Source organism: Leptosomus discolor, chromosome 3 (assembly GCF_034619465.1).
Source record: "Leptosomus discolor isolate bLepDis1 chromosome 3, bLepDis1.hap2, whole genome shotgun sequence".
In the NCBI taxonomy this organism is placed as follows: domain Eukaryota; kingdom Metazoa; phylum Chordata; class Aves; order Leptosomiformes; family Leptosomidae; genus Leptosomus; species Leptosomus discolor.
The window spans coordinates 78,101,341-78,173,429 of NC_141393.1; the positions used below are offsets into that span (position 1 = coordinate 78,101,341).

A 72,089-nucleotide genomic window follows, 5' to 3' on the forward strand; every position below is an offset into this window, starting at 1 on the left:
GTTCATGCAAGCCCCTGAAAAAATGTTCCCTAATTCAAGCATAAGTGAAGTTTTCAGCTAATATTTGCCACCTGAAATGCAAATAAGAGGTTATAATGGTGAACAGGTACTTCTCTTTTTGTAAATACTTCTTCTTCTATACACTTTATTTTTGACAGGCCATTATACTAACACCCTCAGGCTTCAGAGAATCACTGTTACAAACATTTAGAAGTAATGAATACTTACTGTTTAATACATCTGGTAAAGATTATGATGAGAAGGAAAATTAGAAGAAGAAATGGAACAAACAGTAATTGGCCATGAACTCTGAAATGAAAGAAAAGAATTGTTGCAAAAAGGAGATGAGGTGATGTTAGCGAAGAAAATGACTGAAGAGTGAAAGGGAATTATTTGCTCATTATTTGACAGATATGAAAGATGTATGGAGGATGGAAGGATGAAGATAGAGTAATAGGCTTCAGTTTAATTGAAGCTATGAAGTTGCACAGTAGTGTACCTGTGAAACTGTCTGGTTTTCATTTCATGATTGTCTAACTTTTTGTAGCCAGTGCATCTGCTTTTGTCCTCTGCCATCTTTCTTTTGAATCTTGCTCTAAATTCTTATTTTATGTGGACTTTGTGCAATGCAATGCCATCAGCTTCAGTGTACTGATGTACCCCATTGCATTGTAGGTGCTTCATCTCATGGAAATTTTTCAGATCCTTGTGTGTTTAGACTGCACTAGGCTGAAATTCTTTGTGTAAGGTACAGTCTAATACTCTCTGAAACTGGTGGATTAGACCCACACTGCAAACAATGAAGAAAAAAGAAAGAAGAGGTGTAGGCACGATGTATAGAAAGATATAAAGGAAAAGATGCAGGAGAGGAAATGAATGCCTGTAACACCCAGTGATGACAGGAGCCTGACCACAGAAAATTATAATGGCCCTTCATTTACATTTAGACAGGGAAACAAACGTATATATGTATAAATGTCTATTTTAATTATATTATATCTATTTTAATTAATAATAATTGTCTAAATCAAATGAAATGAAGTTATAAAATTTCATCAGCTTGTTTTCCCTTCTGTATTTCCAGCTTATTGCAGATAAGGGCATTTGCTTCGAATGGTAACTTCCATCAGGTCACCAACACACACAAGCCACATAAAATATACAGCGTCTTGATTACTTTTATTAATTTCAAGATCTTGCCCACAAAATGCTTCTTTATTTAAGACTGTAAAAAATACAGTCCCTCGAAATCTTTTAAGAATACTGTAAGCCTACCTCCTCATTAGCTTATTGTTTTTAATTGCAATACAAGCTTGCAATTTTTACTTGATGTTACAGAACACTGGCTTTTCAGTAAATTACACTATTGACTGATGTCCAAGTTGGAGGACCTGGCTTAGATCCATCCTTATTTTCCTCTTTAAGAACAGATCATAGAAGTAGGGCATATCAGACTGGGCTCCCAGCAGGGACAGAGAAAACATGTCATGACTTCTTTTGGGGAACGTGAGCAGTGCCTCCTAGTTCATTGAGTTCCTTTCTGTAGGATCAGGCAGAGTAGCAGGTGACCTGCCTTGAAGTTGTAAATTCAGCCTTAATTAATTTTCAAGAGCAGACAAGGATGTGCATTTGAAAGTAGTCATCTGATGTTTAACTTCCTGACATCACTGCAACCGGCTGTGCTATATAAGAAATCTGGGAGGAGATAAAACTTGCATTCAATGTTTGAATTTTTCTGAAAAAGGGATGTATCTGAATCATCCCAAATTTGTCATTCCAGTCTCTTACAAGGGGGACCACAGCAACTGCGACAAAGTTCCTCAGCTTCCTTTCTGTCCCCCAGCTCTACCCATTTAGTCTTAAAATTTTGAACAGTCTCCAGTGCCTACATTGTAAAGTCAGAGGCATTTGTCGTGAGCAATTAGTTTTTGGTAGCAATAATACAATATATATAACGCTTAGGTAATAAGTTATGTTAACATGACTACTGAGCATTTTGATGTGTACATGCCCAGAAGTGACCAATTTGGAATTGGGATTTTTGTTGTTAGTTTAACTTAACGCGTTGAACCGATATCATGCAGGCTTTGATTCCTGGCACTCAGTGAGATGTGTTGGGGACATGCAGGAGAGAAAGGTGGAAGAAGGGAGATATAAATCACTTACTACTGCTTCTCTTCCCAAGCAGAGGAAGCTTGGCATGCAAGCCAACATTTCTGCAAAAATAATTACATTTAAATTGATTAAAAAATATCTACTCTGCTGAAAGTCAATACAAAGATTTTAAAAAGTAAGGAAGGAGAATATTGTACTCTAGGGTCCTTATGCCTACGTTTCATTTGAGCTAGAGTAATTACACAGAAGATGCAAATGCTGTCGATAATGCATTATGAAAATCCACCCTTGAGTTTGCAAATTTGTGCATGAACCCTGGGGCATCAACTTGAAAACGTTTAGCCCACAATGGCAACTCTGAACAGATGATTAATAATAACAATAGTATTGAGCTGTGTTCGGGTTGGATATAGAAATCTGTAGTGAGAACCAAAACTGTGTGTAGAATGTATAGCCATTAAAAATCACTGATTAACACCTATATTATGAACCTTGCTGTCAGATTCCAGAAAAAAAAAAAAAATCAATAACATTTTAGAGAAAATAATGCTTGGAGAGCTGCCAGCATCATTTTACTTGTTAGGTGACTAAGCCATTGAGCATGAATCTGGTGTAACAGCTGCTCTCATTTGTAGGGCTCCACTGACTGCATTGAAGTTACTTCAGATTATGCTGGGATAAATTGATTCTTAATTTGGCCATTGTTATCTTCTTGGATTCTTAAAAGATCAAATATTTTATATTGTTTGCAAGATGAAAGACTTGAATTTTCTAGGCTTAGACAAAGCAGTTACATCTGGTGAGGTACTCATTTGAACCAGGATTTCTACCATGTCCTTCACCTATTCTGACCTTCTCTAGTTTTACTTTTTACTTTCAGGGAGTGGTGACAATTTTTACTGCCAGAGCCCCAGCATTGCAGCGTGGTGGCATGAATATATAAGCTACTATATGTGCTAAGGATTTTTGCCAAAGTTCTTCATGGCAAATGTACACTGCTTTAATCAATGGATTTAGAGAGGTTAGCACTGCTACTGATTACAGTAAGGAGGGAAAAAAGGCAAGTTACGTAGGGGGAGGAGTAGGTTATAAATGCAAGTAGGGTTACAAATGCAAGAGGGGGGACAGTTTTTCAGTTTGGACTCATACTGTGTTTATTGGTGCCAGATAGACTGCTCCTTGAATACCTTTATTTTGAACAAGCAGTGATTTCCAGATTGAGTGTGAGGATTTTGAAAATAAACTTATCAATATGTCCACACTAACTGGAAAGTCTAACAACAGTATGGATACATGTATCTGAGCCAGCATTAGCCTAGTTCTGGCCCCCATACCTGTGTACAGACTTCATCAAGTGTTGAACAAATCTGTTGAGGTCTATGCCCTTGAGCAAATACTTGCACCGAAATGTACTTTTCTGCTTTTCCCAACATCTTTTTAAAGGAGACATGGAGAAGAATGGAAGAAGGAACAACAGAGGCCTCTAATCCCTGAATAAAAGTCAGTGATGAGTATGCAAACAAGCTATGAGACGGGGTTTTCAATTTCAAAGCAGTCATCAGGCTCTCAGCCTTGTCTCTGCTTGGCTGCACCCACCCTCTGGTTATGATGGGATGCTATAGTGCAAGCCAGTCTTTAGAATGCAATGAGATTTGTAATACTCGGTGGTGGATGTCTCACTATGACTAATTCAGAACAGTGTCTGGGTGCTGATTGGGACTCTCAGACTTTTGTGACTGAGTGACAAGCATAGCTTGAGAACTCAAAGCCACTATGAGAAGTGTAGGTTTGCAGCAATGCAAATGCAGACACTGAATAATTGTATAGAATTAATTTGGGTTCCCATTCAAACAATTCATGATTGCAAAAATATCGCTGAGCTAACTGGTTTTTCTAGTTCACACAGCTTTATCCAAAATTCATTTCAAAAGCTGTTTGCTTTGATTTCACTGGACTTTGAATCGGACCTTCTTTGATACTAATTTACCTACTTATATTTTGAGATTTGAAGATTTCCACATGACCTCTCAGTACTCCTTATGGCTTCATTCTTACAGCTGGAATGGTTGGTGTTGATTTAGCACAGCCAAATTATCACGAATCAGGAGACAAACCCAGATGCATAGGAGTGGGATCATGTTTTTAAAAGAGCAGCCTCCTGCCCTCCTACCTGACCGATGTAAAGTGACTTGGGCAAGAGGAAGAAACACTTTGTACTTTTGGATTTTAATGTTCAATGTTTTTTTCTTGCACATTGGCTTTAGGAACTGCTAAATTCCATCTGATAGAAATAACAAATGGTTTTGTTTTCCAACTGACAATTTCTTCATTGTTTCTGATTTAAAAACCCAAGTACTTTATGCATGAAAGAGAATTAAGATTCCTTTCTTTATAATGTAGTGACATCTTTAAAAGCTTCGAGAAATTTGAAGATGGAAATAGTGCAGTTGACTTTAATAAGCATAACCCAAGAGAAGTAGAATAAAAATATAATATCCTATTATTATTATTGCTTACTAGACATCTATGCTACAGTTAACACCTAGAAGGCTCAATAAGGCTCACGGAATCATGGTACAAATATAAGAGAGACTCTGTCTATACTTGCTCAGAATCTAAAGACTCAACTGCAAGGGGATCTTTACACCGAAGTTTCTGTGCCTTTGCAGAGTCCCTGCCTATGCAGGGTCAGAGTTTCATGGCCCGCAAGCAAATTCAAGTGCAAATGTAAGGCTTGACACAGACGAATCAAACGCAGGTGACTCTGGAGAGTTCAGCAATGCTAATGAGCAAGGACAAAATACTGGCCCTGTGATGCATCTGTATGTTATAGTTACACGATTGGGAAATTATACTTGCCTGATGCTTCAAATGTTGCTGCTGCTTCTCTCACTGCATTACGTTAAATGTATTTTCTTTAATTTTTCTATACCATATATGCCAGCACTAGACACCCATTTCATGGGTGTTTCCTTCTGCAGGGAACATGAAAACCTACAGCTTTCTCTCAAACCGTGTTCCTACAGGTTTGGAGTTTTTTTGTGGCCTTTTTTTTTTTTTCCTTTCTCCTTCCTCAATCCCAATCTAGAGTTTTAAACTGGCTGATGTTTTGCAAGTGTCGTAGGAGGAGTGGGTAGTGAAAGGAAGAGGTTAAGTCCAGAAGTTTCTGCCCAGTTCACTTGACTTTTAACTCCTTATATGTTAATGATAGTTTTAAGTGAAAGGAGCTATTTGTTTTAGAATTTTCATCAAAAAGGAAAATTTCTTTGCAGAAAAGATTGCACTGAGTTTCTGCTACTTTAAACTTTTGTCATGTGCCATTATCTTTCTGGACTGCCAGTTAAAGCTGCTGTTCTTCTCTTTTCTGTGTGACTTCAGCAGAATTCAGAACTCCAAATTAGGTAAAATTCCTAAGGCTTCTCAATGTTAGCTAATGATCTGCTGTAGTTGATTCTGCATCTCCTTTTATTTTTTATTGAGCGTTTGAAAACCACCATGACGTTGACAAGTAATGGCTTGAAAAAGCATGGCACTAACTTCCTAAATGGTGAGGAAATAAGACAACTCAGAGTGTGGGGTTTAGTGTCACGGAGCCACTATGTGGTGAGTACAATGGGATTTTTTAAAAACCTTTATACCTAGTAAAGCCTACATTATACCTGTGTGAGAGGTAAGCCTCTGAACTGCAGAAGAGAAACTAAATGATCAGAGGTCTGAGAAGACCCTGTAAATATAGCAAGCCTCATAGCTCGCTCTTCTTATTATCTATACATTATGTATATAGTGTATACCCTTTTTTAGCTCACCACTGTGCTCCAAGAATCAAATCATTGTGCTGCACCAGTGCTTTGAAGATGCAATGTGCTGTGGACATAGCTGTATGGAATTCATCTGCTTTCATATGTGGCAGTGTGCTCCCACCAGGCAGTGTGCCCTCTGCGAGTTCAGGCTGGCTTGATTTGTGCGAAGTTGTCAGTGTCATAGTACAGATTTTCTTCAATGGTTTTGTTTCTAGTTTATCTAGAACAAGTCTAGGAATGCAGAGGAGTTTTACACCGTGATCCTTAAGGGCAGACAGGTACTCAGGTAGTTACTTTGGTAAGTATTAAGCTTTCATTCTTTTGAAGGAGGATGTAGACACTAAGATTTCTTTGGTTGGGGAGCAATAGCGCAAATAGGGGAGCCTTTCTGCCGTCACTGAGTAGGAATGGATATTGTGGCAGAGATCTCTGATACCGATACCACAGGGAAGTTGTGGGGGAAGTGAGGAAATAAGCTTGAGATTGGTGCTAAAATTAGCAAATGTGGGATGGAGATGTCAAGTCTGGAGTTGTGGTACTTCTCTGTAAATAATTTAATCCTGAAGTAATGTCTTCTATCTGAAAATAGTTAATTGGCTATTTTATAGCAGTAGACTAACATATTGAGAAGTAGAGAAGTCTGGGCTTTTTTACTCTGTGGTAGGTGACTCTATACCCCTTATGAATGTGTGTATCTGTATGCTGAAATTAGAGTATCTAGACTCCTAATGAAATGTATCCTGAATTATTTTCTACTTTTTGACGTTCTCAGAAGGGTTTTAGAAACAAGATGGAATGGTTGCTAATATAAATGAAAGAACAGATGAAATTTTAGCTATGTAAAACTGACTTAAGTTATTAGCTCTTAACGCTAAGGGGGAAACCAGTACAGTGCAGGTCAGGCTTGGGGACCTCTGGTAGCCAGTTGGCACTAAGTAGATATTGAGAGTCATGTTCACCCCCACATAGGAAGACATTCAGAGAGTTGAAAAAAGCCATGCCGGGGGCTGTATTTTGGTTTTGTTTTATAATGGGATATACTAACAGAAAAGCGTTTGCTGTTGATTGTAATTGCAATAACCTTATATGGAAGTCCAGGGCTGAATCCTAAACTGCTGACTCCTTTGGAACAGGGAATTTGGAACACATAGATAAAACAGCCTTTGAGCTGCTTACAAAGAAATGGATAGGAAATCTATTTCAGCTTTGTAGTGAAATCTCCCTCACTTTAAAATAAATCTTACTGCAAATCTACACAAAATAAGTCCTATTTTGAGTTTGAAACTGTATTTGAGAAATAATTGAGTAGTGCTGAACTGCTTAACAGGATTTTTTTCATACAAAAAAAGTCCAACCGTTGACCTAATACTACCATGCCCACCAAACCATGCTCCTGTCTCTCCTTCGCCACTATCCTGCTAGCTAATGGAGAAATTTGCTCAGAAGAATGTAAAGGGTAGCCTTATCAGCTGTAGTGAAATAAGGAGATTTCCTATATTGGTAAACCAGACTTGGTAACACTTTGCACTGGAAAACAAAATACCACTATGAAAACTAGTACTGAATAAAAAGACAGATAGCATTAACCAGTTATAGGCAGTAATACGGCATCCAAGAAGAGGTCTCTGTCAGGAGTAAAACTACAGAATCTTGATCACATTAGTGTGGGCATAATTACATAAGAACTCCCATGGATTGCAATAACGTTACTTGTATATACAAATATGTGGTCTGTTGGACTGCTGATGGAGTGGTTCCTGTACAAAGATTGCATCTGGGCTTTTGGTGATAAGACAATGATGGTGATTTTAACAAAAGCCACTTCTTTTGCATGAGATCTGTATGTTTGTCCTAGCGCTGTAAGAATATAATTTTGGGGGTCCTGAGGGCATTAGCATTCAGCTAGTGCCTTTGTTTTACTGATGGAACAAAGTGAGGCGGATTTTATTCGATGAGATGTTCCCCATTTTTCATGTTCTCCCTCTCCAAAAAAGCAGGGTTATGGCCTTTGGCCGTGGGATCAGGAGATGTTAGCCAAATAATTAACAACAGCAGCTGTCAATGACACAAAAATAAAGTTGCAAAATAATATTCTCAGGGATAATACCTTTTTTGTTCTGAGAGCAAATTGAGCCCATTTGGTTTTTTTTTTTTTTTTTTTAATCCTATTTTCTTTCTTTATATTTATGTGGAAACGCAGACAACTTACAACTGAATTTCTTTTTCAGTGTCTGGCTCATCCTGAGCACTGGAACTTGGACTTCACTTTAGTTCCTCCTTCCCATGGAGGAACTTCCTTTTCTGTGTTCTTGCCCAGCCAGCTATCCAACCAACTGGCCCCTTTCCCCCATCAGCCAGCCAGGCATTCTCCTTCGTCATTCTGGGATGCCACGTTACCTGTGCCTGCCACCTGTTGTCACGTTTCTTCCACAAGGTGAAGTCCAGGCTCAGTCGTGCCTTGCATTTTTCTGCAAGTCATGCCTGCAGGTTTCCCATGTAGTTGGCGATATTGTCTCCTTCTCTGTGCTTTTCTAGTATTTCTTCAGCTCAAATCTATTTCCTGGTTCTAGTCTGTAGCCTTAAAGGACAAGGGAGCAAATATGGGTCAGAGTCCTCTTAAAAATGCCCATGCAAAAGCTCCTGTTGCTGAATCCACAGTACCCAGCACAGTGAATCTTAGGAACCTGCACTCTATTGACAGGTTATGTGTTATTTCAGGTCAGACTGATTTCTTCACAACCGTGGAACAGAAGCCACTAAAATGTAAAAGGAGGAAATTCTGGAACACAGATTTATTTTCTTCAGTGTAGTTTGATCCTGTTCCCGTTTATTTCAGTGGCTTTAGATCAGGCCCTACTGCTAATTTCTGTTCCATTCAGTTTCCCTGGTAACGTTTTATTTTTAGCATCATTATTCTTCAGAGATCTGGCATGGAGGGTTCATTTTGAATATGAACTACTACAATTTTATTTTAAATGTTTCATTTCATTGGCAAAAATGGAAAAAACCCTCCAACCCCTAAGCTGTAATATCTATAAATATCTGAAAAATGTGGCCACACCACATGGTTAAAACCTTTATTACTTTCTTTTTTTTCTCATGGGTTCAGTGGAAGATTTTTGGAAGAAAGGTTGTTATGCATTAATTTATTTTTAAATCTCTTAAAAATCATTATGCTTTTGTGCACTAGAGGTGTGTTACTCTGATTTTTTAGATCTGCTGTCATAGCAGGCCCCAAACTCTCAGTAGCACAGTGATTCTAAAAATAATTGGTCTGGTAGAAAAGGAGAAATAGTTCTCTCATTCATCTTCAGCACTAGTCACCTTCTTTCTCTGCAAATTGTCAGGATAGAAGTAAAGAAGCTGTGGAGATTGTACCTGTTTCCATTTCTAGGTTCTATTTAATGACATATACTTGTATAGTCACCCAAGTGCCTTGCCTAAAAATTTCTTCAGTCTCTATAAGGAATGAGACTAGTTGAAATTCTTAGATTGTAGACTCCAGCAGTCATTACATAAGTGAATTATAGTTAGAGGTTGCAGAATTTTTTTGCTTTTTTCTCCAGTATTACCTGCATGTCCATTTGAAATCAACAGAATGACCCTGACTAAAGAACAAGTGTTAACAGTTGGTAAGAAATTTTGGGTTTCGTATATCAATTTAATGAATTAATTACGATTCATTTTAACCCTTTCTCTCAACTGAGAGAGTGGCCATTGACAAAAGCAATGCTTGAGAAGTTAGGCTGAACTTGGTGGGAATGAAAATAACTCTACTGAACATTAATAGAGTGAAAAAGTAAAAAAAAACATGCAAACAAAAAAAACCTCAACAGCTCTGTGTCAATATGATGCTTAGAGTTCAGTGATACTACCTTCCTGACAAAGAGAAAAATAAAAGATTTATTTTAAACCTTTCAGTATTTTTCAAGGTAGTTTGGATTTAAAGTGCTATTTGCCCATTAACAGATCAAGGACTTTCTGATTATGTCTTTCACTCAAGTTGCATAGGAAAGATGATCTGTCAGAATTTATCAGCAGATGAATAATTATTTATCCTCTTATGTAGGCTCCTATTTATAGTATTTGCCGAGCAAGTTCTCTCCTAGGGAGGGATTATAATATGAGCACTACATGGTGTGATGAAAGCCTTCCCATACCTCAGGCTTTGTAATTTCCTTTTATCTGAAATAATTGCCATAATAAGACATAAGGTCTAAAAAGCTCTTAGGGTTTTAACTGAAAGTCCCGTGCTATACAGAAGATGCCTTGGTTACAAGCAGATGCTGCTATTTTCCAGCAATCCTGAAATCAAGGCTCTTCTATAAATGAAAAAGAACCTCTCATTTTCTCTGTTGCTAGGGAAATGGTAAGAGAGAAATAATCCTTCCTCTTCCTTGAAGAAATGACCAATTCATGCCATAAAATATGTCATTCTCAGTATTTTTTAGCTCCGTAGCTTCATCTGTCCAAACAATCTCGACTAAGTCTGAGATTAGATAGTCTGACAAGACTTTGATGCTAATTGGGCCAATAAGATCCCATCACCGTCTCTTGAGAGGTTAAGTAAAATGATGAGAAAGTGGCTAGTTATGGCCATCGGCCCACCCCAGCTGCCATACCCAAGAGTAGTGCTAATGTGAGTTGATGGCTTGCTTTCTGCCAAATTTACTTGTTCTCTTCACATAGACACATTTTTTCGTCTCTTACAGTGAGCAGGGATGAAAGGATTCCTAAAAGAAGGCATTACTGGAGCTTACATCGTACAAAGGCTTGTACAAAATGCCTGTCAGTCACTTGGATTTGACATGCAGGAAAGACAGATTGGTGAGAAAGAGGGTTAGGGCATTTGCTAGGTTCCAGCTAGAACATTTCTCATTTTGAGGGTTTGAATTTTAACACTAAGGGGAGAGCTGAAATGCTGCTGCTTTCATTTTCTAGTGCTGGTTATTAATTAGCCCCTGCTTGCATTGATGGTTTTGTTGGTGCTGATCACTTGATCTGCTTTGGAAGGCACTCTCCTGTTTTGAAAGCTATATGTGATGCTACTGCACATTATTTGCACTTCCCTTCAGTAGAATCCTTTTGCCCTTTCTTAGCAGGGAGAGAAGGAATGGAGAGCATTAAAAATAGGTACCTTGAAGCAGTAACAGCCTGACAGAAGTGTGTGTCATTCAGCTTTTGTTTCTGCAGACAAAGGGGCACAACGCTGCCAGTGATTCATACTGCCAGTAGAGTAGGGCCCAATACTGTCTCAATGGGCTGTGGTATAACAGGTTACGCTGGGTTATGCATCACCTTCCCTGGTGTCCTGACTGCTAGCACATAAATGCTTGGCAGAGATTAGCCTCTAGGGTCTCTTTTTGACATATATATATATATATATATATATATATATATAAAATGGCCATCTATATAGGTCACAATCACTATCTTTTTCACTGTGTAATGACAAACACAGGGAGGGATCGTGCTTCCCAGGACATGTACGATCTAAGGAAAAAGAAATTATAAGGTAAAATGAAGAAATAGGTAAACAAAGCCTATTATACAGAGTTGTAGTTTTTATGAGAAAAGAAGGCAGGCTACTAGGACATGGCAGTGCTATGGTGAGGAGTGCTAGATAGTATAAAATTTTTAAAATACTTGTATTTCCACTTTTCTAAGAGCATTAAAGGAGAATGAAAGAAACGAGACAGCAAAGGTTTCCGGACCTTGTTGTCTTCCCCTCTTGCCCTTGTTCTGTTCCTTGTCAGCAATTTCCGTGCTGGTTAATCACTGACCCCTGCTACTACTATCCCAGGTTTGTCATTTCCCAGGCTCTTATTGCTTACAATTTTCAAAGCCCAAAGCCTCACACAGACTACTTATGCTGGAACAAGGAGAGCCAGGGCTGCCCTGGGCCTGTGTGAATCCACATGTTCTACATAGTCGTGCTAAGGATAGTGCATCTGGTTTCTTGCTGGCAGTTATCAAATAATTCTGGTCTTTTCAAGGGAATGCTTCTTTTTATTTGTTTACTCTTTTAGAAATTAATTTAATCCACCCATCAATCATGTATGTGTCCATGTGTGTGCCATATTTTAACAGGATTTATCAAGATTGTTTACCTGGGCAGAGATGTAAGCAGTAGCAGCAGCTAGATTCCCTGTTAGATTTCAACATATGAAGTTATTTAATCATGGGTTGAATTGACAGTATACATTTCCCCCACATTTGTCTGGTTCCAGCCAGTTTAGTGGAATTCAGACCCTGAAAACACTGAGTGATTATGTTGCTAACATAGAGTTGCAGAAATTTTTAATGTTCACTATGATAGTTAAAGGATCTTGTTCATTATAACTGGGTCTTCACTGTCCCAAGAGCCACTACATCCTTTTTTTTTTTTTTTTTTTTTTTTTTAAGGGGATGTAGACAACAGTTTGGAAAGAAACAGCATATGGTATACAAACCTTCTGTCCTTTCGTCTCACCTTCTTAATTAGCACTCATTACTCTGGTATATAGCAAGCACTCTCAAGGAATAAAACCAAGGCCAACCTCAATGGAAGAGTTTTCTTTCTAAGACTCCTTTCAGGCAGGTAGGAGTGGAAGACTCGTAGATTTGAACTTTATGTTCAGTGGAGACACAATATAGTCGAGATGTGGCACAATATGTTCCCAGAGACCAACACTGCTGAGTCAAAAGACAGTTCTTTTCTCAGCAAGGTGAAGAGTCACCAGAATCAAATGGAAGCCCAGCAAAATGTCTAAAAATGCATATTGCTTACATATTTGGAATGTATATGTCTTCTTAAAAATAGATTGAAAGTGCTTTCAACACTTCTACACATAATGTGATAGATCTGTATTTGTATCTGGAGGCTTCTGCTTGCATAGGTTGTTCTATGGTATTGGTACCAGAGATGTGTAAACATTGCAAATATCTGAACTTCTGGATTAAAAGCTTCTTAATTCAATTGAATTTCCTGTTCTGGACAGCTGAAATATCTTTTCATTAATGCAAGAAATAAGTATTGCAGTTTGCATAAGGTCAATTCACGGTTTTTAATACAAAGCAGCATTACTGTGTAAGCTGCTGCCACTGAGCACCATTATGCAGTGAAATCCATGTAGGAGTGCATTTAAATGGAACACCTTATTTTGGTCCCATAGAAGAGAGCAAAACTGAATGATTTTCGAATGTATCATTTTTTTTCCAATTTAAGTGATATCATCAGAATTCTATGAGGAACTGACAGCACTCAGTAAAGATTAATGCAGTTGCAGGAGATTATAACATCTACCAAATGTCATCTTTGTGCCCTAAATACAACACACATAACAGATACTACATCTCTCCCTGCGAGTTATTATACTACTAATTTGTTTCATGTAGTCAAATTCTTTTAAGGAAATGAGAATCAAGTGGGCTCAGAATTCAATACACCAGCTATGTGTCAATGATAAACTCTCTCTGGACAATCTAATGCTGCATGGTGCCATAATTTTAAAGCTGAAATACGTTTGCATTTCACTATACCATTATGAATAACGAGATACTGACTACACAGAAATAACATTCTAGCCTTGAACTGTTGTCAGTACCATTTTTTCTAAAAGTAAACTTTAAAGTCAAGTTTCTGCAATGATTTAGACAGTGGCTTATTTTCATTTGTTCAAAGAGTTCCCTGATTCCACATAAAGCAGTTTCACTTTAGGTGAAACAGGCTGGCAAGTCTTTACAAGACTGGTACAAGACTGGCTGTAATAGAAGATAAGATGTGCAGCGTTTTAGTGTGTGGTTCTGGCAGCCGGATTCATTATGTACAAGAAAGTACCATCGACTGGAATAGGAGAGATGGTCTTGCATTAGAAATATGGAATTTGAACTTCATTTTGTGGGAAATAGGTACAAAAACTGCACAAGTAAAGCACCGTGTAACTGCTATAGGGCTATCGCCTGGATAAGAAATGAAGGATCAGGCACTATAGCTTTTTTTTATTTTTCTGAGGATGCAAAGAACTCTGGACACCAGATTAAAGTTTCTGACATCAGATTAAGGCTTCTGAATGATATTTAATCCTTACTTTTTTAGAGTTTTTCATCTCCAGTTTTCCACTAGTTATTAAGTCCTGTTAGAAAGTGTGTCAAGTCTGTGCAGGTATGTTGTATTATATATAATCATAGACTCATAGAATGGTTTGTGTTGGAAGGGACCTTAAAGGTCATCTAGTTCCAACCCCCCTGCCATGGGCAGGCACACCTTCCACTAGACCAGGTCGCTCCCAGCCCCATCCAGCCTGGCCTTGAACACTGCCAGGGAGGGGGCAGCCACAGCTTCTCTGGGCAACCTGTGCCAGTGTCTCACCACCCTCACAGGGAAGAACTTGTTCCTAACATCTAATCTAAATCTCCCCTCTTTCAGTTCGAAATCATTACCCCCCATCCAACCACTACCGTCCCTGATAGTGTCCCTCCCCATCTTTCCTGTAGGCCCCCTTTAAGTTGATCATCGTGTATCTGTTTCAGACTTTAAATTCTTATTCAACAAAGCAAATTAGATGCAGTTCATGGTACACTGCTGATCCGTGGTTTGTCCTTAGCGTAGTGTATATCTGGAAGCTACATTTGTTTCTATGGCAGCTGATAACTTGCCATATCTCTCTGCAGGTTTTTCTTTGTAACAACAGATCATTTATACAGTCTAACACTGCTTAGTGGCACATGACTGCTACTGCTGAACTCACTGTCCTTGCTAAAAATCTGCTCTGTGAGCTTGACCTGGCAATATGCTCCTCTTATGAGTTCTGAAGTATTTTGGTGGCGTTCATTCCATGTCCAGTCCTTGTAATTACCAAAATTTGTAATCTTCAATCTCATAAAGTATTCATGTAGTTTTTGTATCACTTCACGGATTAAAATATGCTCTCATCAGATACCTTGGTTCCTCCCCCGCCCCCTCCCAATGACAAGAGCATGGGGAGGCTTTGTAAACTAGGCACATTTTGTGTCTTAACTATGGAGGAAATGAATTGTTTTACAGTGACCCAGTCTTCAATTATTTGACTTCAATTATTTGATGAATAATTGAAGAGGGATTGAAAGCACTGATTGTGCTAATTATCTGCCTACTCTGATTGATAAACATCATGTACAAATTCACAAATGAGGATTTTGTGCTTTGTTAAGTGCTGCTTAATCTTCTGTCTTGGAAAGCACCTTAAAATTTCTCCTGACTCATTGTTAGAACTTTCTCCTGACTCATTTTCTTTTCTTGGGAAAGTTATAAGACTTTTTTTTTTTGCTAACTTGTATCTGAATTCTTCTACTTGCATCATAAAAAAGGTTAGAGAAAAAAGGATTCTTTCATAAATCTTATTAAAAATGAAAGCATTTTAAGGAACTTCTTCCAATGGTCTGCCTTGGTTTAGCAAATCAGACAAATCTGCAGTCTCTTAGGCACACACCTCACGGTACTTTTGTTTTGTATTACCAAGCAGAATGTGATATATAAAGTCTTAGCTGTCCTGATCATTTAAACCACATGCTTCTCTTCCATTTCTCTGCTCATTATTATAAAGGTGGAAACCTCATTGTCTCTGGTACTAAACCCTGGTATTAATTTGGCATCAGACCCACGGTAGTTCTCAGGGAATTAAAACCTAGAAGTGGCCAAAGCCTACAACTTTTCCTCTGCCAGGGCTGGTGCACTCAGTGTTGCAAGATACAGGTTGCTGGAACCACTTCTGTGAAAACTCTCCTCTCTGATAAGAGTGAAGATAATTTTCTCAGACCATGCAGAAACATAAGAGGTTCCAGAGGAAACTGCAACTGATATCGTGCAGAGGTTTTAGCTAGTATTTCTTTTGGGCCTGGGAACAGATTTTCAGCCTTGACGATAATCTGCTAAAAGAAGTGTACACCTGGCACGCCGCTAAGTATCCACACCTCTTCTGGTCTGAAGCAAACAAGTTGCAGGGTGACTGGCCCTCAGGGAGAATTACTACGTTATCATCTAGATGAAAGCACACCCAAAGAATGCACACTGAAGACTTCAATAAACATAGGCTGTGCTAATTGAAAAAACATTTTGGCTAGTTTTAGGGAAAGTTCAAATTCAGCTGTTGTTTGCAAAGCATCGATTATATTGTCATATACTTCACAGGTAAAAATGAGCAAAGCTATTTCTCCCAATTGTGTGATATTATTCTCTCAGCAGAGCTAGTTTTCTGGTCCCAGCATGGTGTAGGAACAGAAATTGTAATCAGCAAGCTCAGTTTGAAGCAAGAACAGAAATAGGAAAAGAATCAAATTCTGTGGATCACATTGCACCCAGATATTCTCCAGTCTCCTCTGAATGATTTGGTGAGAGAGCAGAGCTTTCCCTTATGCATCATTTAGTAGCTGCAGAGACTTGACAGATCCACAAATCCCCATGACTCTCATCTCTCTCTGAGCATCACTCGAAACGTAATACAGTTGGAAAAAGCTAAGTGACAGCTGGCCTTTGACAGCAGGGAGATTTTTCTGGGGAAAAAAAAAGAAAAGAAAAAAGTTGTTTTTTTTTCTTTTTTTTTTTTTCTCAAATATAAGAGATGCTTTTTAGGTCTGAGTAGACTTGCTTGAGTTCTGGATGACTTCCCACCTAAATTCTTATTTTTTTGGCAGGGCTATGCCAATAAAGCCATGGAATGTGTGTTTCCTATTATCCTTTACGGCAAACCGTTGGAATAACAGATTTCTTCTATGAGAGTTATAACCAAATCACGTCTTTCTCCATATTTGCGATGCCTGAAGAGATTACTGCAGGCAAAGCAGAGAAATGTCAGAGAGAGTTTTTGCAGCCTTGCTACAATTTGTTTAAATTATCTGTTTAGCTTTTGCTTTGTAAAGCCTGGCTTGAACATGTTAACTTTGTGTGGTGTGTGTGTGTATATGCACGTGTAAACAGCTGGAGTTGCCTTACTTTCATTTTGAATGTGCAGTATGGAGACACTTGTGAGTTTTGTACAACGCTTGATACGTTCTGCACTATAACGTTTATGGAGGGATCTTGTTCATGATTCTGTGAACCAGAGTTGTAACGCCTTTAAAATGTTTCTGCCAAATTAGCTGTGCATTGATGTGTCATATAAAAGGTCTTCATAAATCTTTACCAAACTGATTATGGTACAATCTTGTCTTATGTGGCTTCTTATATCAAGACCTCTGAAGCTCTTTTAAAATCCAGCACTAAATAGATTTAAGTTTCATACCTTTGAAAACTCCTTTGCATGATTAGATACAGTCATCAATTTTGATCACAGTGAGTTCTCTTAATTTAGTGACAGTGTTGCTGTAGGCGGAATGGTCTAAGAGAATAAGATAAGGTTTGCCAGTAGAAGTAATTTCTCATCTTAGATCAAGTTTTATAATATAACCTCTACATCAAAGGTATCCTTCAGAGGGGGACTTCATTTTTAGCCTAAATTTAGATATTTTAAATGTCCCTTTTAAAGTGTTTGAACTAATTGTCTAGGCCCCTTTGTAGTCCATGGAAGGGGCCATTCCCAGAGGAGAACTCATCAGATCTGTATTAGATATCAGCTTTCAGCAGAGTCACACCCTAGTAGGATTTGTTTTACTCTGTTGCACTCCTTCCCAGGGTCTCTCTGAGCCATACCTGGGCCATTGCTGCCTGTAGTTTTCCCAGGCTACAAATATGTGTCCTAAAGGGTGGGACACCACAGCCTTGGTTCCTAGCTCTCATGCTTCACCGAGCCTCAGGCAAGGCAGTTGTCTGCTGTGGCAGATAATGGGCTGCCACACCAGCATCTGCTGCTGGCCAAAGGAGAGGTCTCCCCTGAAACTGACTGCTAATGCAGTGGGGTCAGGACATTCTCCAGCCCCAGCCCCAAGCAGAGAGCTCCTGCAGTCACCACAGAGGGAGCAGTATCACAGCTGTATGTACGCTTCCCTGTCTCTGAGAGGCAACATGCTGTTTTCCAATTCGGTTTTGCTCAAGGGCCCCATCTTAAATTGTCACGAAAGTCCTGGGACAGGGACTACCAAGTGACTGAGATCTGTGCCACAGCTTGGGGTGACACCAGGCAACCCCAGCATGCTTTTGCTGGGAGCACAGCACATGTATGACGTTGTTGCGCCACTCAGCAGTGCAGTGCCTGGCTGGAGCCAGCAGTGCCATCGGCAGCTCAGTCCTTCCACCACCCCAGCCAAGGCAGGTCACCTGCTAGAAGGACACACAACTACAACGCGACAGACTGCAGAAAGGCCCAGGCACCTGTGGGAAAGCTTCTGAGAGGCAGTTTGTTTTGCTGCCATGTTTTGCAGAGGCCCTGCTAGTCCCTGTGGTCCTTACTATGCCATTGGCAATGTCTGTGCATGCCTCAGCTACAGCAGTGTCTTCCATCCCAGGCACTTGGGGCCCTGGTGTTGCTCTGTTTCAGGGTGTTTCAAGACAGGCTTGGAGAGGGTGTTTACTGCTACATACCTTGTGTGGCTTCTAGATAAGACAGTGTTTCTGACAGCATGCTGCCTCGCATAGTGCTTTTCACTGTTGCCAGCAAAGGGTGTGTGTCAGCTGATGACTCCTGTATCCTAACTTCTTCCTCTCAGGTTTGCTCCCAACATCTGCCCTGTTCTCATTCACAAATCCAAGGTGGGCCTCACCATATCCAACAGCTCTACCCAACACACTAGCAAGGTGGTTTAGAGTCATTAAGGGCTTAGCAAAGCAGCTGCTCTTGCAGAATGATCTAGCTGACATGTCCTCACATGGACGCAAGTTCTCAATTCACTTGCTTTTTTCGTAAAATGTTTTTTGGATAGAGACAAGCTTGTTTGGACATTGTTCCTCATAACTTCTTAAAACTACACAAGGTTTTGAGGTTTCCCACTGATGATCACTTCTGCATGTCATGAGACACCTAATATTGAAAAATAATTACGGAGGGAATGAGACTTTGCTTCACCACAGAGATGACTGAACTTCAATGAGGAATTTTATCTTTATTTTCATGATGTTAGCACAATAAACTCACACAGTAGCATTGATCTGTACTTATTTAACAAAATACATTTATAGCAATTTACAAATTCTTTTCCATTTGAAAACATTGCATAACATTTTATTAAACACAATACTTTATATAGAGTATTCTCATTTAAAAACATATTTTATTTTTGAGTATTTTCTTTTCTCAGTAAAGCACAGCCTAACAAAGAAATTCGTGCCTGTTAGCAAGTAAGAAAATCAGAACACTAAGAAGATGTCACCTGTCAATTTATTTGATTAATTTTAAATTAAGGTATCAGTGGAATGTAAACAAAGAGTAATTTTACAAAAGGCTCCTTATCAAATATACATGCAGAGGTCTGAGTTCCAATGTATATATTATTACATTTCTGCTCTCTAATGTAATATAATTTGATAAGCCATTATTAAAAACAGTAGCCTTTGGCACTTTGAGTAAAAAAGAATATATCAATATTTATGTAAAGAACACAATTTCAATGATTACACAAGAGCTTTAAAATCTTTTGTTAAGAAATAGGAAACCTTAGGAAAAATATCACACTGCACTTGAAATAGTGCAGCAAGTTTTAGAGTAATAAAAGCAACACATATGCCAATATATATCTGACTAAAACCAAGGAATAAAGAACAAACACTCCCACCAGGAATCCTGCTGTTTCCAAAACAGCTAAATTGCCAGAGGGAACATTTTCTAATCTTTGCTTTATTGCCATTATTCTCCATTTCTATTTTCATTTATTTCCAGGTTCATCTACTTATGTTCTTTCCCCTGCACTTACAAACTAACAAATGATTGCATCTTTTTTCCCTGCATTGATAGGCCAACAGTGATCGTGTCTTACCCATTCCTTTAAAGCTAATCCTACCTGCTTTATCATGTACCTAGACTAAACTAAATCCAAAGGGTTTTGTTCATGACAATCCAAGTGTTTGTAATTCCTAGGAATCTTGTACAAAATTTGATATTAAATACTAAGGACTAAAGATTCATCCTTTTAAAAAGAAAAAAGAAATCCTGACTTGTAAATACTAGAGTCTGAGAACGTATTTCTAAAAAATTACTCTTTTTTTTTCCCTGGCATCTATGATTATTTTTCCCAGCTCATGTGCCTTCAAGTGTGTCTTCAACATACTGTGCCTTTAACATACACAATATGCTGCAACCCTACTGGTTAGCTTCTTACAGGTAACCTACAGAATACTTCCTCCCAAACATCAAATGTATGACGGGGTCGTCTTCTATTACTAGCAGGAAAAGCATGGTCATCTCCTTAAGGACCAATACTCTTCCACAGCACTGGGTGATGGGCAGGTGAGGGAAGCATTGCTTGACAGGGTTGGCTGACAGCACCCAGATAAGCCTGGAGCACCTGTATAACTAGGAAGGTATATAAAGCTTTTCATTGACTCTGAATCCCTTATTCAGTATGGATTAGCAAACACCATCCTCATACTTCTGAAATTACTTAGGATTGGGGTTGGGTTTGGGATTTTTTTTTTTTGGTTTTGAGTTTTGTTTCTGTGGTGTTTTTGATTTTTTTGGTGGTTTTTGTTTGTTTTGTTTTTTTTTTTGGTCTGTAAGTGTGTTGTGCTACTTATCTTCTTGGGATAGGATGATTCTTCTTTCTACCTCCTACTTGGAAGGGGGAGGGTGGGCTTTTCCTCAGAGTTCTGTGGGGTAGGGTTTGTCGACAGGTTCTGACTATGTAGTATGTATCAGGTTCTCTGACACCCTAAATCAGAGGAGGACTTAGAGCAAAACACTCCTCTCAAGAAGCCAGAGATCAGACCTGATCTGCTCATTCAGTGAGGGGACTGCTAAGCCATTCCCTCTCCCTCCTAGCTGAGGAGCTGGGAGGTGTCTGATAGTAGTTCTCTTTTGGGTTGATATAACCTAGGAGGGAATGAGGAGCGCCACTGCCCCTGGCTTCTTTCATGGTTTAAGTTATTTAAGTCAGAGCCAAATGTAATGAGGCATTTCTTCTAGCATGCCCAGGACATGCTACGCTTATTCCTTTCAGAGCTTATCCTTTTAACAATTTTTGGCAAAGAAGATTTTTAGCAGGCAAGTTATTTCGTTATATTCAAAGCTCAATTTACTAAAATAACCTGTGTTCTCTCAGGTGACCCTCCATATTCTTAAATGGCAGTGGTGGGAAAAAATATAATGCTTAAGAAGGCTCTGGAGGGTGTCTCAAGGGAGGTGAACAGTAGTAGTGGCACAATGCAACACTCATTCAGTGATTCTGCAATACCAAGGCATTCCAATTTCAAAGCGAAGCATAAATCCCCTAAACGATGGTGATTGGGGTGAAACTTGTGATTGTTCTTGTGGCATATTAAGCAAGTGAGGTGAATGACTGCTTCTAAGTGTGAGCTATGATATTAATTACTGTCTCTGTGGAAGCTGGTCAGGAAAGCGGCCATTTATTTGTACTTACTCATGGCTCACCTTTCGCATTTGCGCATCTTGCAGTTATTGGTGTCCTGCATTATATGGTTAAAAACTGATAGAAAAATGGAAGGGTTGCCGAAGGACAAAGTAAGAGGTTTAAAAATGTAAGATCTGATTTACTTGTAGTACTTTAAAAGACCCCTTAAAAAACATAATTTAAAACAATTCTACAAGTTAGCTCACTAAGAAGCAGCCTCTTCATTAGTAGCACCTGTTCTTAAACAGAAGTTGAGCAGTAGCAGCAAAACTATTCAAAATAGATAGTTATTCCATTCTAATGGAATGTCACCCACACGTTTTTTGTTGCAGTAGACATCTTAAAGAACTACACAAAACCTTTGCAATCTTTGAATGTGACAGATCCACTATAACAAAGCTGTAAATATTTCCTACACTAAATGAATGCAGCCAGCATCATCATATTAGCAATATTACTTTTAAAGTAACTGCACATCAATATGTCATGTGTTTGTAGAGTCTAATAAGTATGCAATTTTTCAAAACATGTAAAGTTATCATCAGCACCATCCTGTATTAAAGATTTGGTGCAAATTCTGCAAAGGTGAATATATACCACTGATACAGCCTTTGCTGTGAAAAATTCAGTCGATTTTGGACACAAATATAAATAAAATAAAAAGTTGGCACATTCAGGAAGTAAAGTGTCTGTGTTCAAGACCATGGTTTTGATTGACATCATCACCCTCAGATAAACGTTTTGAGTCTGAAGAAACAAGTCGTATGAAAATGTTTCACATTAGTTAGGTTCTGGCATTGTGCTTTTCCCCCCCACCACATGCTTTCCACAGGCTCATGCACGTTGCACATCAGCAGTGTTCAACAACAGTTGGGCTGCTGGTCAATAATTTGGCACATCAAAGGTAAATATCATCTCAAAACAAAGAGAGCAGAACCTGTGTCAAGATGCGTTTACTTTGTGGTGGTACGGACCAGCTGATATGTCTCCTCTCATTCCTTGTATGCTCGTGTGGGGGATGTGCCTTTATAGAAGATGTTTCTGGTGTTCTCTGGACTGCTCCCTCTCTCAGGGATTAAAATGATGTTACCTTTTCTTCGAAGGGTTGAGTCCCGGCTAGAAGAAATGGACAGAGTCTCTGAGCCAATCTCACTTCCCTCCACTGGTGTGACTCTTATTGTAGTGATTCCATGGTGGTGATGCTCACTGTTATCTATGTTGCTCCTTTTCCGGTCACCTGACCCATAACTGTCTTTTAAGGAGTCACAGCTCTCAGAGTCTCTGTTAAGATCATTTAGCTCGTATGTCTGGCGAAGGGTGACTTTTTCAGGACCTTTCCATTTCCAGGACCCACTTCCTTCACCTTCTGATGGCATCTGAATTACAGGTCTGTTATTTTCTGGATGGGCCTCAACTCTGACAATGCTACTTGGCTCATGGTCTGTCAAGGTTTTGTATCTGATGGCTCCTGTACAGGTGACTGTGCTTCCCTCTGAACTCTTTGGACTGCCCTGAAGCACCCCTTGCTGCTTAGACATGGCTATTACTTGCATGATTCTTGGCTGGCTATTGCTTCTACATGCAACACTCTTCTCAGCAGCTTTCAGCCATTTAGCTCTAGCTGAACTACTTTTGGGCGACGTGTTCACATTCTCCTGAGTCTCTTCAGGAATATGCACTAGCTGGGATGAGCCAGGACGTGACTGAATAGAGACCCTTGGCCCACCAGAAAGACCCGAGTTGTTACAACCTGGGACGCTGCCAGGTTGAATTTTCAGGTATTGGCTAGTTGGGCCATGATGATCACCATTTACACCCACTCTGGAGGGCTCTGAGCTTGACCTCATTTCGATAGCCCTTGGTGGCGACTGGCCAGATTCAGTCTCTATTACTTGCAGTGACAACTTTCGACTTTCATTCTTGTTCTTCCACTGGGAAAGCAGCTGTTTGGAACGGGCAGAATCCATTGATGCATGTATTGTTGCATTTCGTCTTGCTGGATCTTCCAAGGATGGTGTGTTGACTCTTGGCAAAGTGTTGCTGAAAGTAACCATATTTTCCTTTCCCATTGGGCTTCGTGGTGTTATTATTTCTACATCAGCATTCGCTCTCTTGATATTGGTCAGAGACCCTGAATCTCTGTGGTTTCTATTCAGGATACTTTCTGTACGGTGAGAGACAATGCCATCGCTGCTGCTACCATTTTTACCTGGCAGGATTCTGTTGGCATCTTGACCGAGGTCTGTCAAAGACCTTAGAGGTTCTCTGGGAAAATTTGGGTGAAACACATTCTCGTCACTTGGCAAGAAGTTTCCCACAGCATACAGGCCCTGATATTTGAACAGAAGCATGAACAATCAGTTATGGAAAAAAAGAGACATTTTAAGGTATTTTAATTATATTCTTCTGCCTTTAAATAAATATTGAGTGACAGAATTAGTCCAGCTTAACTGACAGGGTATGCTCACTTTCCTTTCCTCACCAGTATATCCTTATTCCAAATTCTGTCCTCAATCCGGTGCATCTAGGTATGTATGAAGTAGTCTCAGCAGGATAACTAGGGCACACAGTTCATGGCAATAAATAGTTGAGGAAAAGATTTAGCCTCCTTCAGCTTTCTTCACTTTATAACACAACAGATACAGCTGAAGAAATAATGTTTTGTTACGAAAATAACACAATAAATGTTTACAGTCTTCTAGGCAAAGCTATTTTACAGCTACACTACTGTCTGATTTACTGAACCTTGTTACAGCTCGAGTTGTTCTCTGCTCTATGATTCCGCCCTTTCTAGTGCATAATAACCACGTAATACAATATCTACATGATAGAACAATTTATCAACTTCAAATCAATTGCTTTCCAAGCTGCACAGTACTGTAACAAGATTTAGTCATACAACATTTTCTTATTCGGCAGACTCACTGTAAAATGCTGTCATTTAAAAAAGACTCCACTGAGAGAGAATATTCCATGAAAGGGTCAAATGCCTGACTCAATCACTTAAATTACTTGTTCTTTACACTCCTTTCAGAGTTATTTGTAGTTTCACATTATTTTCCCTCCTCTTCCTCTTATTGGCGTGTAGTTTTCAGGGCAGATTTACTGACTACTGAGTAGCCAGGACAATGTACTCTCTGATGTATGTTGTCGTGCAACAGTATATGGAGAAGAGCTAACAAAGAGAGTACTTGTTTGTGGATTTCAAACATGGGAACAACAGCTCCATTTATGAGAGTCTGTGACAGCTTAATAATTTGAAATAATATTCTCAAGAGAGTGCCCTTCTGCTCACAGTACAATCATAGAAACTGACTTTAGTAGCTCGTGGGGTTTCTATTATCTACCTTGGTTGCTGTTTTCTTCTGCCACTGTGAAAGCCATTTTTCCCCCAGTCACCTTTGCAGACCATCTGCATGTGCCTTAGATTACCTCACCACAGAAAAAAGGGGATAGGATATGAACTTATTTTAGTATTATACTAAAATTCATCATTGACTTCTTGGGGGTGAAAAATGTCCCACTGGCTGTTAAGATTCTTCTGTTCACCTGCCCTCACTGGAGCAAAAATGTTGGCAGTAGAAGTTCCTGATTGCTCACAGGCACCTGGGTTGACACTGTGCTGAACAGCATTGCAGCAACAGTCACACTGGAGACACAGTGAGAGCAGCAAGCAAAAGCAAATGCTTGATGAGCTTCCTACTGACAGATACAAACAGGCCTATCCCATATTCTCCCTCACAGGACCCTTCCAAAGCGCTCCATCTGATGCAACCCAGTACAGAGGAAAACACAGGAATAACTTGGCTTGGGCATCCTATTTCACCTGTGTAATTTCCACAAGAGCTCCAAAGAATCACAAAGTTACACCCTTTGATTGCCTTGGATTTCTTGCAGGTTCAGCAACTTACTCGGCTGAATTGCTGTAAATTAGTTCAACAATTTTTGTGAGCTCCTAAAGCTAACATCGGTAATATAAACTCAGGCTGGCAACAAATACCATTTAATCCAATATTTTTCACGTGTTATACTTGTAAGTGTCGACTAGAAAAGGTGAGTAACTTTAAGCATTTAATGAAGCACGTAATGTTAGAGCCTTTTCTGTATACAATGCCAGATGATTATATACCACTTTGTGCACTGTTATGGCACTTTAAGTTGAAATACATATTTGCTTTTTCCTTTTTATTTTTAAAGTGATTATCCCTAACATCATCCTCATCTTCAACACATTTTGGCTGCATTTTTAATCATGGCATATGACCATGAGGAAAGGTTTTCATAAAAAATACCAGTACTCCTATTACAGCCTTACCAGTTTTATTTGCTATAACTTAACTACATGAATATTATATTTACCAAATAGAGAGCAATTCCTCCTCCTATGAGAAAGCCACAGTAAACATCAACTGGATGATTCTTATACTGGGTGATCCGAGTCAGACCACATATAATTCCACAGATGATAAAAGCAAAGACCAAGAGTGGTTTCAGAAGTTTTGAGGAGTCTGTTAATGTAGAATTGAAGTACATCTTGAAAAAAAGAAAGAAATGAAGAAGCAGTTCAAGAAACTTCAATTTAACTGAGGATATTAATTTCTTGCATTCAATGTTTCTTTCCCACATAGATCACTATTACAGAGTAATATTGAAAATAATAATTTTAATTTTATTTTACAGCGCTGTTAGAATTTGCTCATTTACTGTAGGAAGATCTGAAATCACAACGAATGGTTTCAAAAGACATAGGCAATGTTCCTTATTGACATCAATTAGGAAAAGGATTTTATGCCTAAATACTGTTCACAGTCAGAGCCCAAATGTTCTGTAGATGTGACTAAGGAGCCACCGCTTCCGAAATACGGAAGCCAGATGTCATGCCAGATGAAAGCAATAACCTGTTCTGACAAAAGCTGCTACCAGATGCTTTAGAGACCTACTTCTCAGCTGGAGGCCATGATGTCAGGGAGGTCACAAAAATTAAGTGGAGGTGGTTCATCAGCATTATTCCAAATTTTGGCCTTTCCCTGCGCAGAATAAATACCTGCAAGCTCCCAGTACATGCACAATTCCATTATCTAATTTGATTAACTTGTTGTTAATGTTGTTGTTTTCCTCTGATTTTTACAGCATGAGTGATGGAATTATTTTTATTTTTTTTTAAACTTCAAGTAAGTGGTCACTCATACAAACATTGCAGCCCGTACTGAAGAAGTGTCATTGGTCAGATGTGGCAAATCAGCTGTGATTGCTGCAGCATGTCCTACGATTCCCTGCTAGTTACTGATGGCTTTTATTCACTTGCTTTGCAGTAGCACCTTGGAGGCCTCTGGGAATGATTGTGCCAGTTCATCCATGCTGCAATTCTATGGAGGTCAAATGAAACTACATCACATAAATGTTTGTTCCTTAATGCCTCAAGTTTAAAAGCAGCGAATGAAATGAAGACAGCAATAAAAAAAAGGCAGAACACATAAAGGTTAATTTGAATGGTAAGTGAAAATATCACCCTGTAAGACACTGCATTTTACATATGAATAATATGAGGCATCAAGTATACTTCAACATTACGCTTTTTGTTGCTTCTTAACAAGGATGTGAAGCAGTTGAATCTCTTCTGTATTCTTAATAAATCTGCTTTTATTTTAGCTGTTAGTAGTTTTATTTTGCTTTCAAACTGGGAGGATAAAAATTTACATCCATCCAGGATATCCAGGCAACACATCACTTCACAATATATAGCAAATGACTTTTTGACTTTTGTCTTGTATAAATGAAAATGAACAAAGTTGGTTACTCACCGAAATGTACACTGCTGCAAAGGCTGCCAGGGTGGCATGTTGAGAAGGGAATGACTTTCTGCCAAGGAAGGACAGTCAAATTACGCTTCTCAGTTCAAATACACTGTGCTAGAGTCCACTTGAATAAAACACTGTTTTTCAGCTTACACTTCCTAAGCAATATATGATCAGTTACATTTAATTTCTAAATTTCTTTTCTATAATCTGGAGGAAGGACCAATGTTAATGAAATGCCTTTGTTTTGAAGTAAATATTTAGCATGAAATTCTTTTTGTGTACTAAGTGTATGTACTAAAAGAAGAGTGAGAATGAGCTAAAGACTGAATGCTTGATTGAGAGAAATATCTATGTTTACTTCTCTAAATAAATTTCCATAATAGCTTTTCAGTAAGTACCTAATTATACAACTTATTTAATACCTGCACCTTGATCTTATGATCATTCTCACTGACTTCACTTGTGACTATTTTCAAAGTAAGGACTCATACACTTTGATAATCAGGCTCTAACTTCGGAAACTGAATTCATCATCTTTGTGCTCCTCCTTTGATGCTCTAATAATGGGGGGATGACAGGGTGACATTCTTCTCAGAGAGAGGCAAACTAAATCTTTATTTGCTATGTCTTTAGGTTTATTTTTTAAATTTCAGCACTTTATAACATGATAGGAGTGAATGGAGCGCAAGAACATGAAAAGGGCATTTTAAGAGTTAGCGGGACGCTTCCTGAAACCCAGAATGAGAGGGTAAATGAAAGTATGTCCAAATTGTGTGAAACAGTAGGCAACATCAGGTCTGTTCTTGAAATTGCTGAGGCCTTTCTGCTCCCATTGAACACCTGGAGACTTGAACGATGTGGACTGGGTCTTAAGTCAGAAACTACAGATAGGAAAATTAAAAGTGACAGCTTAGCTTCTACTTCTCTGACCAAGGAAGTTTTGTGTAAGTAGCACACAGACCCATCACATGAGGCCCTCTAACATTTTAACATTGGTCTTCCTATAGGCCCATTTCAACCTGCTAAATACCACAAAAGAAAAGTGATGGGAGCATGAATGAGATATTTTTACACAGTAGAGGGAAAAAACTTAGCTGGGGCTGGATTCAGTAACATCTGTTGCATGGTGCACATCTAGTTTATAGCTTGAAGAAGGCCTAAAAAAATTTTATGACTTCTGAGCTCTAGAAGTGAGTAAGATGCAGTGAAAATGTGTAGCAGTTCATATCTGTATATTTATCTCCTTAAAATGGCATGGACATGTAATGTAATGTTCTGTGTGTCTTAGTGAAGAAGGGTATGTCTATCTTGCAGCCACAGCAGCCACTTTCACCTGAGAAAGCTCAGCTTGGGATTGATATTGAACAATCATTCAGCTTCATAGATGGGTCTTGCCACCCTAACCGGGCTCCACATATAGCCATTTCCTAGCAGTACCTGAGTTAGCTTGTTCAAAATAGCAAAGACTGAAACATAGTCCTTTGCCTTTAGACAAAGACATTTAACGGCAAAGCAATGAAGTCTACTTTCTAAATTTCTTTCTTATGTATTTTGTCTTGTCTGTTCTAAATAATTCATTGGCAATTAAATGTGTGCATGTAGTTCAATGTGAATGCCACACTGCTGACCTGAATTTGAGCCCATGGCTCCGGCAGCTTCATGACTCTGGCCAAGATGAAATCAGCATGATTCCTTTTTAATTTCTAAAGACAGACCTAAACTCTTATTATTATTCTTCTTTTTTTCTCCCCACCCCTGAAAAAACCCTTCACAAACAGTATCCCTGGGGAACAAGTTCAGGGTTGAGGACAGGAGGATAAAGACATGAAAAAAATGTAAATGTTTAGAATGGCTAATCAACTCCTTCACTCTGTGCAGGTTTTAGTGGAAGTATGTATCTACTTAAGTCTCTATGGAGCTAATGTGTAGATTTGATTCTACGAACTTTAATACCACTCAGAACTCAACCTTAATTTGATGGCATTTTTATAGTATATAAGGTGTGCCACTATGCTCCAGTCAATTTTCTCTTTATTCTATTTTTTATTCACATGCTTTCAGGCAAGCACAGCACGCCACAGACTAAATGCACTCTGTGTACTCTCTAATGGTGACACTGCTTTTGTTCCTCTATTTGTTATCTTTTAATCTAAAATGAAAATAATTCAAGCTAAAAATACGTAGCCTTTTTGTACAGCTCTGTATTGAAAAGGTGAACAAAGGTCTCAAAGAAAACATGCCCTGAACTCAGATGACAGTGCATCACTCTAAATGCTCTTGCATGAGGATGTGTAGAGGGGGAACAATGATGAGAAAGTCACGCTGAGAGAGACAGCCATACTGAGTCAGAACATCAGAAATTATAGAGCACAGAGAACTCACTAGAGATCGGAATAGAAATGATTGAAAAGGCTCTTTGAAGATAAATAGAGGAAAAGACGGACAAAGGAAACCACCGGATATCTGGGGATGTTGAAGAAAATTATTTCATATAATCAGCTGGATAATTACGTGTCCTTCTCTATACTTTTCATAGGAGGGATCTAGAGGCAAATTTGAAGCCAAAGTTTCTGGGAAGTACAAATAAAAAATGAAGGCCATTAGCAATCTCAGAAGAACGAGTCCCTTACAAGCTGAAATTATTGAAGTCAAATTAACCTCCTGGGCTGGAGAAGTTATACCATAACTCCTATAGTAGATGACTGAAGGAAGTATTGAACCAGTAGCAAGTGCTGATCGCTTTGGCAAAGTTGAGACAGGAATAAGGAAGCAACAATTCAATAAAGGAAAAAAATGCAATAAAATTGAATCAAGGACAGACTTATGGTGGTGCCAGAATATTATAATCACCAAATGGATCATATACGACAAGAACAGATTTGAGATATCAATGTGTGGTCATCTTCCTAAAGAAACAGGAACACGCAAAAACTTACTGCTTAGTCTTAATATGTTACAACTAATTTTGCTGGGTTTTGGAAGTGATGAAATAAACTTAGGAGTGGTCAGTGGTTTTGGAATGGCTACAGGCAGTCAATTCAGAGCAGTGGGCATCATATTTGAGATGATAATGAAATGAATGACATGTAATCATGAAAATTTTTCTGCCCGCTCACATGTAAAGCTACCCCAGTTTCCCTGGGACACCATGCAGGTGCAATATACTGCTTGCAAGCATCGGGCTTCAATAGCAGTATCCCAGTAACTGCAACTGGTTATGGGAAAAGAGACAGTGAGGTGAGTGATAGTAATTCTGGTTATGCCTTTCAGCAGAATTATTGTCACCAAAGTATTTGGGCCAAATAGAACTTCAATCCTTCATTCCATCTCCGGATCATGCCCACATATATAAATTGAAAAGATAAGGCAAATTAATTAATGTTAATTACGAGTCTTAGCCCACTAGAAATATTTAACAACAAATACATCAAATAATTGAGGATCTTCAAACACCAGTGAAACTGATTTGTCCCTGTGAATGGAGACCAGAGTGTCAGACCAGTGACAAGTGATGTTCCTTTAGGGTCGGTAGTGGGACCTGTGCTGTTTAACATCTTTGTTGGCAACATGGACAGTGGGATCGAGTGCACCCTCAGCAAGTTTGCTGACGACACCAAGCTGTGTGGTGAGGTCAACACGCTGGAGGGGAGGGAGGCCATCCGGAGTGACCCTGACAGGCTGGAGAGGTGGGCCTGTGCAAACCTCATGGAGTTCAATAAGGCCAAGTGCAAGGTCCTGCACCTGGGCCAGGGTAATCCCGAGCACAGACAGAGGCTGGGGGATGAGTGGATCCAGAGCAGTCCTGAGGAGAAGGACTTGGGGTGTTGGTGGATGAAAAACTGAACATGAGCCAGCGATATGCGCTCACAGCCCAGAAAGCCAATCCCATCCTGGGCTGCACCAAGAGAAGCGTGGCCAGCAGGTCGAGGGAGGGGATTCTGTCCCTCTACTCCTCTGCTGAGACCCCACCTGCAGGGCTGTGTGCAGCTCTGGGGGCCCCAGCACAAGACAGACATGGACCTGCTCAAGTGGGTCCAGAGGAGGCCACGAAGATGATCAGGAGGCTGGAGCACCTCCCTTGTGAGGACAGGCTGAGAGAGTTGGGGTTGTGCAGCCTGGAGAAGAGAAGGTTCTGGGAAGACCTTATTGCTGCCTTTCAGCACCTAAAGGGGGCCTGCAGGAAAGGTGGGAGAGACTCTTGATCAGGGAGTGTAGTGATCAGATGAGGAGTAATGGTTTCAAACTGAGAGAAGGGAGATACAGATTAGATATTAGGAAGAAATTCTTCACTGTGAGGGTGGTGAGACACTGGCACAGGTTGTCCAGAGAAGCTGTGGCTGCCCCCTCCCTGGCAGTGTTCAAAGCCAGGCTGCATGGGGCTTGGAGCAACCAGGTCTAGTGGAAGGTGTCCCTGCCCATGGCAGGGGGTTGGACTAGCAGATCTTCAAGGTCCCTTCCAACCCAAACCACGCTATGATTCTATTTGCTGGAAGATACTTACGAAGTGAATGATTTCATGATTCCCAAGTGTGTTGACCATTGAAACAAATGGAAAAGCAAACAAACAGTTTGCCTTAATATATAGACAGGACATTTTAATATCCACGTGACAAAAATGTAATGCCATGAGGCATAAGGTTAAAACAGAAGCTAGCATCTGGGGCTGCACACAGGACAAGAAATGAGTGCAAAGCTTTACTGAAGTGGATGTGACAGAAGTAACACAGCTTCATGACTACTAATCAGGTACACAGAGAAAATACACAGTTGAGTCACACACAAGAAATTGTAGTAATTTCAAGCATTCTATAACTTTGCCGTAACTTTTTTGGAGCGCAGGAGATTTAGAAAAGCACCAAAATTTTGAAAGACTGCAAAACATTCAAACATTCAATGACTAACAGGCAATAAATGTGTGGTGTGAAAAAGATATGGATGACTACTATTGCATTCAGTGAAGAGCTTCATGATTTCTCAACAGTGTAGTGCATATGTTTAGGACACCTCATACTAATGAAGTCCTTGAACTAATGCACAGCAGATGTACTGGAACAGTACAACTTACTGACTTATACCTTCAGATCCCTTGTTTAAATCTATGACCTGTAATTAGTAATTGAATTATCACTACTTTATCACACTGGGCTTGTTTAAAATAAGATACATAGTCTGGTTTAAATCTCAACTTGACTGATATGCATGTCCAAAACCTGCTACTATAGACAATATTAATTTCTCTCCTGGCTATCCAAGTAGGGAGGCTATATACTAAACGATCAAGTAGGATAAACCACTGGTTAGAAATACCATGAAAGAAAAGGCGTGTGTTTGGAAACACACAGATTTGCACTGTTGTGGTCTTTCCTCCAATAAATGGCTTTTTCAATGCTGTCAATATAAAAAACTTAATCAATTAGAGAAATAGAAAACAAATAAACTCTTCCAACAAATCTCAAAACCAAGCTTCACAAACTAAGACCAAAATGCCAGAATGGTAATGTATGTTCAATAGAGGTCTCAGATGAAGTAGCTGGGCGACTTCTCCCCCTGCTTGTTATGGGGAAGTTACCCAGATCCCATTGGGAAAAGCAGCAGAAGCTATACATATTAATAACTGTATAGAAAATTGTCTCCTACTAATGACTGCTTTGGAATCTGACAAAGTCTTCCAAAGCCCACGGTTGGCCTAATGTCTTTAGACAGAAAATTGAGCATCCCTAAAAAGACACTTATGCTCCCACCTTTGTTATAAAAAACTGACAAAACTCACTTGGACTTTAACTAGGAAAGAAATCTTGAAACTGGGACAGAAAATATAATTAATACTTAAAAATGTACACAATGAAGGATAGAACCAACCTTCCAGCATTGATAATATTGAGATCAGCTCCTGAGCAAATATCTTCCACAACATAAGAATTCTCTGAGCAGGATACATTTAAGGATGTGTAGTTAGGCTTGCAAACAGTCAGGAAATATGGTGCCTGATATCCTGTTGATAGCTGTATAATATCAGTAACAAGAGCAGTAGAACAAAGACCAAACACATGAACACCTAGGAAAGAAATCAACAGAGCTTGTTAACTTTATTATATGAATAAATTAGATTTTTGTGATGAAAATCATTCAGCGGAATTCTGATGGCTTGTGTCACTGAAGAATAAGATGTGGGGTTTTTTTATGAAAGCTTATTGAAAAGCTGAATTCTTTAATGTAAAAAAATAGGATTATTTATGCTTGTTTTCTTCCTGTTGATACTTAACATTTCATTTTGATGGCCTGATGTCTTCTGACATCTATTCATAAAAGTGAACTACACGGGAGCTGCTTCAACTTGGAAAGCAGTTTTCTGAACTGACTAAAGGACAGCCAACTATTTGAGGAGAGCATATGTGCTCATCCACTCCTTGGACTGGCCCACTGAGATACAGGCTTTTAATAACACGGACAGCTGCCCATTAGATCACTGCTCTGAGGACCTGTTCTCTTTTTACCACCAGGGACTCATCAGCTGGCAATAACTTTGGCTCCCTTCACACCTCTGATATTTCTTCTGTATCAAGTCCTTGCCACGAGTCCAAATATTTAAGCCTTTCTGGTAATTGATCAATGTTTCTGTCTGGTTAACAATGCCAAATTCACAAGGCAGTTGAAGTAAATGCAATTGTTTTACTGAGCATTTTCAACTGCTTTCCCCCTAAAGATTTACCTCTAATTCCCTACTTGTATTCATACAAATACATTCATTTTTCATCTTAAAACTTAAAGAGTGCTAAAGTCATTAAAATATGAAAGAAACTGCAAATTCAGAGTGTGAATCAAGAGTGAAATTCATGCATCTTTGAGCTTGTCTTTTTTGGTGATGGAATGGGATGTCGTACAGGAGAAGTGGAGAGTGGGGGGTACCTTTACAGTTCTCCTTGCTGATGTCGTAACCTACCATCCCCTCTGCTCACTTCCTCACTGCTGCTCTTAAGAGGATGCTTTACTGATCACAGACTGTATAACCTCTCTTGGCATTACCTCCCTGCTTGCCAGACTACAGAAACCTAGTGTACAGTCCTCCTACCAGGTTTTCAGTCTGCTGTCCTGCAGGTCATCTTTGCCTAGGTTGCCCTCTCTAATGAAAGATTTCTGGAACAGAGAAAACCTTTCCTTTAGCCAGTCATTGGTAGAGGAAATTAACTGTAAGAAGGGGAACAAAGTCCAGTTGCCTTTTCCAGTTCAATTTTCATAACTGACAATTAAAACGAAGTAAACCAAAACATTTCAACATGTTTGTCTCTGTCATTAGGCTGCCAGATTCTAGCCCTTTTCCAAGAGGTAGATAAACACATCCCAGAAGAAGAATGTCAAATCTACTGAGAGTTTCTGACAAATTTTTACCGTCATGCTGAATACTGTGTCAGGTGGGTTGAGTCCTTATGATGCACTGAAGACAGGCAGGGGAAACTATACACTGAAACCATTAAAAGGAAGCCAGCTCAAGGTGGGCAGAGAAGGAAAAACAAATTATCCTTTTAGAAACACTGACAATAGCACAGGAGAGGAAAGGGAAAATGGAGAGTGTAGATGCTGCATTACTGAGTATGGGGCTGCTCTGTTGCTTCATTTGACAATTTCTTGCATTTTCTGGCAGAAGAAGATCTATGCCAGTGACAGCCCTGCACTGTTCTGAAAGGCTGTTTCAGAGAAGGAAACCTGCATGGTGAAAACTGAATGTGTACGGAAAGCTCTTCTTTGTGACTAACATTTGAAACCCACCAACAAATCTGACAGCTCTTCTAAGAAAAGAATTGAAGTTGCATCCTCCTGCATTAATATTGGCCTCTGTTCCAATCCCATTTCTTCTTTTGGACAGGCAACAGTAGAGGATTCCTTCTCCTATCATTATCTGCAATGACAAAGGAGCCGTTAAATTAGATGCAGCAGTTACTCAGAAGACACTGATCGAATTTAAAGGGCTGAAATATAACTATACCAAAACCAGCGTCATTCACTGACATGTACTCGCCTTTAAAAGATTTATATCACTATGTAAACATTCAGTAATGCAACATAACCTGAGTGAGGGCAGGCAAGAAGGTGGCACTGAAATGAATGCAAGTAGTATACAGTATACAGTGCTCAGTGTAATCTGGGTCTTGATCCACAGCTGAAATTTGATGCTTCTACGATAAAAAAGTACTAAGTAGAAAATCTTGCCTCTAAAATAATCTAGACTCACTGCAATATCTTAGTGCTCCTGAGGTGGTTTTAGCACTCAAATCTTGGCCTCCAGCCTAGCAATCCCTAGCAGCTTCTAATTATGTGGCAGCCTGCTCTTCTGTATTTGTTTAATTTGGCTTGTGTTTTAACCAGATACACAGCAATAGAAAAAGGTCTGTCCTTATGGTCCCTCTGAACATACCAAGCAAAACAGATTATGACTGAAGACCTAGACAAGAGTTTATAAAGAGAAGAATATAAAAGAAAAAGTGTTACTTGCTGAAAAATCCGGATTTATTTATACATCTGCAGTCTCAGATTTGTTTTCCTTCTTAAATAGCGCAACAACTTGGAAATCCGTACAGGGCTTCAGAATGAGGGTTGGGTTGAAATACTGAAATTAATGAGGCAGCTCTCACCACTGAGAGGAGATTCACCTTGTCTATCCCCACATGTATTGAAAACTAATATATGCAATGCGCAAAGCTTACAATGCAATGAGACACTAAAGCATCTGAATTATGCTGAACCTGCTGTAATTACCAGTGAAGTTTATACATGCTAAGACCCCCTACCCTAGGAGAAGGGAGATACAATGGACATGTGTAGTCTAACTGGTTTTTAGCTAAAGCTTTGCTAAATTGAAATTTCCTTTCTTTGCCAGGAAAATTGAAGTAGTGAAGGTTGTCTCATTAACAGAAAAATCAGCGGTAAGGGTTATTTAAGGAATTTTAATTAGATGAGAACTGTGGTCACTATTATCTGTCTGTGTTTGATCAATTTCCAGCTGAAACTTCCCGGAGAAATAAGTAGTATTTCAAACTTAAAAACCAGAGAAACTCTAATAGTTTTTAGCCAAGCTCTACGGAATGTCTGGCACAGGTAAAAACACCAGAGACATGGATTAGCTTTTGTGACAGAGGAGAAAACTGGGAAACAGAAAGGCTCATGTCAAGGAAAATTCAGAGGCTGGTATTTCCAAGGAAACAAACTCCCACAGCAGAGGAGGCAGTAGGACTGAAACTGCCAGCAGTGAATTTTGCTCCATGTGAATTGATTTCCCAAATCAATGTGATCTAATTTCCTGGTGATCTCTGTTAGAAAGCACATTGTTACCTTTCAGTAGGTTTCCAGTCAGTGGCTGATAAGGGTTTGAAGCTACATTGATATGATTAAATAAATGGTCCCAAAATTTTTGAATGATCAACTACAGAGAAAATATGTCAGAGGATTAGATTCAGAGTTCTTTGAAACAAGTGGAAGTCATGTTGCAGTTCAGGTGTATCTATATTCCAGCCATAAAATGCCCATGTTGGTAATTTTATACAAGTCCAGTTGTTCCACACTGAAGTCTCCTGTGGTTTATAAATACATATAGAAAATTTCATATATGCCACAAGCTGTAAGACATATGTCAATAATACAGGTAGCAATTTTCTGTAGCCCTTCAGAGCTACAGAACAGATCTGGTTAAAAGCAGTTGCTGCTCACTAATAACGAGCAAAAACCCCGAGGAAAAGAACCCCAAACATAAAGCCCCAAATCCACACAGATCCTTCTGTAATAATGGCTGGGGAAAATAAATTACAAAATGCTATATTTGTTATTAAAAATTTTACTATAAAGTAATAGGTTTAATATGTTCTCCAGTCTTGGGAAAAACTGACTATATCAACAAAAATAATATAGAAAAAAAAAAAGTCCTATTCTAATATTTACGTAAGGCTTTAAGGAGGGATTCAGACTGGAATTTTCTTGTCTTCTCCCCCCACCCCTTTTTTAAAATTTTTTTTACACTCTTATTTACACTCTTCGGTAATATTTAAAATGTGGCTTAATCACACCTGTATTTTATTGAGTCTTGATGACTTTCTGCCTCATACTGGAGTAAGTACCGGAACTGCAGACAGAGGCTACTATATGCTATGTTACTGGAGATTCTCAATTCCTCACATAGCTCATTCTTTCTTTTCTATATTTTACAGGTTTTATGAAGTATGTAATTCATTGAAATGCTAATGAAAACTAAATTATAAAATGCTAAACTACAAGATGACAATGGCACAATTGTAATCTTTTCGCATTGAGCTCCATTGGCCTATTTTTCCAAAGAAAAAGGGAAGAATTGGACAAAAAAAACCCTAGTTTTTTACTTCAGAAGTGGTATTGAATAATAAAGAAATGATGCTCTACACCATCTTCAGTGCTTTTTATTAAAGAAGGTTGTGTATTTTGCACTATCAGAGCCCATTCTCTGACTAACACGAGCATCACATTCATGCTCACACTAATACAAATGAACTACACCTTCCTAAGGCTTGCAGCTTTTAAGCAGTTGTATTTTGAAGCTTCAGGATTTATCTGCTTTACCAATCTTATGTTTGATAGGCATGCTCAAGTGTGGGTTTGAGTTCTTCCCATGGCATGGTTTTGGTTAGTTGTCTGTACTGCTGGTAGGAGAATGATTCAAGCAAGAATAACATTTTCTACTGCAAACTTTCATGCAATACTGAAATAATTTATCTGTAATCAAAGCCCTTAATAAACACTCTGTAAAGAAATGGGCATCTTTCATCTCAGCTGAAGGTGTTTGATATCACGTAGGCTTGGCATAAACTCTCCAAAGTAAAAATCAGTTTTCACCCCTCTACTGTGGCCCAAGTGAGCCTATATAGGTTCCTTCTATGGTTGCTTCAGGAAAGTCCACTTTGTTATCAGAAACACTGTCTAAACTTAAGAAACATAGCCAAACCGTAATACCACAAGTTGGGTTTTTTTTGTCGCAGTATTTGGTGTTTGCTGCAAGCATCTGCACCAGGAACACTGAAAGTCTTAGCTCCCAGTTCCTAAATAAGTACAATTTTTAGCCTGATGGTTGTGCAAAACCCTTCAAAAATGGTTTCCAAAGCAACCAGAATCAAACACAGTAAGAAGAGTTCAGTATAAAAAAAGATGAATAAACAAAAAACACCCTGGAAAGCAAAGAGAGAACAGTACTTGATGATTTTTATATGGGCATCCCATTTTATAATTTTGTCATTGCAAATTGGCTAGTATCATAAAAGGAATGAACTGGTTGAATTTAAGGGAATTCAGAGGAGCTGGCAGCAGAGATATGTTTGCAGCTGGCCTTAGAGAAGTGCCTAGCCGAGATGTGCAGTCATTGCTGTCAGGGGAGAGAAGAGACCCTTTCAGAAGGTTGATTCAGCTTTTTAGGTGCATGGAATCATCTACTGAAGGTGAATTTCTCTTACCATTTCCCAAACACGAGTGGTGTGAAAATTAAGCTCCTATCTGAGCTGCCTAAAATCAGACACAATGAATTCCTTCTAGTATATACATAAAGGTAAAAGTCTTTAGATTTCATTTTAATTTGACACAGCAACTCCAGCAGGGACAATACCCACCTGTATCAGTCAATTAATACATTTTTCTCTGTAAAACAGTGACCAAACTGCTCATATTCTGACAGGACATTTCTGTTCTGCTGAAATCATCTGCTCCCTTTAGGTGAGTGATTAAAGCAGCCTCCTTTTGCCTGTTTTTAATGAGTAACTTGCAATTTAGAGAAGTCCCATTGCTATTTATGAAAGTGTAATTGATTTCACTGACACAGTTGATACACCTTCTCACTAGCTAGTTCTAACAGAAGTGGCATGTTCAGGGCTGTAAATGAAAGGCTTCCATTTCAAAAAAAATCTTGAATTTTGGTGTATCTCAGAGTATTGAGATGTTCTGTCTGTAAAAGCTCAAATATTTGTACAGCATAACAGAATGATTCAAGCTATTCTCACCCACCTGTGGATGCTGTTTCTTAACATTAATGCCCCAATCAGGATCATGCGTGTAGATGAAGTGCTACAGGGAATTCTTTAAGGAGTGTGTCTCCTTCTGTTATAGAAGAACAAAACCTGAATTTAAAATCCTACGGTAATTAGCCTGGATGAACTCTGCAGCCTAGCTGAAACCAAAGGAGCTATTTTCTTTATGCCAGCTGAAACTCTGTTCAAAATCTTTAATAAGTGACAGTGGCACCTCAAACTTACCGTAATTGATGGTCCAGCAAAAACCAGACTAAGCAACATCAAGAAGGGAACAGACTCTTGTGTTGGTTCAATGTATGGCATACTCAGACTCTTGTCATAGCAATTAAATCCAGAGTGAACTGGCTTGAAGACATCAGTAAGTTCAAGAAAATAAAGGCTAACAACAGAAGATGCCAATATGGGCAACTAGAAGAGAAAAAAGCAACGAATTACTCTTTGGAAATGGAATAGCAATGCTTTTGCAAAGACAACACAGTCTGTTAATAAATCTCTGTGATATTTGCTATTTACAGCTCACTGTTCCCTGTCATATCCATTTTACCATCTTTAAATAATTAATTCTCTAGAGATACACTATTCAGTTGATATCAAATAACCCTGTTGTCTACTGAGCTAGTCAAAACACCCAATCCAATCTTCATCCCACATAATTTAGCCTTTTCATCTATGAATATTAATAGACAAACTTTGATTATTATTATTTTTTTAAAGACAAGGACTGCAGTCTCCCGTGTGGGGCCTCAGGGTTCTGCTGTTCATCACCAGCCTTTCTGGTCCTTTAGCAACCCTCTGTCATGTATATGACAGTGTTCATATCAAAGCCAGTTTGCATTAACTTTCAAAGTAACAGTTAATGAAAAACAGTATCCAGTGCTTCCCTAGAATCTAAATATGCGATAATATAGTGTTCTGCCTTCACACATTCATTTTGTAATTCATTCTATCAAGAAAGCAATTAACTTTGGGAAGACTCAGTCTGTTTAGAACCATGATGACTACGGTTCACAATTCTTTTATCCTCTAGCTATTTAGTGATTCTACCCTTTGCAATTACTTCCAATAATTTATTAAGAGTGAAGTTGGCCCCTCTGGGTATAAATTCACCCCAGCTTGCCACCAGCTCCAGAAAGCGCAGATTCAACCAGTAAGCCTCTGTGGAAGGAAGTCGTTCAAGAGAAGAAATAGCAACAAGGCATTTTGAAGCCATTGGTTTATAAGTGAACAACGAGGGCAGCCCTGCCCCAATGGTGGGCATCAGGGCATTCAGAGGTGACCAGCAACATGTGATTATTTCCTGTACCCTCTTAGTAAATGCTCCGAAATGGTTTTTGTTTGTTATTCCCAGAGTCCTCGCTGAACAAGGCAACATTAGAACAACCGCCTGCTCCTCCACTGAGATGCAACAACTCCTTCCCTGTGTCTCTACTGCAATGAAGATACCTACGGATAATACGATGTGAACTGCCTATCTGCTTCCTTTTCTTTTCTTCTTTTTAAGATGGCTATCACATTAACTTTTCCTGTTAGCTGCACTTGAAAAGTAAAAGCTTGCAACTACTAAAGAGATTCACTTAGACAGATAAAATCATAAAAATCCGATAAGGCTGTATCACATCTCTTGAGAAAAAAAACCCTCCTCTTTTACATCAAGCACCTCACATTATGAGAAACGGGGATCTTCCTAACATAATTTCAGGCATATTTAGACTATATTATCCTTGCAACGTCCAGTACACATTTACAAAAATAATTGATTAAAATCTATGTCATACATCCCATTCTACAATGGAATAAAAAAGCAGAGGTAGAACTGGATAAATAAAATCTGCTATATACGGCAGAGGGACAACAGTTTCTTGCATTAACTGGCCATTTTCAGATTTTTAAACACTGGGCTTTTAAGATGCAGACTTTTTGTGCATAAAATGTAATTCTGTGTGGTTAAAGAAGAAGGGTTCTAGCTAAATTTCACTGAAGCATTTTTTAATATGACTTAGGTTTTGCTTGAAAAGAACAGCTTATCTTTGATGTGCTGAAGGACAGATTTGAAGAGCATGAGTTGTATCTTCAAAGTGTTCTAAGCAAAATCTGCAGAAGGTGGAGAATGGAAGAATTTTACCTGTCTGGTTATCTGTGCTCAAGTTGATTGCATTGTAATGTCACGTAGTATAGAGGCTGTGATTGTGTAGAATCGGAGGGAAAGTGTACTGGCACCCCTAAGTGCTAAAATAACGCCAGGCATCTAGTAAGTCTGCTTCAGTAAGTAGTGCGTGTATATACATATATATAACCCAATATATATGTATACTGGCACTCACATACTATATTACACATACATATTATGTATAGCATGTAACATATACAATATGTAATATGTATTATGTGAATACACAATATATAACTATTATATAATCTAACATGTATGGAATAATTATATGCAATGTAACTAAATTGAGTCCTGCTTCCTGCCCATCACAGGAAGAAGTCCAAGCCTTTAGCTGGATGCATTATATAATACTACTTCTCCCCTCCTGCTGGACACAGTCCCTGATTCACTATAATGCCGGCATGCATGATTAGTCAACATGGGCTAGACTGTTCCTAGTCATTATACAGACGTGCAGGGATGAAAGAGGACTTCCCTAAATTCTTCATAGTCTGGGAATAATTAAGATTGTTGTGGAACTGGGTGCCCTTCTCTCCACACCTGCCTGCACAGAGACTGTGAAGCTGTTTGGGTTGCAGGGCCTCCTGACCAGAAGGCTGGCACAGTGCATGCTGCCCTGGTACACAGGGAGCTTGCAGCGAGTCTCTGCTCTCTTGCTGGGACACCGAAATTCTGCACAGCATTTGAACTCACACGTATTGCAACTTCACTTCTGCACAGCACTGAACTCCCACAACATTGCAACATTTGCAATGCCTTTTATTATTAATTATTTGAAAGTCATACCTAACAACTCAGCCAGGGTCCAGATCCCATGGGGCAAAGCACCTCATAACAGGACACAAACCTATTCCAATGAGCTAAATGCACAAAGCAGGCAGAGTGCCTATTGCCCTTCTTTTCAGAAATTATGCCCTTTTGTCTAGGTGTCCCCAAAGGTTCATTTCCTAGAATGGAAGCACAGAGCAGGTAGACTCATGGAACTCCATGGAATTGCATGGAGCTTCATCTTCATTGTGTATTTTTCCATTTCTCTAATGCCAAGAAAAGGAAAGCCTCTCCTCGAACAAAGGGCTCATGGGCATTACCCACAAGTCCACCTTGACTTTCACTATGGTATTCTTAGGCAGGCAACTGTTTCAAATGGCAATATCAAACTATCAAAAATAGGCAATACATAAAGTGATATTTTATTGTGAGACACTAAAATAAAAGATGAGGATAGCTTTTTTAATTTAAATACTACTTTTTTTTTTGCATAGTACTGTAGGTAAGCTGTAATTTTATTGTTAATTGCAAAATCAAGGAATCGTAAGAATTGCATTTTAGTGTCTTATGACTTCACTACAGGACTCCCATATTATTTCTGACTGTAATTATTCATTCTGCTAAAAGAAAAGAAATAATTCTAAAGGACTACAAACCTCCAATGTAACTGCTTACAATAGTAATGAATAGGTTTACAGTCAATTTGCTATAAACAGTATGTCAGATCCCACAGGACATTTTTCTTCCTATCTTTTTTAAAACACAAATACAAAATGCATCTTCTATAAGTAACTGTTCTTTAAAAAAGCAAATGTTTCTAAAATCATCTAAAAAGTATAACTGGCTATTTAATATATGAATATTTATGGAGTGTTCTGCTTAAGGCAGCAGTAGTTCTGTAATTATAGACTTCAGTTCCCAACACCTTGAAAATGTCACATATAATTAGATGGTAGAATGTGTATTGTTTTAATTACAAAATGGAATAGGAATTTTCCTGTTCCTAATTAGAATAATAAAACCCCCAACCTCAGTTCACATATCTTGACTAATAAGTCTTTACACTCTTGCTTCCTTGGCTGACTAACGGAGAAAGATTCCTGTTTAGCTTGTAATTTAGACCTGTAAATGTAGAGTTTGACGCAAGTGGTCAAATTCTGTTTGGCTTAGAGTCTTAAAGTCAGGACCATAATCAGTATAGCTGCTGAAAAGGTTTGACTTGAGGTTTATTTATTTTCTTTAAAAAATTTTTTTTTCTTTCTACTCCTGTTATTTTCTTAAACTGTAAGTTAAAAGCCTTTATTAAGCCATAGGACTTTGCTATTAATAATAATTAATGTTATTAATATTTAAAAAGATTTTTCTGCATTGAGCTAGGAATTGTCCAAGCATAAGAAAAGATGTTCTCTATTCCCAAGAGCTCAACAAGGATACCTATTACCCAGAGATCTTGTAAGGAGAAAAATAAAAGGTGAAAACCTCCTGTATGTTACATAGCACAGGACAAACCACGAGAGCATTTGGTAGCACAATAACTTCTCTGATGAGATACATAACAAATCTTCCCACTGACCAAGAGCCACAAGGCATATATCACATGTTGCAGAGAACTGAAAGCAGAGATGGCTGTGAGAGGAGTTCAGGGGTGGGAGATAACAGTTCTTCAGGTTCCCCATCACTCTTCTGTGGGACATGCTGTGATTGCTCCTGAGGCCGTTTTGGGGTGCTCCTGCTTTACTTGTGAGGATTAAGATTATCCAGGACCCACAGTGTCAGCACAATTTTTTATTGGGTCATATGATACACCCTATGCATGGAAGCCACGTTGGTCCTCCCCAAAACCCACCAGGCCCAAACTTGCTGGGAATCCCCCAGCAAGATGGAACCACTTCTGTTAAATTTCCCTATGATTAATTAGTTTTCCATGGCTTCGAATGCATGAAAAGACAAACCTGTAGCCCACTAAATACAGTATTGTTGTTGCAACTAACAAGCCACAGATTTTGTACTGAATTTGCAAGGAGTCAGGACTGGGGCTTGTCAAACACGCTTTGTCTGCACTTGTCTTGACCTGCCTAGAGCTTTGTTTTTATTTGGTTTAATTCTAACAGCAGGTTTTCTAATGACCTTAGAAATTAGGCTATGCCTAATGTGTTTTACTTTCATATATCTTTGTATGGTACAACCCTGAACAATTTTTGTATCTATATCTAGTAGGAACAAGTAGTAATTCTGTATAAAATGAGCTACTTATGCCTCTGGTGTAGCGCACCCCAAATTCTTTGTGAGGACCAGTATGACGCTGATGGTGATTCTTCTCACTCTAGGAACCACTTGGGTTCATTTTTATGTTTCCTAATGTGCTTTTACACCTTGTTCTTTCTCTTTTGGTCTGTTCTTTCCCATTACATCCCAATTTATGATACACGGCATGGTTTACATATGCCGGATGCTTGTTCTTTGTATTCTTTGTTTTCCCCTAAAATCAGTTTTGCCAGCTGCAGTTCTGCATTTATTTATTTGACTATATTATTTCTTTCTTTATTTCTTTATCTGGAAAGTTGTTTACAGCCTTGAGGTCTCTGGTGCCAGTATATGCCCCATCTCTTATCCTACACCTGTGACTCCTTCACATTGCACCCTCTGTAATGCAGGAGTAAGATCTGGTATGACAGCAGAGGTCTTGCAAATGAGGCAGTGGAAGGCCAAGCCTTAGTAGGAAAATCTTGTTGGACTGGATGGAACCCTAAATAGCACAAGGTTGTGCTTTGGATAGCTCAGCATCTGGGGCGCTGACTTTTGTCTCAGGCTTTCCACCAGGCACGCAACCTGTTGTTCTGAAGGAAACATGGAACTGCTGGCTCTTGAGTTAAAATGTAGGACCTTTAACTTCACTACCCACAGGGTCTCTGCAGACCCCTAAATTTCTAATTCAAGGTGCTCTCTCCCCTTGGAGAATTTCCAAATAAACAAGGCTTCACTAAACCCACATTCCCTCTGCAAGCATTACAGGCAAGGCAATAGCAATCAGACATTGATGGTTTCTTAAATGACACCATGGAGACAGACCAAACCAAAAGAAAGGCAACAACTAAGCGCCCCCCCTCTCCCCAGTTTCTCTCTTACCTTGAAAGCATATGCAACTGGATACATACATAATTCAAAACTCTCTGGGAATCACTAGCTTCTATAAATTCCCTCTCTAAAACTGTACGCTGGTAGGTATATATCTAACTCTTGTATTTGCCAGCACTTAACTGAGCAAAGAGTCCATATTTATCTTCAGGAGAATAACGTCTTAAAATCAGAGTGCAACCATGGAGTGTCACACACACTCAAACGTCTGAACTTGTTTTGTAGGCTGCAGTTATGTGACCTCTCTTTGCTTTGCTAAAATGCTCTACAGGCGTTATCTTGTATTGTGAACTCATATCCAGATCCGGTGGTGGCGGTGGTGTATTGGGCTGTGTTGGTGGCTGCCAGCAGACACTCTTTAAATATGGGTTACAAAAGCGATTAGCCTGGCTATATTTCAGTCACGCTAAGTAGGAGGAAAAATGAAATTCCTCTCTGGTAGTTATAGTTGAATATTGAAGTCATTGCTCAATGTGCTGGCAGGAACGACTTGAATGATTATCCTTGAGACTGGATGCTGTGGAATTCACTACTTTTACCTGCCTGTATAAAAAACAGGTAGAAAAGAGAGAACCAGTATACATGTAGCTTTCAGAGGAAGTCAAGACATGATTAGCCAGATGCAGAATAAAGATAGCATAACTAGCCCGCCTGTCAACAAGGGTTAAGGGATGCCTGATAACGCTATTTGGATCTTTTATGTTTTGTAAATAATTTTTAGGCTTGGGTGGCCAGGAAATTCTTAGATCCTTAGGTCATTCTACAACCCTTCCACAGCAAGCAAGGAGTTCCTGAGCACGGGAGCTACATCCTGGTGTTTCTCTTGTTTTCTGGGAATCAGGGAATCGTTGTAAGCAAGCAAGTAAATAAACTGGATTGCCTCAATGAGATAGCTAAGGAATGCCATTGGTTTCTCCTCATGGAAAAAACATCAGCCCAGCACTTGGGAGAAGAAGCTCTATTTAATAACTATGCTGTGTTCGCACTGCAAGGCTGTGGCATTGTGGAAGATTCTATTAAAATGTATCATAAATGTCAGTCCTTGTGCCAAAGAATTCATGGTCTAAATGACAAGGTACAACAGATGGATGAGACAAAAAAGAGGGCTGTGGTGGGTTGGAGGAGACAAGGTATTCCTATTCTTAGCCAAAGACTAACAGCGATTGCAGCTTTCGACCGCCCTGGCTGTTGTCCTGTTGTACTTTGCTGTGAGATTCACAAAAGACAGGAGGAAAGAATGGAAAGAGGACAGGTCTCTTGTATCCTGACAGGAATGAATACTGAGGTCATGACTATGACTGAACACCTTCCAGAAACAGGTCAGGAAGAAGAAATGGTATCAGCCCAAATTCTGCCATTTTCTCTTGTTTTTGAGAACCCATGGCTCCTGCTTAGCTACATCAGTGCTGTACCTTCACTCTCGGCAACACTCTGCTGTGCAGGGCTGGTATTAAGACCAAGCATAAGCTCAAATGCATTGCAAGCTGGGCTGTCATGAGGACTTTTGAGAGACAGTACTAAGCACAGGATGGCTGTAGAGCAGGGGACTTGCTTGACCTAAAAGTCAGGTTTGTAGATTTTTTTATCCTGTAAACTTCATTCTTAAATGCCTCAGGCTTATGAGAGAATGCATTCAGGCTTTCAGAAGTCTAAGACTTGCTTCTGTATAAAGGCTTTTTGATTTTCTCTCTGAACTTGAGTCTCTGCTGCTTCTTGTCCCTTCGCTGTATGCAGGTTTCATCTGGCCCAGAGCCATAAGGAACTGGTCTTTTCTCTAAAGGATTTTTACCCCACCATCGTCTAAGCTTTGTGGAAACTAATTGCAGAGACATAATATCATGGTTTCTTCTCCTAGATTTAACACTATTGGATTTAATTTCAACTCATAGTTTAATTTCAAATCCCAGGTGTCACTGAAATATATTATCATTACCATTTTGGAAAATTAAGTTATCCTTATTTCCGGCATTGATTGTAGAGTTTAATTTAATTGTTTGGTGACTGCCAATTAGAGTCTAGCTTTAGAAATACAGCAGATATCTTTGTGCAACTCCTCAAACCTCCTGATCTTTTGCCAAATCTTAATAGAAAACCTCTCAGTATGTGTAAGACCAAAAATAGAGCTGATACATCAGTGATAAAATTTCTATTTATTTCAGAAATCTCAGTGTCGTGCTGAATGCATGGTAATCCTAAAAGTGCTTCTTTCTTTTTTTTTTTTTTTGATAAATGCACGTGAAGCAGCAATTATGCAGGGAGAAACCAACAAAACAAACATTGTTTAACAAAAATATTCTCAAGGAGGAATAATTAAAAATACTTTTGAAATATTTCTATCTAATTAAGTATATGTGCTTAAACAGAAAGCAAATCCCTAGCCAGAAATTTTACAACACAAAAAATACCATTAATGTATTTCTTTTCAGTGTGACTTCAAACATAATTGATGATTCGTTAATTATTATTATTAAATCAATTATTAGTTATAATCAATGAATAACTACAAACAACGAGATTTAGGATACTGCATGTACTGTTGATTATGAAACTTCTTTTATGCTCCTGCTGTAAGGTTATGGTAAATCAAGAACAGCAATACTTCAAAAAAAAGGCGGTTGTTTTCGGGTCAGAGTGTTACCAAACTTCAGCTAGAAGTTTCCTCAAAAACCCCATCTCTAGGGAACAAAGCTGCCAGTCCCTACACAATACCACAATTTATTCCACTCTTTAAACCACACTGGTTTCCATACCTACAAATATATTAATTCTGTGGGTGCCAACCCTTTTCCAGTGGCTTACTCCCATGCTGTTCTGCCACTTCTGAACTCCCTTCCTACAAACGGAACTTCAAAGTGACAAGATCGTCAGTCAAGCTACCATGCTCGTAACAGCTCAGCTCCTGTGGATGTAAGGCTCCACAATAGGCTGTTCTTTATTAATTTTTGCTGTAGAGTAACAGATTTTTAACAATTCTAGAAGAAAATCACAGAGAGGGGTATAAATTTTTGAAAGAGGCAATTATTGGAAAAATTAATCTCCTTTCATTTCTAAGTTATTCGGGACTCCTTTTACTACTGGGGTATGAGGTCAAGAGGATGGTGCAGGACCGAAAAGGGAGCAGGGCCTTCTTTCACTATGAGCTACTCAAACTCTACACTCGCCAGGCAAGTAGCCAAACACAGAGGAAGACCCAACGTGTGGCATTTGCATTATTTTTTCCTCCCAGGACAGCCTTGGTGCAGGCCTGACACCTCCCTTTTTGTTCCCCCTTTCTGCTCATCCTCTGCTAAATGGTAGTATGCAGGCTGTACGGCTCTTCTATGAGCATGGAAGTGATGTGGAGGACATAACATTGATGATTTGATCAACGAACTATAGCTGCTTTGAATGCGTAGCAGCCTCCTCAGGCCTCAGATAGCCCCTTAGTATTTTGGGGATGCTGGTCTCTGATGCGCTGTTATAAAAAAATCTGACATCTGTGAGTCAGCCACAAGACAAGGTCAGCTCAATGAGCAGATTGTTAAGTGTATTTCTCCTTCTTCCCCTCCCCTCACACATGGTTGACTCTTTTGAGAGAAAAAGCAATGCACTTGGAAAGTATTATGCTACTTCCACAGTATGGGGATAATTTCATCTTCTACAGTTGGGAGTTTTTGTTGGGTTCCCCCCCCCCCCCCCCCCCCCCGGCTAAATCAAGCATAACAGAAAACCTATCTAGAGCGAAATGTGACTACACTGTGCCTCCAAGACACAGCGGTATAGTTTAACTCTTACACTAAATCCAAACATCCTGTTCTTAGGAAGAAAGATTTAGCCCTATAGCCTCCTCTCCTCTCCCTCTACTCTTATTCTAATCACTGCCCTCCCTTGGCTTTTTGTGTCTCTTGCAGTCACACCTATACATGACTTGCAGGTGACAAAGTGCATAATTTAAATGCGGTGGGTCATGCATGGCTGAATAGCTGAAAAAAATTCCAGATGTGACTGAGAAGTGGCACTGAGCAACCAAGTGATGTGTACAAACATTTGACGTTTCAAACCTAGCTCTGTCAGTGTACGTTAGAAACAAAAGGAAATAAAGCATCTGGTGCTGAGACACAGTGAACATTCCCTACATGCACTTAATTCAATGGAAGCTGATGACCTGTGTTTTGCAGCCTGCAGTCCCACAATGATAACAGATTTTTGTGCTTTCTGCTGGTGAAAATTCCAGCTCCTTTGGGGAACAAGAAAAATAAGTCGTCTTCCAGTACTGAAAGAAGTGTTTCCAAATGATCCTGGTGAATAACTCCTGGCTGTGCTCTGGAAAATGTAGAAAAAGAAGCTACCTGTATCTGTATGCATGCATCATACACAGGAGTCTAGAAGACAACCTAAGGAAAAAATTTAACTGTACAAGGGACATTGGTCTGAAATGTCTCCAATTTTAGTCCCTGGAAGTTAAGCAACCAACAGAGGAAGCCTGTGCCACAGGAACATGATTTAGCTGGAGAATAAATGCATCAAGTCACTGAGACCTTGGCCGTTTGCATTCTCGCATCTGGGGCACCAGATGAAGCAACAGTGCCGCTGAAGTCAAAGCAAAGTTCATAGTGACTTCTGCGAAACCAGGATTCAAACCGGGAGTTTTTGAAGCTGGATAGCATGGGTGAAGACAGTCTTTTTCCTTCACCAAGAAGAAAAACATCTGTCTGATCTTGCTCTAAAGTATGACCATTCTGCCAGGAACAGAAACTACATAGCCCTGGAAGCTTCCCAGATTCAGATGAAAATGCAAGACATCCGTATTTCTTCTGTAAGTGAATATACTTAGGATACACTCTGAGTATGCTGAAAAGAAAGTCAGTTAACAAAAAGCACAACTTACTCCAGGAATACTCATTTTCAGTATCTACCAAAGGCATGGAGACTCTTTACCACAAAAATTAATTCCCCCTAGACCTGAGGGACTATGAATTTTCATGGCAAGTTTTGTCTTTCTCAGACATGCAAGTGAAGCTCAGATAACCCATACAGTCTTCAGAACCCTAAAATGATGCAAGCACAATTAGGAATAAACCAGGCCAAACTACCTGGCAGTCCTGATTACCACGTACTTCAGGTGACCATGATGCACGAAGCAATCTAAAACTATTCAGCTCTCAGCAGCGTGTGCTGATCAGCAGCTCCGCTAAGCAGAAGTATTACCAGTGTTTTAAAATAACCTCTAAAACATTCTTATGATACATAGCATAAATCATCAAGTTATTTTATGAATCATGAAACTTGAAAATATGTAATTGAAAATGTGTTAAGATTTATTTCGTGATGCTCATTGGTTTGCCTCTGATGGTTTTAGAGAATGACCCATCCACATTTTTCAGAAGCTCCATCTTGTCATTTTATTTCCTTTTCATTTCTGTCTTCCGAAGCTCTAGCCTGATTCTCCTTTTGCCTTTCCTGTGTAAATGAAGAACAGCTCTAGTGATAACAATGATCTTAAGAGGTGCATATTGGTTTTATGTTTTAACTGTGTTGTTGGTAAAATCTGCTAGTTTGAATTATTCTTAGACTGAAACCAAAATCAGGCCCAGCGTATTTTTTTTTGACGTTAACCATCAGTTGGCCTGCATACGTTCTAAGTAATCATATTTTATCCAAAACCCTGAAAGTTGCTACCACCAAACATACTTGTCTACAGGAGTTCGTCTCATTCATAACACTTTCTTAAGGATCTTAATAGCAGAAAACCCTCAGTGTCAGAACTGTACTTGTTTGCTGCGATTTCTAAAGATAAGGTCCTTCTGAAGCAGAGAATCTGCCTTTACTCTTTCTGCATGCCTGAATTATAGTAGTTATTACAGATATTTTTTCACTCTAACTATACAATATATTTCATTTCTGTAACACGAACGCATCCCTTTCCTACTCCTTTGGAATTTTCACCTCCTCCTTGACCCAACATCCTTTTTTCCATGTGCTTCCTTTTGTCTAGTGTTTGAGAGAAAAAACAGCACTTTTTTGTAACGCATTTTCTAAACAATCTGCTTTTCCTTTGGCCTAGACCTCCTATGGCTTGATGCAAAGTGGATGACAGCAAGCTCTAATTTTCTTGTTTGAAAACTTAAAGGGCTATTTTTTTTTGGTTGCAATTCAGGGTGGGGAGGGACTGCCTGCTATGAATGGGACAGCGAAAATTAAAGTGAGTGAGTGGCAGAAGAAAAAAAACATTAAAGGATTTACAGCATTCAGAGGAGAGAGGTTGAAAGCTTGTTTCCCGTCATCAATTCAACCACCATTCAAAAAAGTAAAAGCTTTAGAATTCAAAAAGCCTTAATTAAATTGGGTAAGTTTTGTTTTTAAGTAGTTCTCTATTGTTGGATCACATTAAGAACTTACCTCCTGCTTACAAAGGAAATCCCTATTACATAGCAATGCCAGTCAACCATACTGGGTGACTCCTCTATCCCTTACAGTTGAGAACTTCTCATTGCAATTAAACTATCTTTGATTAAATCACTCTTGACGAGGTACAATTCAATCTTTGGTTCTCCTTGAGCCAACCACAACAGAAGAATCTAAGTTTTCTGATGCTGCTGAAGTGCTGGCATCTGCCTGTGCTACAAAGCTCTAGAAAGGCATTCTCATTAATCTGATTAGAATTAGTAGGTGTGGGTAAACGCAGGGTGGGTGTACACAAATAACACAAGCTAAGTGCTTCTTTCTAAATACCATATGAATTGTTGTCACCCTTTCACTCAAGTGATTTGAGTACTCAGCTAAAATGTGGGAAATGGTTTCAACTCCTCCTGCTGTGTAATGGGAGAGGGCTGATAACTCACCGAAGAGTTTCCTAATCAATGTTTAGGCTCAGGTGTACCGCAGTCAGTTTTTCCTCTTGATGTTGCTTTAACTTGTACTGAATACCTATATGTTCTTCAGATCAAGAGGGGCCATAAGTCCGCAATTCAATAATTTGAACTCACTCCTGGGGGAGAAGGGCTTGCGCAAGCTCTAGACTCTGCTCCTGTGACTGAATAACATAGAAGTCCTAAAAGTTCATTAGGAGACCACTCTGTCACGTGAGGACTCTGACTCCCTCTCAGAGCAGCAGGGTGTTGAAGAGATCTCCGCCTCTTTTTAGATGTAGCTTTAAATGACTTGCTGCAGGTCTTTTAAGAGTCCGTAGCAGAGTGGAGAACTCGCCTGCTTCGTGTGGGAGCTGTACACAGAGCTCAGCCTAAGTTCTTCATTGCTTGCAGAATCCTTTGACTTATTCCTTGTAACAGCTACATGGAGCTTCTAGGGGAACTACAACCTTGCAGTTAATATTATGTAAGGCAACTCTTTTGAGCAGCAGGCACACGTTTTGTGCTGCTGCTCTGTATTTCATCCCATCTTGCTGCAGGCCAAAGCACAACCCACCAAACAGCACAGTTCTGTGGTGTCTCGCAGGACCTCCACGTTGTCCCTTGCATTAGAGTTACGGCCAAGCTGAGGTCCAGCAATCTCCCTTCCTGTCCGGATGCACAAAGCAACAAAGGTAGCACAGAGAGGGAGGAAGCCCCTGCCTTTTTTTAGGAGCTTCTCCAAGCTTGAACTCTGCCTCCTGTGCACAGCTCATGTCAGATATATGGCACAGCAAGTGCCCTCCATCAAAGGGCTTTTCTTAAGCAGGCCTAATTACACTGATAGGATGTGTCTGATGCTTCCATATAACCAGCCCTGCAAAGCTTTCCAGTTGGTGCAGCTTACTTTGGGTTAGCTCCCGACTGTGTCCAGGTGCTTTGGAAGTGCAGGGGACAGAGACATTCCACTGCTACCTAAAATTCCTTCTCAGCCTGACCCCTTCTATCTCCTAGAGAATGTCCAAAGCCCTCCAAGTGCACTTGAAAGAAAATATTTTGTTTTCTATTTCACTCAATGTTTATATTTTATACATTAAATATTGCATATATTTTTATGCTTTTATTTAGCGTACCAGACGTAGTTAACGTACACCATATCTTACCCTTAAGTCCTTCACATTCTTTTCACATTCTCTCTCTGAGGTAAGTTACATGGTGCCTCAAAGCGCCTCAGTCACTTCCCTGTGAGTGGGCTCCCCTGAAACTCTTTGCTCAATCCATAAAACATTTTTACCTCTCTCTCACTGCTGTGCCATTAAACAAATTTACACCACACCAACTGCCTTAAGCTTAAACTGTGTCTACTCACGATCTTACAGAAAGAAGCACCTAAGTGCCTGTACTTTCCAGGGGGGCTAAAAGCCTCCAAGTGACACACCAAGCAGCCAGCGCCTCTGCAACTCCACCTGCTACCAGCTGCGCAGCCATGGCAGGTTTTGCTCTTTTAAGATGCGCCGAGAACCTAATTCCATTTTCAAAACAGCCATTTTTAGCTCTGTTAGAGGAAGCACATCACCCAGGGGCCGGTAAAAACACCCCACCGATTCGCATTTTGAGACCAGGGCTATTTTCCTGGAGCGTCCCCTCACGAACGCGATTTTCAGGCTGCCGAAGCCACGCGAGCGGCGCTGCCCCCGGCAGCCAGCCCTCCTTGAAACATGTCTTCCTCCCGGGAGGTCCTTGCTCACACCGCACGGTGCGGGCGAGCCACCCTTTCATTTCCCGGGTAATTCCTAGAAACAATTCCCCCCGGAAAAGACGGCCGAGCCGAGCTTCATCTACGCCTGCTCCTTCGGCGGGGGGGGCTCCGATGCCGATTCCCGTCAGCCGAAGCACCACGCAGAGAGGTTTTGCCTCAGCCGGTGCGGAGCCCGGCGCCCCGGCGCGCCGCCTGCCCGCGGGGACGCCGGCATTCCCGGCGGAACGGCTCCGAGCCCCGCCGCTCCCGCGCCCGCCGCCGCCCGCCCCCCAGCCCGCCCCGGGCTCCCGCTGCCCCCGGGGACCCGCTGGGCGGGGGTCGGCCGCTCACCTCCACGAAGTAGAAGCAGGGCAGGAGGGTGACGCTGTCCTTGGTCACTTTGCCCTTCTGCCGCTCCTTCGCGGACATGCTGGCGGGGACGCGCTGCGGCCGGCGGCCCCGCGGCACCGCTCTCCCCCGGCCGCTCGCAGCCGCGGGTCTCCTCCGCCGCCCGCCGCCGCCGCCGCCGCCGCCCGCGAGCGCGTCCCCTGCGCCGTGCGCGGGGCTGACGTCAGGAGGCTGCTCGGCGGCGGCGGCGGCGGCGGCGGGGGGGAAGGGGCCCGGCCCCAGCGGCGGGGTGCAGGGGGTGCCGGGCTCCTTAACTCCTTCGCGCCGGCGACCCGCTGGGTGTCGGAGGAAGCGGGGGTGTGGGGGTTGAAGGGGAGACCCCGGGGCGCCCCGAGGGAAGCCTGGGCTGCAGCGAGCGGTTGGCGAGTGTAGCGGTACGGGCCTGAGGCAACCGAACGGGATCCCTGCGGGCGTGAGGGGCACGGGACCCTCCGTGGGGAGTTTGGGGCTTTGGTCTTGGTCCTGCGGAATCTTTCTCTGAAACAGAGGGGTAGAATGACCCTGGGAGTAGCGTTCGCCTGTGGACAATGCCCTCTTGCAGGTGTCTTCTTTTTGAGATCAAAAAGATCTTTTTGCTGGAGCGTGTCCAGAGAAGGGCAACGAAGTTGGCGAAGGGTCTAGAGCACAAGTGCTGTGAGGAGCGGCTGAGGGATCTGGGGTTGTTCAGCCTGGAGAAGGGGAAGCTGAGGGGAGAACTTATCGCTCTCTGCAACTACCTGAAAGGAGGTTGTAGTGAAGTGGGTGTGGGTCTCTTCTCCCAGGTAACAAGTGATAGGAGAAGGGGAAATGGCCTCAAGTTGCACCAGGGGAGGTTTAGATCGGACGTTGGGGAAAATTTCTTTACTGAAAGAGTGGCCAAGCGTTGGAACAGGCTGCCCAGGGAGGCGGTGGAGTCACCATCCCTGGAGGTGTTTAAAAAACATGTTGATGTAGCGCTTCGGGACATGGATTAGTGGGCGTAGTGGTGGTGGGTTGATGGTTGGACTTGATGATCTTAGAGGTCTTTTCCAACCTTAATGATTCTGTGATTCTGTGAAATTGCTAAGGACAGCTCACCCCAGCCTCAGCGCCAGTCAGGGCGAGTGGTGTGACTGGGACTGAGCAAAACTCACTCTTCAACCCCACGTGTGATACTGAGGCATGTGATTTCTCTAATCTGTGAAGCATCTGGTGCAGTTCCTGCTACAATCTTAAAGAGAACAGAATTAACCTGTACAATTGTTTCCATGGTGAAATGCGTTATTTTGAGATCTTATTTGTCGATCAAAGTTTGCAGCCTTTTCTTGGGCAAGCTCCTGTTGATGTCAATGAGAGGTACTCTGGATAAGGCCTGTGGGAGTTCTTTGTACGGGATAACATTTTCATTCTTTTGTAGCCCATTAATAATGTCTGCAAAGGTTGTCTTGTGCCTGTAAGCTTATTCTTGCATTGTGGTGTTTAGCTTTAATGTTCAAGGAAAGAGCTGTGACTCAAGCAGTCATCGTTTATTTCCTGTCCCTCCTTTTTTGGGGGGAACATGGGAAATAACCCGCTGTTCTTGTTCAGATGGTCACTAGTATTTTGGCTGCTGTAGCCAGTGTGCTATGGCAATGGAGGTGAAGATTCTTACAGGCCCCTTTTCTAGCTGCTCTCCTTTCCTTTACCCACAGAGGATGTCCCAATCCATGCTCTGCACTGAGCAGACAAGTAAAGAAGTTTCATAAAAAGCAAAAATGTACTCCGTGCCTGCAGGCAGGTGTGGAAGGCAAATCTTTAGCCTGACTCCAAATCATTGAAAAAGACTTTTCATAGGTGCAACAGGTTGCAAGTGTTGCCGTACCAACACATAGTCTTGTCCTAAGCCTGTTAGGGAAGATTTCCAGGGTTTCTGCTGACTCAGGGGTACAGGGGACTCATTGGTACCCCTGTGAAAGGGAGGTCAGGGGACTCCAGGCAGCAGAGGTGGCCAGGAGGGTTTCTGGGAGTAGAAGAATAGAGGAGCTGTGAGCAGAGGAGGTTTGTGCCTTACTAGCAACACCAAATACCAGGAAATGATTCTGGGCAGTGTGTGGGTGTCTGGTAGTGGTTCCCACCCATCAGTGCTCTAGCCTTTAAGTAAAAAAAATCCCATTTTGTTAGCCTTGCTGCTGGGTTATTCCAACTAAAACAGCAAGAGCTGAGGAGCTGTAGCAAGACTTTGCTACTGCCAAACATGTAACTATTATTGGAGAGAGTGGTTAATGAGCGATGGCCACTTAGAGCTGCAGTTACTGTATCAGCCTTGCTTGTTCCCAAATCATCAATCTGGCTTGAAAATCATTAGCACACCATTAAAAATGGCTGAAGAGTGCTTTGTCAGCCTCCGTTTCACACACGATTGCTTCATTCTGGAAGAGCAGGGGGGTTAGGGTGCTCCTCTGGTAAAATGAACCAAGAAACTCACATTGTGATGTAACTTCAGAAACTGGCAAACCCCCTACTATTAATTATATTTTACTGTCGTACTCCTAAAGGCCAATTAAGAGTGCAGCTGTGATAGGTACAGTAAAACTCAGGGTAGTAGCCAGTCCGTATTCTACAAATTCTCACTATATATAAGTGTCTGGTGGGAAGGATGCAATGCAAGCTGTGTGACTGCTGTAAGGGCAGGAAGAGTTGTGCTAATTCTCTGGTTTTGTTTCATGCTATTTTATGAAGGTACTGATCAAGTTAGGAGGGGGGTTATATACATTACTATTTTGTCAGTGACAGACTTCAAGAAGAACTTCTGCCCTTTATCTAGTCAAATAAAGGAGGAAAAGGATCATCAGTCCTTGAGTCTCAGAGTGTGTCAGGTCTGCCTCACACTAATCTAAAGGTGAGACTGCTGGGCAAGTATGAACGTGGTTAGGGTGCGTTTCCCACCCTTCTTTCTGGGCTTTCACTTGTTGAGACTCAGCTTTAGCAACTGCTCTCTCAAGAGTAAGTAACGAAGGTACATCTAAGGTGGCTCTTCATCATTTCACTCTGGCAGTGCTGCCAGCAATGCATTCGTAGCTTCTGCCTTACTGCCCGAGCCCCAAGGTAGCACCTGACAGACTCTGTGTAAAGGCTCTGTGTATTTCTCATCATCTTGCAGTACCCAGAGAGGGCTGCAGTCATTTGGACCTTATGTCCTGAACTGACTTACTGGAATAGGGATATTTCTTTTCTACTTCTCAAGACTGACGTTTAGGTTACTGTGTGTCCCCTTCCAAGCACATGAATATTGATGGAAAAAGGGAAAAATCCCTTGCTGAGTGTAATGATACGGCTTTTGAACTGAGAGATTCATCTATATATTAACACCTGGAAACATGCAAGTCCCCCCAATGCTGTTGCATTCAGCTCTTTTGACAGTTAGTTATTAGAAATTAAGGGAATTATTCCCATTTACATAAAAGCTCATTGGATTGCTCTAGAAGTATAAGCAGCCTTCATATAACATACATTTATATCCTTATTAAATCCCTTAACATTGATAGAACAGTGTGAAATGGCTTTTGTGTAAATGAGTGTATTTGATTTGTGTGGCAAAGCTTTGGTAGCAGGGCAGGATACAGGGGTGGACTTGGTGAGAAAATGCTAGAAGCTTCCCCTATGTCTGATAGAGCCAGTGCCAGCCGGCTCCAAGACGGGCCCACCGCTGGCCAAAGCCGAACCCATCGGTGATGGTGGTAGCGCCTCTGGGATAACATATTTAAGAAGGGGAAAAAGTTGCTGCACAGCAGCAATTGCAGCTGGAGAGAGGAGTGAGAATATGCAAGAGAAACAACTCTGCAGACACCAAGGTCAGTGAAGAAGGAAGGGGAGGAGGTGCTCCAGGTGCTGGAGAAGAGATTCCCATGCAACCTGTGGTGAAGACCATGGTGAGGCAGGCTGTCCCACCGCAACCCATGGAGGTCTATGGTGGAGCAGATATCCACCTGCAGCCCATGGAGGACCCGATGCCAAAGCAGGTGGATGCTCAAAGGAGGCTGTTACCCTGTGGGAAGCCCTCGCTGGAGCAGGATCCTGGCGGGACCTGTGACCCTGTGGGGGACCCTTGCTGGAGCAGTTGGTTCCTGAAGGACTGCACCCCATGGAAGGGACCCATGCTGGAGCAGTTCGTGAAGAACTGCAGCCCATGGGAAGGACTCGTGCTGGAGAAGTTTGTGGAGGACTGTTCCCTGTGGGAGGGACCCCACACTGGAGCACGGGAAGAGTGTGAGGAGTCCTCCCCCTGAGGAGGAAGGAGTGGCAGAGACAACGTGTGATGAACTGACTGCAAATCCCATTCCCTGTCCCCCTGCGCCACTGTGGGGGCAGAAGGTAGAGCAAATTTGGAGTAAAGTTAAGCCCAGGAAGAAGGGAGGGGTGGAGGGAAGATATTTTAAGATTTGGTTTTATTTCTCATTATCCTACTCTAATTTTGATTGGTAATAAATTAAACTAATTTTGTTGAGTCTCTTTTGCCCGTGATGGTAATTGGTGAGTGATCTCTCCCTGTCCTTATCTTGACCCATGAGCCTTTCATTATATTTCCTCTCCCCTGTCCAGTTGAGGAGGGGAGTGATAGAGTGGCTTTGGTGGGCACCTGCTGTCCAGCCAGGGTCAACCCACCACAATGAGTATCTCATCTATGTGATCTCCTAAAGGAAAATGTGTTGGTGGTAAAAAAATTCCGAAAACACCCCTTGTCCATATCAAGCAAGATAGTCTTAAAAGAAAGTTTGGTGATGCATGACTTGCGAATGCCTATTATCTATGTGCAGGATAGTCATAAGTACAGGATCTGCACTAACACTGGCAGCCTTTTTTACCCACCTTCAAGCAATCTGTAACAGGAAATTGTCATGGAAACATGTTAGCATAAAGTGTAAAACTGTTTGTTTATGCTTTGCTTCAGCAAAACCAGTTGAGTTCATGGAAAAATTTAAAGAACTTGGGGAACTAAAAGATAAAATGTATAGATCTGGAGTATAGGCCTCTTCTGACTCATCTGGAATAAGATTTTAAGAAAAGAGATTTATTCTTCCTTCAAGAAAAAGAGAACTTGGCCATCAGTGGGTGTCCCTGGTGATTCCAAGCTGATTTTTAAGAGCTCAGCTTGACACAAACCTTGCCCCACCCCAAGAAGTATTATTGGTGGAACTTCTTTAGGTGAATAAAGCACTTTTATTTGCACTTGTCAGGCAGACAGCAGCTGCCACAGTTATTAGAAACTTGATTTGAAATTATTTTCCAGTGCAGTCTAGTGTGATGTCAAAGCTGCACTGTATAAAACATGACTGCAGGTCATCATCTCTTTATCCAGGTGCTCTCTTCCCTCTGCGGCAAAGTCTGCCTTTATTCCCAGGCTTTGCTTAGTGCTGGCCACAGGCAATGGCTGTGGTTTCACTGCTTCCATGGGAACAGAAAGCACACTGCATAAGCAGGGACCTGTGCTATATCGCTAAATAAACCCCCTTGCAAAAGCAGGATGAAATAATTTGAGAAAGAATTCGAATTGGCTGGGAGCCGGTAGGTCTGTGGCTGTGCAGATCCACTGGTCAGACAAAGGCCCTGGGGGGGTTCTAGCAAGCAGAAGTTTTGCCAGAGGCTGCAGCAGCAGCTGCAGTTGCAGTTACTGTTGCTTAGTAGCCTAAGAAAACCTGCTTTCCCGTGGTCAGCACACAATTTCTGTGCACAAAGGCCATTTCTGGAACTGTGTGTAAGGATCAGGGTTAACTCTTTCATATTATATAGTGGATTTTTTGGTTTTGTTTTGCCCGCTGAGCATGGAATAGATGATGTGAACTCAGCATATTAAAACAGTAATCCTCTTCTGGAGAAAGAGTGGCATATGGGAACTGGGCTCTGCTGTGTGGAACTGACAGATGATTCTTGTTCTGCTTTGCTTGCCATATCAGAATTCAGAAATGCAGCTCTGTGTGTGTGTGTGTATATATATTATTCTTTTTTTCCCCCAGTCCCACAGGAAGATGTCTGCTTGGGGGAATTTGCTGTGTATATTGAATTCACATGTTATTCCATAAGTAAATCTGCCCTGAGCAAGTGAAAGGACATTTCTTGTTTTACAGTCATCCATTTAAAATATCGTTGTGGTCATAAGACAGATAAATTTTTACAAATATTTAATGAACAGGCTTTCTAATCTTCAATTCAACTACTTTAATATAGTCTGTTACTTGAGAAAAGAAAATGGTGGCTCCCAGGACAAAGTCCCTGTCAGACAACAAGGCAACATCTTTTCTAGCATCCTAACAAGGCACCCACCATACAAGCCTGGTAAATATGATGACGGGGGAAAATGATAAGATATAGTAAAATTGGATAGCTGAATGATATCGAGGGCAAATTATTAACATTTGCATTACCTCTTTCAAGTGCAAGACTATCTTTTCCTTATTTTCATGCTAGGGCAAGATTTTCCTCTTTGACCCATATGTAGCTCCCGTGTGAGCAGCACATAGCATTCTTGGGTACATGGCATGTGACAGCACTGGGAGATTCCTAGTGGAACAAGTTCAAAACATACAAAAGAGATCCACAGTGCAGATGGGAGAGTTAAATTCTGCTTTGAAGTTGTAATTGCATGAAGCAATTGTTTCTCTACTATGCCTAATAATCTCCTGTTGTCATAAAGCTCTGTCTTCTAAGGTCTTGTCTTTGGCTAGTAGATATAGGTCACAGCTTTAAGTAGCAGATGACTCTGAATGATTCCTGGCTTTCCTGCTGCCTTTTACACTGCAGTGTTTGGTCTAGAAAATGAATTTTACATGTTTGCATGAGTCATGTGAGGATCATTCTTCTGAATCTGTGGCTTTAAGTACTATGAACCCATCTACATAGTATTTTGCAGACATACGTGCTTGTGCTTTCTGATTTTCAGTGAATTTTGGGTTGCAAGCTATGTGGCTGCAGAAGCATAAAGCTGGACTGTGGTTTGTAGGAACTGCCTCCCCCTAAGTCAGATTTAGCACTGGGCTGAGTAGTTATGTTGCTTTTAGTGAAGCTGCCTTGTGGCTGGCTGAGGTGGAGTATCGGAAAAGGAGTTTATGTTTGTTATGTATTGTGTAAAGTTGTATTATGTATTATTGTAAAAGCAATATGCTTTATTTTAATGCTTATAATGGTGTATTCTTAGTTACCTGCATACATCTGGATTTAAGATCTTAATTACAGGCGTGAAGACGTGAAAATGTATGAATGTGAAAATCCCAGACTGTTTCTGGGATATCAAAGGCTCTTTAAAGCAACTTTCTGTAGATATCAATAAGGCACAAATACGGATTTTTATGTGATGACCTGTCACAGAGATTTTGTTTGAATCTGAGCAAATTACTTATCACCAGCTAATTAAACATCGGCCATTTGGTGCATGATTGAGGCAGACGTCGAGTGAGAAACTGCAGTCATGCAATTAACAGTAGTACCCATTTTTCTAAAGGGAAATGCAGGACAGTCCTGTGTGTATTTTTTAAAAAAGTCCCAGCAGGAATCCTGATTGCCGTGCAGTCTGTATGAAATACAGGGCTGATACACGTCTGACATTTTGAGAGTACTGCTACAGCTACAACACCCTGTTGATATTAATCCATCCCTGTCTAAGCCCTGCACATATTTGCACCTGAACTTAGTTTTGCTGTTTCCAAGACGGATGTCATGTTTTTCCGACTTCAATAACCTCCTTCTCAAATTATTTTTTCTTAAAGTAATATGCATAAACACAATATTATTCAATACATTTTAATGAAAAATGTATGCTTCAAGTTCCGTGAACAAGACAAACTGCATGAATGGCTTTGAGAAGGAAATTCAGCAAGTGAATGGTAAAACCACAGGATAGTACTTATTCATAGGAGGTGGCAGGAAAAATGTCTAAAATAATAAAGTATGTATTTTTCAGAGTGTTTTTAGACGTTCCAAATTCACAAGAGACAAAAATCTTTTATTTTTGCAATATTAGAGCCCAACGTTAACTTTCCTACGAGAACATCAATTATTTTGGAAGTTTATAATCATAATGCTGTTGGTTGTCAAGGGCACAAATTAGGTGGCCTTGAGACTGAAGAAAATTCCTGTCCCCCATCATTAAATACTCATTTTCACCGTTAGTTATTAAAATCGAGGCATAAGAACCTAGCCTCTGTGTACATATGCACATGAATATGTTTTTATGCACTTATTAGGTCTTAAAGGCTTAGATGCAATGTGGCAATTAAATGAAAGCCTGTCAGCTAAAAATGACTGCAATTCCACAATAGCACTCAATCTATGTTGGCATTAACTATTACTGTATAGCACCAGAGTACTCTGTCACTGAACTAGCAGAAAAGGGAAGACCATGAAATGCGTGTTTTATTATTTGTATAACATTTTCCTTGAAAAAATTCTACATCATCAGGCAGCAGAATAACTCATTATCAATAAATGTTATGCAGAAATAGCACAGCACAAGAATCAGTCTGTCATCCTATTAGGCTAAAAGTGAAAAATCTGATCTGTGAATAAGTTGAGTAAAAATAGCTTGATTGTAAAAATTAGGTGAATATTCACAGGGAGAACATTCTTTATGAAATTAACACTTGGGCAAAAATATAAGAGGCTATACAGTAATTTTGTGCCTTGGTTCTGTAACGTGAGACTGAAGAGCTGTCAGGTGGCTTTCAGCCCCTTTGTGATCATGTTTGGAAAGCTGTTAAAATCAACCATTGATAAATTAAATGTGGAAAAGTTTGTTAACAGTGGGAATGTAGATGCAGTCAACAAGTGTTCACCGTAGAAAGGGAACAGTAACTGAGTAATTATTCCTTGATATAGATAAAGATATAACTGTACAGTTTGCGTTATCATCAGTGAAAATAACCGACGGTTTAGCACTTGGTGTTAAAAAAATTATGTCTAGCAGTAGTGCCTGCAGAGCAGAGGAATGCCAAGTAGACATGCTTCTTAGACATGCCCTGATGCTCTGGACAGTTTCTAGCACAGACCACAAAATGACAGTGACAGAAATGGATATTTAGCTCTCCAAACTGTTAAAGCTGTAGTGCTCGATCTTCTTCCAATGACATAAGAAGCTGCGAATTGCAATCCTTGTCTTTTCATAGGATGGAATCTCCTGTACATGTATTTTACCATCTGTCTGCACACGTTCAGTAGCTGCAGTGCTTCCCAGGAGTGTGGGTTTGCCACACACACGGAGATCAGTAATAGCACAGCAGGTGTAGCCTTATGGACCTTAGCTGGGCACACAGTTAATTGGATGCACTCCAGTTTCTATACATTCCCAATGAATAAAGGCCTATGCAGCCAGTTAAATATTATCTTTATTCTATACCAAATAATGTGTTTCTATGTGACAAGTACATCATTTGTAGAAACTTCTGGACTTCTGTCTGACAGAAGTATATTGCTGAAGTTCAGAGTGCAAATCCTGAACAGAGGTGTTACACCCATGCATTTGTTGTTCCAAACACTGCAAGCCCATATTTTCTGCCACTTTGATTTTTCTAATACAACTCCTCCTGCCTTTGAAACTGAAAGGGATGTGGTTTTCAGGATGTAGTTATGATTGCCTGTGTTGCCATTGATTGCTGATATTTTGGTTTCTGAAATAATTGAGCTTTTTTTTTCTCCTTTTATCTATTATTTAATTATCTATTATTGTATTATTTCAAATATTTTGGGAAAAAGCAACAAACGAGGCCTTACATAAAAAGGGAGCTGCATATAGTTAGCAAAATGTCACTAGACAGTTAGGAACGAGTTTCCATTATTGTTTGAATAAGAAGTTAGTACTTTGTTTAGGTAGAGGACACAAAGTGGGGTGTTTGATAGGTGTTCAAAATTATGCAAATTCAAATGCAATGGTTCTGAACCAGTTCTTCTCAACAACATCTGTGTGATATTGTTATAATCAAACAGGTTCTAGAGGGATTTGGCTCCATGAGTTTATCTTTGGGCTTTCCTCAAAGTGAGTCAAAATGTCCCTTTGTTGATCTGAATGTTCCCAGGGTGGGCAGGATAGCATCAAGCTTTGCTCTCTATTCCTATGTATAAATTTGCCCTTGTAGAATTATGCTTCTGCAGAGGAGTGCATGAGCTCATAACACACATACAGTTTGTTTATTCTTACCTAAAATGTGGCTTCAGTGGAAATACTGTATAGTTTACAATAATACAGGGGTGAAATTCCCTGCAATATAGTGATTAATCTCAGCCTGCTGAAGTCAACTGGAACTGAAAGACTTTAGTGGCAAGTACATTGGGCTTGCTTTTGACCTGGATAAGCAGAGAACTCTGGTATTTCATGTTCAATATTGGGGTTATTATGATTATTAATCTAAAATACTGTCTTAGATTAAGGTATGCCTATTTTGTAACTGAGGAGATGAAAGACTAAGACCTTAACAACACCTTAGCTTTGCTGGAATAGGTCTTTGATTAGATGTACCTGGCATAGTTAGACTAGAAAGAGCTCAATATGGATTCAATGATAGGGACAGAAAAGTTCTCTTTATGGCTTTTCACTTGGTGAATAGGAATACATGATTCTAGTTATGACACTTACTTTGTTGCAGTATAAAATACATGTTTAAGGCTCCTGAAATAAAAGAGTCACACTTGCCTCAACATAGTTACACAATCAAATTTTGTAAGCTGTGCCATGGCAATTTGCCTGAAGGGAAACTGAGAGCTGAACTAGTATCTTCTGAGTCTGCCAGTGCCTTAAGCCACTGGACCAAGCTTCCATTTCCTCCTGTGCCAAAAACTAAGGGCAAAGAATAATAAAACACAGACTGAATGAATTAGCTTAATAACTGAAGGAAAATTATCATAAGTAATGGCAACAGTATTAATGAGAAGATATCCATCATGTAAGGGGGTGATTTGTCTTGGTGCAATTCTTCATTTCCACTGACTGGAATATCTTAAACACATTCAAGCCATTATGACTTTTCACTGAGTTTTGAGGATGGTAACTATTAGGCTTAACCTGCAGAAAAAATGGAGATGCTTGTTTGTAACTTGAGTGGGCCATGTTCTGCTTAGAGGCGTGCCTGCACAATATGTGCTTGAGAGTTAAATGGGCGGCATTTTCTATGATCATAGTTATTCAATAACTTGGTTGTTTTTTGATTTGTTTGGTTTTGCTTATTTTTGTGTTTGGTTTTTTGTTTTTGTTTTTGTTTTTGTTTTTTTTTAACTTCAATTACTGATAATTAATTCCTTTAAGTAAGTGGACTGCTTTTTAATAAATAGATATTTCTACACATACTTGGGAGCATATGTATATTAGGATATATAATTTCCAAGTTGTCAACTCTATATCTAAATTCAGTCTGTCTTCTGGTACATACCTACAAAAATCTGCAGATTTTTCAGATAGCATTTGGGAGTAGGCAGTTATTGCTGATGGTCCCAGACTCAGTCCCCAGATAACTGTCCTGCAACAGCTTGTTATGTTTGCAGAACGTGTGGAAAATACAAGATGATTTTGCAATAGGGCAAGAAGTGGAGGCTGTGTATCTGCTTGAGCTGTGTGCAGCTCACTGCGTAGTGTGGCAGTAAGTTCTTGTTCTGTGTAGCTGCTCCAATAAACACCAATGGTAGGATAAAAAGAAATGAGGAAGGGCAGGGAATTAGACATATCTGATAACTTAATGAATGCTTTTAGCTTCATGTTCTTCCATTTAGCAGCTGGCTTTCCCTGGGTCGTTGTTCCTGAATTTGACAGAGTCTAGAAAGAAAATGGCTACACATAAAATCTGGGGAAATTAGGGCTTAAAGTTTTACCTAAGATAAAGAAGTAGCTAAAGTGTACCTCAACTTTGCTGCCTGCAACAATGCCCTGTGGAAGCATTCAGGAGCACCAAATACTTGAAGTGCTTTAGTAACCATAGCTTCTGCAGGCCTCTGCCTTGAGGACTGGCTGGTGGAGAGTTCTCCTGCTGGCCTTCTATCTCTTCAGTGTGTCCCCTGGCCTACTGACATGTCTCTAGCGGGAGATCTGACATCTTTATGGCTTCTGCATAATCAGAGAACTGTAAGAAAGTCCCAAATGAGGGACAAAGGCTTGCTCTTATAACTTGAGAGGCGTTAGTCTTTATCTTTGATTTTGTGGGTGTATACACTGAATATAACACCTGCATTGATTACATGGAGCCAGCGTGATTTCATGGAGTTGTAAACTTTGCCTAAGTGGAAGAGTTGAGGACAGATTCTGTTGATGTTATGATCTATTCTTTCTGGCATGACAATAAACAATGTAATTTGTATAGAAAGCCAACACTATGTAATTGCAGGCATAGTTACAGATATATACTGCCACAAGATTTGCTACATTATATATTTGCATGAGAAAAACCACAGGCCAAAGTCATCACCTCTCACATCCCCTATTTAGGTTGTAAGAGAACAAAACTTGCCCAATGCAAAATTAAATGCATTATAAGGCATCTACTGGCTTGCTTGCCTCCTTGCGGTGTGGTACATTTGTAGTTTTAAATAATTATGTCCAAGTATTTAATACAAACCGACATTAATTTGTTTTATTGTTTGGGCAGCTCAAATTCTCTATATCGGCTTCTGCCTGTAGCCTTACCAGACACATGGATTTGCTTACAGGATTTTTATTTTGTTCAACTGAAACAAGGATCTCTGAGTACAAAGATGAAAACAGGATTCCTACTCTGAACTTAGAAATCTAGACATTTTTTTCCAGGCAAACTTGCCTCTCAATAGTTTTAAATACTTCAATTTTGATAACTTTAATCATTCTGTGAAAGGTTCCACTCTTGCTTTAATAATTCAGTAACATAAACTGTGATGTTTTCCACATTTTTCCAAGATCCCAATCTGTGTGTATTATAGACCTTTTAATTCATGTTTTATCCATAAATGCTTCAATGACTTAGTCATTCAGATTAGATTGAAACTTATACCTTGTTTGTTTCATAGTTGAAGTTTAGTGACCTAGGTATTTAAATGCCCCAGCAACTCTGAATAAACCAACTTTTCCAAGTTCTCTGTGGTCTAATGATTGCAGAAAATCTTGATGCTAAATTAAATCACACAGACTTACTGTTTCTTCACCTGATAGAATAGCTCAAAATGTCTCTACAACCTCAAGGTCTCAGAAAAAAATCTTTTATGACTTGGACACATGAAGGTGGCTCAGCAGAGGCTCTCCAGTCAGCCTTGGTATAATTGTATCCAAATGGGAACAGACAGAAAAGCAGGAAACCTTAACTCTATACCTACCAAACCCTGTATCTAGAATGGAAATTAAATTGAACATAGATGTACACACCCAAGTGACAAACAAAAGCAGTGTCTATTGCCAGGAATGTTCTGCAGTGTGTCACTAAAGCCAGCCAGATGGAAAGTGCTCAAAGTCCTTCAGGTACCTGAAGGAAACAGATATGTAACAGAGATGCTACTTTTCTGAATGCTTTCAGTTCCAAGAATCTTGTCCTCAGTATTTGCTAAAAGAAACTTAATTCCTCCAGGTAAATGATGTCCGCTTAAAACCATAAGAATTCATTATTTTCAGGAAATTCATCCATTACTTCATTTGTTGTCAGTAGTGGGAGTAAAGTGGAGGCAACTTCTGTGGTGAATTTGAGTGAATGAATGCCTTATCTACCCTGACAGGCCTGCTGAAGGCTTCATCCTGCACCATGTGAGATTACCCCTTCTACCTAAGTTCTCTCTCTGTTTAGTAGGGCTTGAATGCAATAAGCAATTTTAGAACTTGGACTTGATGTCTCTTGTATCAAGAGTCTTTATCATAGAGAAGAAGTACAGGATGCACCCATTTCATCACACATGTGGCATTAGCAGTGTAAGGAGGACAGATACTTACAAAAGATCATCTGAATTGCTTTGAGAGGGGAGGTGCTGTGCAGCCCAGCAAAATTCAGCTGCTGTTCCCAGGGAGTTCCAACCTGAGGAGAGGCTTTATGAATTAGGTGGTGAGATCTAAAAAGGGGGAGAAACTCCTTTTGAACAGTATGGAAGAAAATAAGAAAATGGCTTTCATGGACAGACCTTTTGACTGGATAATTCAACTGTCTGTTAACTGTGGAGCAAGGAGCTGTACATTGCCCGAGGCAACAGGTCATTGTATGTCAAGGGAGCTCTTAGTGATTTGCTTTGGTAAAAACTCTTATTGAGCTAAAAAATTTATTTCATCCAAACACTTGTAAATCCAGAAAAGCAAGGCATTCCTTCTCTGAAATATTACTTTAAAAAGCCCACAGTGTTTTACATACTTTAAAAATATTAGTTTAAAAAGCCCACAGCATTTTTCGTAGGATCTCAAATTAATGTGCAGCTTAATTAGATACCAGAAATTGTTTAAAATCTCTTTTCCCACTGTGGACAAATGTATGTCACCCTGCCCAATTTTTCAGCAGTATCCCTGAATGACACTGAAATAGAATTATTTATATCTTTAATCTAACTCAAATTAAAAAGCAAACTGTTGGATTTTGAAAGAAGCGAAAGCCTTACAAATAGTTTCTTCATTCCAAATTAATCCAAATATACAATAGCGTAGTTTTCTTCATCTTTCCCAAGAGCCCATTTATGTTGGCTGAGAGATTTATTTCTTTGGGATTTAAAAGGCTTTGGTAACAGAACATCAATATAAGCACTTATTTGATAGAATGTAATTTTCATGTGTTTTTCATTACTATTATTTGCCTTCCTGCCCTGGCAGAATGCTTTCCGGTTACAAGTTCTAGTGATGAATAAGGAACCATGACCAATGACAAATTACATGTCTAAAAAGAGGGAAAATATATGAAGGAGGTGGTATTTTTATTACTGCTTAATACTTAATTTTACTGATCTTTGAAAGGGATCATCTATTTCTCTAACAGCAATAATTTATTTCTACTATATTTTTCCGCATCTAATACACCACCTTGGCAACAGAAAAGTTTACCATTTTGATGTAAAATTCCACACTTAATTGACCATAATTAGAGTGTGGAATGTTTCCTTTCCTTCACATTGGAATTAAGTTCAGATAGTCTGACCTGCTGTTAGAAGATCCTAATGGTTATGAATGTCACTATAGTAGAAGAAGTAGGGCAAGTAATCAGCAAAACTTTCTTATTTACATGCATGCCCCTTGATGAATATGCAGATGAACCATATCACCACCTTGGATACCAGATGGAAATTTTTTATGACTCTTAGGTATGATCAGCTAGTTTATTTATGGTGCAAAAGCAAAATTACAAGCAATGACTGCTCCTATCATCTTAATTAAACAAGTTAAAACGCTAAATTTTTTAATCACTGTGATGTCAAGATTATGACCACTGTTAAGAGGATAGGAAGTATTAACACCTTCCCAGGAGTTAAAGTGATTCCATTAATCTGTTAATGGATTGGTGGATGAACCAGTGAATATTCATTTGTCTTGGGATATAGATGTAAGGTTTGGAGATTTGAGGAAGGATGTGATGCTCCAGAAGCAGATATCACTACCCATAATATGGGCTACACATTTCTGTATGTTCTTGCTACACATTTTTGTATGTTCTCCTTTTATTTTATGCTCTCCAGATGCTTGTACATCTCTTGTTCATCTCTTCCATATTATTGCCCCATTTTCCTTGCCATTTCACAGTGCCAGTTCAATCACTCGATTTTCTACATGCCTTTTTTTTCTTTCTTTTCTTCCATCCTCATATCTTGTTCACTCCCTCCTACATAGTTTCTTACTTTTCTAGCCTCCTCCCCCATCCTCCCTTCCTTATCCTTTTCTCTCATCCAGCTCTTTCAGTCTTCCATTTTAATCTTCTCACTATCGCCATGTCTATTTCCAGACTCCCTGCCCTTTTTTCCACAGTGCTCCACTTTGCTTTTCCCTGTCATCCTGTCTCCTGGCTATTGCCAGCCAACCAGCCTGGCTTAGGGCAATAGTTAATTGAGACAGTAAGCAGAAACCAGGTGACTAAGCCCTGAAGTGAAGAGCAACACGACACCCTCCTCTTTACTTGTGTCTGTGCCCTGTGCTTACCGTACCCCTCTAAATATTACCCGTGCCATGGTCACCGCTGCCCGGGTGACACCGTCCCTTTTTTGTCGGCAGAAGTGACGCTGAGGAGCTGTCCAAGGTATGGCTGGCGGTCCCATCGCTCCTGCCCTGCCCGGTCCTGTCTCATCCCATCCTGTCCCTCCCTGTCCTGTCCTGTCCTGCCCGGTCCTGTCCCATCCCATCCCATCCTGTCCCTCCCTGTCCTGTCCTGTCGTGTTCTATTCCATCCCATCCTGTCCTGTCCTGTCCTGTCCCATCCCGTCCTGTCCTTCTGTCTCTTTCCCCTTCATTATTTTGGCGCTGAGCTTTTCAGGAAAGTGGCTGCAGACATAACCAGGAAGCCTCTCTTTCTCTCATCCCCGTAACTCCACTGCAGACTGTGGGGAGGTGTCTGTTGACGGTGACCGGCTAATAGAATCCAGGATAGCAATCTCAAGGTGCTGGAGTCAGTAGGATGTTGCGGTGCAGGCAGGTCAGACTCCACTTTAGCTGAAGAAGATGAGGAACACAGTGGAAAGCAGTATCTCCTATTGCAAAGTTTGGCAGAAGGAACATGCAGTTTCTACATGGAGATGGAATTACAGACAGATCATCAGTGTCCTGCTTCCCTAATCACTTGTTCTCAGATATGCAGATAAGTTGGGGTGTTTTTCTATATCCAATTCATACCGTCCAATTTGATTTTTTCAAATATTTGGGCAAATGCATTCAAAATGTGCGTCTGTGCATTGCTATCAGTATGATAAACTGATACCTAAGGACATTTTTCCAGTCTGTTGACCTAACCTTTCATTTAGAATATATGTAATGGATATCTGGTGTATCAAAGATGTGGTGAGAGACATTGACAGGTACAAGGGATCGACCTTTACCTTGTCTTGCTCCAAACAATACTTTGTTTTCATGGGCATTCTCAAATAAGTAATACTATTTCTTGCCTAGAATATTTTCATCATCTGTTTTAAGAAGTACACAGAGGATTAGAGAAAGTTTGTCTATTTTTTTAGTTTGCTTAATTTGTACATCTGAGAATTCTTTGTGAGTAGTTAGGTTGTTTCTCCAGTGACTCAGTTTTCCCACTTGTTTATGTGTCTCTTTCCAAGACTGATTGAAGAGGGACTATTCCTGAAACCCAGAAAAATGAGATTTTAAAATCACCCTCCAAAAAGCAGGAGGGTGGCATTGGCACAGTGGATAAAACTTTTGTTGTTTCTTTCATTAAATTTGTTCCATGTGGTTTTGGATCTCTCATAAGCTCTCTGGGCTGAAGTTTATGCTTTTGTAAAATTGGGACAATGTCCTATTCAGTCTCAGGAGATGCTACGAGTGTTATGTAAACCATAATTAAGTTCAGTACTGTGAGATCATTAGAAGAAAATCTCTTGTTACTGTAACTCTAATCTTTAAAGATACCCATATGAATACAATTTCTAACAACCTTGAAGGGAATTAGAATTTTTCAGGAACTTCTAAAGATGTTGGAGACCTAGAATGAATAGTTATGAACTTTGCCTCTCTATACAGTTTGATTGCAGACTGAATCCTTTTCCCAGATGAATTTTTAGAACAAGGTGTGATAACAAGAGATTCAATCCCCTACTCCAATCCTGCTGTCACAAAATAGCAATACAGCAGTTGTTGACTACTTCCGTGTCTCCAGAAGAATATCCATGTAATATATAATCTTCCTCTAGGAGACAGTGAACCTGAGGTTGTGCCTTCAAATGAGTATTTTCCACGGTTAGATCTTTTTTAATGCAATAACACTTTTTAAATGACACAAAAGCATGACTTTTCATGTAGAAATGT

The 72,089-nt window shown here is 40.1% G+C and overlaps 1 protein-coding gene across 2 annotated transcripts; it reads right to left on the bottom strand.

The window, feature by feature from the left end:
• Nucleotides 1-22,357: 22,357 nt before the first annotated feature.
• On the bottom strand, nt 22,358-54,262 carry PLPPR4 (phospholipid phosphatase related 4). Of its 2 annotated transcripts, XM_086462944.1 has the most exons (7): nt 54,185-54,262; nt 39,418-39,603; nt 34,928-35,057; nt 33,023-33,218; nt 27,167-27,224; nt 25,725-25,898; nt 22,358-23,695 (listed from the first exon to the last, which is right to left on the bottom strand). In XM_086462944.1, exons 1-7 carry the CDS (start codon nt 54,260-54,262, stop codon nt 22,358-22,360), a joined length of 2,160 nt encoding a protein of 719 aa, XP_086319070.1. The 2 variants fall into 2 exon arrangements, with proteins under 2 accessions (XP_086319070.1, XP_086319071.1); XM_086462945.1 differs by lacking the exon at nt 25,725-25,898.
• Between the last annotated feature and the right edge of the window lie 17,827 nt (nt 54,263-72,089).

Coding starts and splice junctions, on each gene's coding strand:
- PLPPR4 (XM_086462944.1), bottom strand. CDS start 54,262: ATGTCCGCGAAGGAGCGGCAGAAGGGCAAAGTGACCAAGGACAGCGTC. Junction 25,899..27,166: donor TTGCAGCAGTGTACATTTCG/GTGAGTAACCAA, acceptor CTTTTTTTCAAG/ATGTACTTCAATTCTACATT. Junction 23,696..25,724: donor GAGGAATTGCTCTCTATTTG/GTAAATATAATA, acceptor TTCAAATATCAG/GGCCTGTATGCTGTGGGAAA.